Genomic DNA, 68,823 nt, shown 5'->3' on the forward strand with positions numbered 1-68,823 from the left:
CACAGTCAAAGGCTTTGGCATAATCAATAAAGCAGAAATAGATGTTTTTCTAGAACTCTCTTGCTTTTTTGAGGATTCAGCAGATGTTGGCAATTTGATCTCTGGTTCCTCTGCCTTTTCTAAAACCAGCTTAAATATCTGGAAGTTCACGGTTCATGTATTGCTGAAGCCTGGCTTGGAGAATTTTGAGCATTACTTTACTAGCATGTGAGATGAGTGCAACTGTGTGGTAGTTTGAGCATTCTTTGACCTTGGAATCAAAACTGACCTTTTCCAGCCCTGTGGCCACTGCTGAGTTTTCCAAATTTGCTGGAATATCGAGTGCAGCCCTTTCACAGCATCATCTTTCAGGATTTGATAGAGCTCCACTGGAAATCCATCACCTCCACTAGTGTCTTCCTAGCGATGCTAAGGCCCACTTGACTTCACATTCCAGGATGTCTGATAATACGTGAGTGATCACACCATCATGATTATCTGGGTCATGAAGATCTTTCTGGTACAGTTCTTCTGTGAATTCTTGCCACTTCTTAATATCTTCTGCTTCTGTTAGGTCCATATCATTTCTGTCTTAATCGAGCCCATCTTTGCATGAAATGATCCCTTGGTATCTCTAATTTTCTGGACGAGATCTCTAGTCTTTTCCACTCTGTTGTTTTCCTCTATTTCTTTGCATTGTTCTCTCCTGAAGCCTTTCTTATCTCTCCTTGCTATTCTTTGGAACGATGCGTTCAGATACTTATATCTTTCCTTTTCTCCTTTGCTTTTCTCTTCTCTTCTGTTCACAGCTATGTGTAAGGCCTTCTCAGACAATCATTTTGCTTTTTTTGCATTTCTTTTCCATGGGGGTAGTCTTGATCCCTGTTCCTGTACAATGTCATGAACCTCCGTCCATAGTTCATCAGGAAGTCTATCAGGTCTAATCCGTTAAATCTATTTCTCACTTCCACTGTATAATCATCAGGGATTTGATTTAAGTCATATGTAAATTGTCTAGTTGTTTTTCCTACTTTCTTCAAATTAAGTCTAAATTTAGCAATAAGAAGTTCATGATTTGAGCCAGTCAGTTCCCCGTCTTGTTTCTGCACATTGTATGGAGCTTCTCCACCTTTGGCTGCAAAGAATGTATTCAGTCTGATTTCCGTGTTGACCATCTGATGATGTCCATGTGTACAGTCTTCTTTTGTGTTGTGGGAAGTGGGTGTTTGCTATGACCAGTGCGTTCTCTTGGCAAAATGCTATTATTTGTCCTGCTTCATTCCGTACTCCAAGGCCTAGTTTGCCTATTATTTCAGGTGTTTCTTGACTTCCTACGTTTGCATACTAGTCCCCTAGAATGGAAAGGACAACTTTATTGGGTGTTAGTTCTAAAAGGTCTTGAAAAACTTCATAGAACCATTCAATGTCAACTTCTTCAGCATTACTGGTTGGGGCATAGGCTTGGATTACCTGATAAAAATATCAAAATGTACTAAAATGAAAAAGGATAAAAATTGATGAGCCCACAGGATCTGGTGACAGTAAGTAATAATCACCTTTCTGTGGCTGTTGTTATTTAGTCACTATGTTGTATCTGACTCCTTTGCAACCTAGTAACATCGGCATTCTTCAAACAAAGTAATTTAAAACAAAGAGTTATCCAAAAGACAAAATCAAGTCTTTTAGGTTTACTATGCATCATATAAAAATATATACATACAAAGTAGAGGTTAAAGAATTCTTTTAAATGAATTAAGAAACTCGATATTGTCATAAGGTAAACTAAAAAGCAGAATCCATATTTCACAAAGCTAATAAAACTAATTTGAAATCCCTCAGCTATTATAAGATCAACCAACCAAACAAAAAGAGGTTGCATATGACACCAGTCAATATTATAAGGGAATATGAAACCTGCTATACATTCCTGCTATATATTGTTCATGATTCCCAGTCAGAATAATTGATTTTCTACCTAAGTGATGATGTGTTGATCACAAATGAATCCTCTTATTCATTTAATCTTGATATTACCATCCTAGAACAGCACTAAGGGTTTTCTTTTTTTTTAAGGGTTTTCAAAAGAAAAAGAACAACAGTACCTTTTCATCTTATCAACCGCATGTATATTCGCTTCTTTCTTTACTAAAAACTCCACCATTTGCCCTCTCCTTTCACATATCACAAGTGACAGTGGTGTCAGGTCATCCTGTAAAACAAGGAAAACCATTTCTAATGTACACAGTTAACCTATTTCTAAATTGAAATTAAAATCTTGCAATAGATTCTCTGAACTTAAGAATAAAAGTCAGAAAGTAAATGAAAGAGAACCCCCTCCTCACTGCCCTGTTCACCTTCTTTCTCTTTAATATGCTCCTCCTCTGGGCCTTCCCTGGTGGTCCAGTGGCTCAGTGTCAAGTTCCCAATGCAAGGGGTGCGGGTATCATTTAGCTACTGTATCAATTGCATATTTTAGGGACAATGCTGAGGCAGAAATATATAATACTATCTGTAGCATGCATAACCTATCCAAGGATGACCATGAGTAAACTCAAAAGGTTTACAGACATTCCAGTGGGAACATTACTCTCTACATGAACATGCAAAGAGAGAAACTTTTTTTTTTTTCAAAAAATCAACTGTGGGAACCCTGTTTTACTGCTTTCTCAGAAATGTCTCCTGGAATTTAATCTTACTCATTCTCTCTTCCTTGCTTGCTCTTTCCACCGCCCTTCCTTAAGTTAGACGTTCTGGCTGAGAGGTCAGCATTAGCTAGCTGCTAACTGCATGCAGAATGAGTGCCCTCCCCACCTTATCTTCAAAGACCCTTCTTGATGACTCTCATGTGATTACCTCCAGACGACCAGGAGGAAGCTTCCAAAATCCTAGAGTTCTCGTGTTTGTCTTGCTTTACTGCTCTTAGTTAAAGATTGCAGCATAAAATTACCAATAAATACATGCTCAACATTTTCTAGGGGAGTTGCTCTTCCACCAGCTCTCCCTGCGCTGTCTCTTATAATCTTGTGTGTTTGTGAGAGTTATTCAGTGCGAAACTGCCACAACCAACTTAACAATTCTAATTTGAAAAATTCAATCCCATTCTTAAGATTTTTTAAATATGAAATCAATTATAGATTAATTAGACTGTCTTTTAAAACCTTCAAATATTTATCAAAATAAACTATCAATCAAAAATTGGAAACTCATATGCTTATGGATGGAAAGCTGATGACCTGAGTAAGTGAAAAAGCCAGGTGAGACCAGTAACCCCAAAAACACATGTCCCACACAGAAGGGGTAGCCTCTGCACGCAGACCAAACAGTAGGATGGGCTCAAGGGGGTCTAGATTTGGTTCTTGGAGCAGCCTGAACTTCTGCATGGGCCTCCTAAATTTGAAATGTTGACTCAGTGTGTAGAGGCAAACTAAACATATCCAAGGGCCATGTTTGGTCTATGGTCCACTTTTGGTTTTTTGTTTGCTGTTTCCAAACAGGTGGGTATAAAGCAAATATTTGTATGTGAAACCTTTCCTTTCTTTAGTATCATATGTTTCACAAAAAGTGTGGGTCCCAATATGTAATAAATATGGCTATTAAGACTCATAATTCAAGTAAACATAAATTCTTTTAAAAAGACTCATAATTCACAGTCAAGAATATTTCCACTGCCTGTTGAAACTACAGTCTATCTCTAGAATTCTTCTAGATTGTTAATAAAATGGATCATGAGTTACCAAGCCTGCTGAAAATAAATGCTTAAAACAATTCTCCTCTGTGCTGTTACTAACTTCACGGGTTTTAAAGCTCTCATCTGCTTATGCCAGGGATCAGCAATTCTAACAGACACACTGCAAGAGTCTGTCCTGCAGCTGACACCAAAAAAGGCTCATGAGTTACTATTACTGCAGTCAGGAAAACCCTGTTGGTAACAAACATCCGTTGACCTAATGACCTGGACAATAAGTGAAGGTGCAAAATCCTTAAAGGGTCAGACTCTACAGACGAAGTGACTTCGCCATGAGCAAATCGCTAAAGACTCTCGGAGTGTCACTGAATGATGAGTGGTTGGAAGGAAAAGGAGTTATTGTTCAAGCCCATAGATACTGCCAAAGATATTCCTTCTAATGTCTTAAACACAGGGGCAGAGAAAAAGTCAGGCTAATATTGTTGGAAAGGAGGGAGCTGATGGAAGTAGCTAGCATTGATCAAACTCCAACACTTCAGGAGACTACTTTCTTTTGTGAAGTGTGCATTTAGAAATTACATGTATTCACTCCATAGTTATTCATCAAGGATTGGATCAGAATCTCAAGGGAATAGTTCTAAATACACACGCCCAAGCGTTCCTCAATTTACTCAGTCAAAATCTACAGCAAACAGCCTAGGCTAATACATTTTAAAAATAAGTTTTCCCAAATAACTGGTTCACCAGCAGAATATAGCTGAGAATTAGTGCAGCAACCAGTCCAGTCTCATCTCTTACTCACACGGCCAATTCTTTCTCTTATGTGAAGGTTTGAATAAAAAAGAAAAGTGTAAGAGGCAAGAGTCATCAAAACTGCAATTTTTTTAATTTTCCTGGGTAAACAGCGGTAGAACAGGGACTACCAAAAGTAGTTTTGTAAACCCAAAAGGCAACCTCATCTCATTATTTATAAACCCCTTACTTCCTTCCCATCAAGACATTTTAGATGGGAGAGCAGAGTCTAGACTCTTATCTAAGTGGATGGTTCTGCCAGAATACGGTAATATCAGGTAGCTATTTGCTCTTCTCTCTTAATTCCCACTTAATCACCACCTGTTCACTGTCAGTCTGTTTGGATCAGAGTCTTCTTAAAACTGGCACCTAGGCAAGTTTACAATTCACTCACACTCTTTTTCAAAATAACAACTATTATCCCTGAAAACTGAAAAGCATATAAGAAATATATAAACTGAAGGGAATAAAAAGCACAAAACAAAATCTCGGGACTTCCGTGGTGGTCCCGTGGCTGGGTCTCAGTGCTCCCAGGAAAGAGGGCCTGGGTTCCACCCCTGGTCAGGAAACTAGATCCTACATGCTGAAACTAAGCCCAGCTCAGCCAAATAAATAAATATTAAAATAAATAAAGCCTCTTCTTGGCATTTCCCAACTGCCAAAATTCCAGCTTGGCTTGCACTTTTCACATGCTTGCTCCTTTTCTTTTCCTTTTAACCCTCTTAAGACTTGGGCAATAAGAGAGAAACTGTGTTTATATAAACCATTTTTCATAAAATGGGAATTTGTGAATAGCAGCAAGATTTCTAATATGTTGTAAAATGCTTTCATTATGTTTGAATTTCAAGACAAAGTCTACTGAGGCAAATTTTGCTTTACTCTGTTATTTTAGACTGATTACCAAAAAAAGAAAAAGAAAAACTTAAGTGGGGGAAAATATTTGGAAAATGTTTTACCTTTAACAAGTGCAGTGTTATCACGAATACCAGCCATAAACACATAAAGGAATGCTTTACTCTCTAATGCTTGAGAAATATCATGATTTCAAGTGAAATCATAGACAATTTGGTTCTTTCAAAATACTTTGACACGGGGACAGCTGGAGCTTTCAAAGACGAAAAACTGAGCCCACCTGTGAGAGTGGAGGGAGTTCCTGGTGGAGCTGCAGCTGCAGGACATCACGTGTGTCCTGGATAAAGCAAGAGGGACGGCTTCACCACCACCAGCTCCACACGCACAGCTGCAACCCCACCGAGCAGCTCCCCAGGGCTGAGTGCAGGAGACCCCGAGGTGTACATCGTGAACCAAGCGGTCACCAGCACAAGTGAACGCCCTTGCTGGGTGTCAAACATGACCTGACCCTCTTGGCTGGATCTCAGAACCGGGGTCCTGGAGGGCTCAGGGCTCTAGGCCTGCTGCCTCCCAGGCCCATTTGCACTCACCTGGCTCCCCCTCATGGGCACTAGGTCTCCTTCCTCCTCCCGCCCACCTCCAGGGGCACCCATTCCCTGGGCCCCTGGAAGCAGCCACTCCTCACATCACTTCATTTCCCCCAGGCCTTCATCATTTGTGGGCTCTGAGCCAACCACCCACTCTCCGGCACGTTCTGACGGGAAATCTTCCTTCTGGGATAGACGGCTGGCTGGGAGACAGAGCTTTGCCCTCTCTGTGGGCTCCAACATTTTCCCCCACCCCCTGCAGTGGCTTTGGAGTTGTTTCCACGGTAACAGGGCTTGATGGACACTATTCAGTTTACCTATTTACATAGTTAGAAATAAAACACTTCTAGTTTAAAAAAATGCTTTGCGAATATTTTGTAAATAAAGTTAGTTGAGATATACCTTGTTCCTGGCTTCTATATTGGCGTCGCAGGAAAGCAGCTTTGCTGCGAGTGATATATTCTGGCAAAAAACAGCATAGAGGAGAGTGGTGTTCCCACTGATGTCCATGACATTTGGGTCGGCACCATGCTCCAGCAGAAGAGTCGCACACTCCTCTTCTTGGCATTCTAAGGCCTGTCAGTGTTGCACCAAGAAACAGAGTGTAAATTCTAGGAATTCAAAGTAAACAGTCCACAAGCTTCACTGGTTTACTATATCTAAATGAGATGCATTCACTTTAGTTTCAGTAGTTAAATCACATCCACCTCGTGTGGACACGGTTCGCTGCCCCATACCTTCATCAGCACTGTCCTGTTTTCATTGTCACAGAGGTTAAGCAGGCATTTTCTCTCCAGAAGCAGAGTTACCACCACTGAATGGCCATTGGCACAGGCCAAGTGGAGGGCAGTCCTATGAAAGAAAGAGGAGTTTTCAGGAAACTGTAGTGTTACTGTTTCAAAACAAACAATTGTTCTTGTGATTGAAAACATTCAATAGCATGCTATTCTTATCGCTCTAAAACAAATATTTCGTTTCCTTCTGGAGAAAGAACATTATATATTATCATTAGCTCTTCTTAACACAGTAATGAAAGAACAATTTACTTGAATTGAATGACCATGACCTTGAGATTCAGCTCAACTTGGGTTTGAATTTTACTTTCACTCTGTCACTTAGCTGTCGCTCAGCCTCTCTGTGCCTCAATTTCCTCAACAACAAAATGGAGAGAGAGTAGTAGTTCTCTCACAGGACAGCACTGCGATGCTTAAATGAGATCCATGCAATGAGTTTAGAACCATTCCTGGCACAGGTAACAGCTCAGTAACTGTTAGGTAATATAATCATACTTATTATTACTACTACTCTTTTACAAGGACAACATCTCAGTGAAGTCAAAGGATATCATACCTCCTTTGTAGATACATTTTGAGGATTAGAGACAACACTGTACTTCAATGATTCTAATACGTTCATTTTCTGACATTTTAATGTCTCTGACATTGGAACGAAATGTATAATTCACAATGTCTGTACAACTATAATTGGTAGCATTTTTGTTTGCTCATTTCTCATTTTTCCTGTTGATCTAATTACCATAAGGTCTTTTTGTCTAAGGTTTCTTCTTTTTAATTAAAATATAGATGGCGCATATTACATACTATTATATATTACAGGTACACAACATAGTGATTCACAATTTTTATAGGTCATACTCCATTTAAAGTTATTATATGGCATTTGCTATATTCCCCATGTTGTACAATATATCCCAGTAGCTGGCAGGATTTTCGTTCCCCCACCAGGTATCGAACCCTGGGCCCACAGCAGCAGGTCTTAACCACTGGATGACCAAGGAACTCCCTAGATTCCCTTGAGTTCTGAAAAGGCTGAAAGTTGTCAGAAAATATAAATCCTCAAAAAACATTCTTAAAAAAATTTGAAAGTGAGAAATCATTTTTATCTGTGCCACATTCCTATTAGTGCCAAAAAGACAAGCCCTGTCTGCTAATCTGACTTGCCTATAGACAGCTTGATCTACAGAGAGTTTTAAATTGTTTGTGTTGTTAAAATGTTAAATCAACATCCAGATTTCTTTTCTTTTGTTTCTTTGTGTGTGTGTGTGCCAAAATCCAGGAAACTCCAGAATTCTTACTTCTGAAATCATTCTTAGAAAGGTCTTTGGGGTGGGAGGGAGGCTCACAAGGAAGGGATATATGTATACTTACAACTGATTTATGATGTTATGCAGCAGAACACAACACAACATTGTAAAGCAATTATTCTCCAATTTAAAAAAATCAAGGTTAAGAAACAGTAGAAATGGAAAAAACAGAAGGTCTCTGTCAGCAGATAAAAAATGTATAAATAGGAATCTGAGTTTTACTCTGGTACTTTTCTCACTGTGCATATTTGAAATGTTTGATACATACTCTACCTGAAACATTTTGGTGAGATAAAAATTGAGTTACTTTTCTCTTTTACCAGGTTATTTCTTCACCATCTACATACAGTTTATCATTTGCCACAGAAAATGTCATCATTTTCAAGTTCTAAAGTTTTATATACATTTGGGTGTTTGGGCATTCTGTTCCATTCATTTATCTATCTTTTCAATCGTTAGTAAGTGAACACTTTGTGGGCACTTATAACACATTTTGATATCTAAAAGGGCAAATCTTCCTCTACCATACAAAACTTTTAATTTCATCACAACAATTAAAGACAGCATATGTAACCCAAAATCTTTAAAACCATGAAATGTTGATTTGCTTTAAATATAGAAAGACCATACATCCTAAGAAAATGCCTTCCTATGCAAGGACACAGCCAGCTTCCAACTTCAAAGCTGTCTTCTAAGGTCCTTCATCAAAGAACACATATACCTAAGTGTACACTGATATAAAATGGATATTGAATTGTATCTGAAGAATTTTTAATCCAGAAGTTGATTTGGCATGGGAATTATTTTGCTCACTATGCAGTTTTCTGTAATATATAACCTTACGGTATAAAAAATATATACATTAAAAATAAAATATTGGCAACATCAGAAATCTCTCCACTGCCATGATCCACAATAGGCGATCCATGAAGAAGTGCTTTCATAAATCACATGAGAAAAAGTGTGAGAGCCAGAAGTTCAGAAGATTTCTTGAAGGCTATATAACTTGAGAGCTTTTACTCATGAGTACATCATGCTAACCCATGCAAATAAAAGCAGGAGGAAGAAAGGAAAAACAGATGCTATTCATGTTTCATTTCATTTCTGTGATTACCAACATGCAGTTAAATGACTTCAAAACTATCAGGAAAGCTCTATAAGAGGAATTATAAGTGGGTCCAAAACCAGCTAAGGCCTTTTGCTGCCTATAAAGTCTGTGAGATGCTGGATCCCAGGAAGGTATCCAGGAGCCTTGGAGGGGAAACTCACAGGAGGGATCTCTGCCAGGCCCTTCCACCTCGCTTACCTCTTCATCTTGTCCCTGTCGTTCAGGCCATTTTTTCCAAACAGAACATGCTGCACTTTGGCTACGTTGCCCACAACGGCAGCTTTGTGGATCTTTCTGAGGTCTTTGTCTCAGATGTGGTACCTGGGCTGGAAGTTGATTCCATGACCACTGTCTCTCACCAGGTTGATGGAGGAGCCAAAGGGCGACACACCCTTCTTACTCCTGAAGCCAAAAATCTTCTTAATCGCAGAGCCTATGGACTCTAAACACACCTCACCTCTCCCTCAGCTCTTCACAGTCCCCTAAACCCAACACAAGCACTACAGGTAAGCCAGAGCCGTCCCGCCACAACCTCCCAGCTGGGAAGCTCAACGGTTTGGAATCTTTCATCCCAGAATGATCGTTGCTAAGCAACACCTCTAAACACATTGCCTATGTGCACAGAGGCCTGGTGTGCCAGCCCAGTGCTCATATGCAAGAACTGTAAGTTCATTTCCTGAAAGAAACAAACAATATCAATAAACCCTTACCTAAACTAAGAAGGAAAGAGAGGAAACTGAAATACAGAAATGAAAGTGACATTATAACTGTATAACTGTCAAAATAACTATAGTTTCCAAAGCAATCTACAGATTCAGTGCAATTTCTGTCAAATTACCAATGGCATTTTTCACACAACTGGAACAAAAAATTTTACAGTGTGTATGGAAACAAAAGACCCCAAATAGACAAAGCAATCTTGAGAAAGAAAAGCAAGAGCTGAAAGAATCAGGTACCCTGACTGCAGACTACTCTGCAAGCTTCAAAACACAGCACTAGCACAAAAACAGAAATATACTGAATGATCAATGGAACAAGACAGAAAGTCCAGAGAGAAACCTACGTACCTGTGGTCAATTAATCTAGGATAAAGGAGGCAAGACTATATATAAAGGAGAAAAGACAGCCCCTTCAATAAGTGATGCTGAGAAAACTCAACAGCTACATGTATAACATCATACACAAAAATAAACTCAAAATGGACTAAACACCTAAATATAAGACAGGTCCTGTAAAACTCAGAGGAGAATATAGGCAGAACACACTCTGACATAAATTACAGCAGGATCTTTTTTCATCCACCTCTTAGAGTAATGAAAATAAAAACAGAAATAAGCAAATGGTATCTAATTAAATTTAAAAGCTTTTCCACAGTACAGGAAATCATAAACAAGACAGACGACAACCCACAGACTATTTGCAAATGATGCAATTGACAAGGGATTAATCTCCAACATATTCAAATAGCTCAAAGAGCTCAACAGCAAAAAACAAAGAACCTGATCAAAAAATGAGTATAAGATCTAAATACACATTTCTGTAAGGAACACCTACAGACAACCAAAAAGCACACGAGGGATGCTCAGAAAGGAAGCTCCGCATCACTAATTAATATAGAAATGCAGAAATACTATAATAAGGTATCATTTCATACCAATCAGAATAGTCACCATCAAAAAATATACAAACAATAAATGCTGGAGAGAGTGTGGAGAAAAGGGAACCCTTCTACACTGCTTATGGAATGCAACTATGTACACCCACTGTAGAAAACTCTATAAAGGTTGCTTACTGGGTGTATATCTGGAGAAAACCATAATTCAAAAAGGTATATGAACCCCAGTGTTCACTGCAGAACTATTTACAATAGCCAAGACATTGAAGCAACCTAAGTGTCCATCAATAGAAGAATGGATAAAGAAGATGTGGTACACACACACACACACACACACACACACACACAACGAAAATGGAATATTACTCGGCCATACAAATAAATAATAATGCCTTTAGCAGCAACACAGATGGATCTCGAAATTACAATCCTAAAGTGAAGTAACTCAGACAGAGAAAAACAAATATCACATCACTTACATGTGGAATTTAATAAAAATAAGCTTATTTACACAACAGAAACCAACTCACAAGATCTCAAAATCAAATTATGGTTATGAAAGGGGAAATATGAGGGGAAGGACAAATTAGGAGATTGGGATTAACATATATACACTATTTTCTAGTAGTCATGTATGGATATGAGAGTTGTACAATAAAGAAGACTGACTGAAAAAGAATTAATGCTTTTGAACTGTGGTGTTGGGAGTAGACTCTCGAGAGTCCTTGGACTGCAAGGACATTAAACCAGTCAATCCTAAAGGAAATCAATCCTGAATATTCATTGGAAGGACTGAGTTGAGGCTGAAGCTCCAATACTTCAACCACTTGATGTGAAGAGCTGGCTCATCAGAAAAGACCATCATTCTGGGAAAGATGGAAGGCAGGAGGAGAAAGGGGACAACAGAGGACAAGAGGGTTGGATACCATCACCAACTCAATGGACATTAATTTGAGATAACCCCACAAGATAGTGGAGGACAGAGGAGTCTGGCGGGCTGCAGTCTATTGGTCGCAGAGTCGGACACGACTAAGGGACTAATACTTTCACTTTGAATATGGAAAACTTAACAGTGCTGGTTTTTAAATCACTCAAGTTAGCTGCAGAGAAAATACTTAGTATCAAAAGTACTTAGATACTACTGTCTAAAAGTAGTATTAATACTACTTAAAAGTAGTATTTTTTAAATACCATATAAACTTTCATCATACACACAAAAATATTTCCCTTTAATAAAGATTTTCTCATCATGTTTAATGAGAAACAACTAAAATGTCATGAGAACAGTCCAGAAGGGAAATTTTTACTAATTATCTTTCAGATCATTTATTTTTTCTTCAAAATCTGTACATATTCTTGTGATGTTTTCAAAAGCAGGTCCTGAGACAGATTTGACCCATCTGTAGCTCCTAGAGGAGATAATCCATAGGACTCGATTTAAATTCAGCAGCAGCTGGAAAGAAAAGGGATTACATTCTTTCTCTAAAATACTTGAGTTAACTCAGTATTAGTAAAAAAAATTAAAAAAACCTGAGATATTTCTAAGTGATCTGAAAAATGAAACATATCTATAAATGACAGAAAACAAAATACAAGATTACAATTATATAATCAGCCCACGGTCCCACATGTGGCTGAGTATCAGAGCTTCTGGCTTTCTCATTCTTCATTCATTTACTCAATGACTATCTGCTAAGGTGTTGTGACAAACACTGGAATTACAAGATGAAGGTGACCCATTCACCCTGAGAAATGATAATGCCATAAACTGTAAAAATAGATGAACAGACAATTTCCATACGGAGTCATAAATACTAAGACAGGTATACAAGATGGCATGAGGAACACTCAGAAGGGACAGCCGGCTTTGTGTCAATAATGCCAGCTTTTTGGTGGAGGTGCTATGGAAGTAGCCACCTGAAGGACAGGAAAAAGTACAAGAGTCAGAGGGGAGAAGCACATACAAAGACCAGAGGTGAGGAAAGGAATCTGTGGGATCCTACACAGTCTGGCTGTTTAGATGCACAGCTAAGGGGCAGAGTAAGGTGGTAAAGAGATAAGGTCAACTACTTTGGAAGGACCCAAATTGATGCAGGTGTTTGGAGCTTTTCCTGAGGGCAAGAGATAAACTAGTTACAAAGTGAATGACACAGAAATTATAAAGTCACCCACCAAGTGACAGCTATGCAAACATGACTGCTTGAGTCTGGGTGTTCTAGCCTTAACCACTACCAGACACTTGAGACGTTGATGAACTCCATGCTTTCTGAGGATGGTGTCCGGGTGCAGATGGACAGTTCCACAGCGATGGCAGTAGTAGAGAAAGGATACAGCCAGAAATAAATAGAAATACATAGAACTTTTGAGATTTTTTTCTTAATTATGGAACATGATGAATAAATGAGGAAGAAGAATATTTTTCACTATGACTGCTCATGCTTTCACATTTTTCATTAGCTATGTCTAAGAAGAAAACATTTAACATAGCATCTGTTATCCAAACAATGGAAAGAGATGCCATTTATTGTTTATTTCAGAAATCAATATCTAAATTTAATTCATACATTTTGGCAACATACCTTTTCTTAGTTCTCTAGTTATACTCCTGTCCAACTCCTGCTGCATCCGAAATAAGTCAAATATTACTTATCTTTAACTTAAGCAAGAGACATTATCATAGGAATGTTATACAACTTATTAAATGTGACATTTTAATAATACTTTTAGAGACTAGACCTAATTTGAAGATTACTTAAGTAGAAAAATAATCATATAAATAAAAGAAAATGTATTCCTACTTATTCCAATTATAAATAACAAGGAACCTATATATGGAATGTTAATCTGATAAAAAGTACATTAAATATCAGTCTATTGAGTACACATAATTTCAAAGAATTACAGAATGACCCATGATCCTAGGAGTGACCCACAAGATTACTATCTTTTCCCCCTAACAGCTCCTGCTCTAAATACACATTTATTTTGATTTCTAGGTGAGGATCCTGTTCAAATGGAGGCAATAGTTTGAGTTGAATGTTATTAAGGAGAACACATCTGCAGTTTTCTTTAAACTTTTCCATTTAACAAAAACACAGGACCTCTGGCCACTCCTTTGGCTAAAGGCTTTATACTTGTCTCTGTTTTATATAATATGGTTCCACACAAAAGTTTGTTTGTTTGTTTGTTTGTTTTTTAGGAAAGGCTTTTACTTTGGGAAAAAAAAAAACAACTTTTTTTAAGGTATGAGAGTCATGATTTAGGCAAAGTTCATAATTCTACAAAAGAAGTAAGAAAGCCAATGACTTTCTTACTGAGTCCAGAGTCCTGTGCCAGCTACTTCCTCAGATTAAGAAAAAACACATAGATTTTTAACTATAATGCAGAGAAAATGAATATGTAAAACCTTCTTACATAGTTCAATAATGCTTGTGGCATGACATGACATAGTAGCTTTTTAACTAAATCATGTTTTAAAGCAAGAACAAGAATAAATTATTGTCAAACTCCTATATGTAGTAGTCAGTTGATATAGTTAATTTATAAAGCATATTTTTTTAAAAAAACACATGACAGGGAACTTGAAGGAGAAAAGTTTCAAGGTAAGGACTCATACTCCTACCCTCCTTATGAGAGGTGAGGAGATTTACCTAACCAGTGAGTTTGGGAGAAAGAACTTCTCCCAAAGTGCTTGCTTGGTTCCAGATCCCTACTTTGAAAAGATGTATGTGCCCACAGCACTGTGAACTTGGGTGTGGAGTAGGCAGCCTGTGTCTGGGATGGGGGTCAAGCATTTGCTTCCTCCTTTAGGCCTGCATGGAGAAGTGTCTGACTTGGGATGAAGTGTTCGGAGGCCCGCTGTGACCGCACAGCTACAGCACATCCTCCAGTTTCACAGCTCTCAAGTACTAAGACCCAGTGTAGATGCAGTGCTGTGAAAGAAACCTTAATTGCTCTCCTACGATGGCAAGAAGCCAAATGAGAAAACAGGTTGAGACTGAATTTAACAAGGGTTACTTTTCCGTACATCACAAATATCAGGAAAACACCATCAAAACCATAAACCTGTTTGCACTGACTGAAATGGATATTTTAATCAAAATGATTGAACAGTGAAAACTGGTTGCAATTTCAAGACTCCCCATCATTGCCATCTTAGATACCATTCATCCAGGTGATGTCAAGATAGAGATAAAGTGAGCTTCATTTATAATGTTTAAATGTTTGAATTAACTACAAATCTAGAAATATTCTACAAATGCTCAGCAAGATTTTTTTTTAATTTTAAATAAAAATGCTATAGGTAAAATAGCAACTAAAGAAAATGACGAAAATGTCATTTTTGTAAGAAATGACAAAATTTATGTAAGAAAATGACAAAAAAATGTTAAGCTAAAACTAGAAATTAATGTTTTGGTTTAGTATTGTAAGTTTATTTAATTCATAAAAAGGATTTATCTAGGATTCCTTTAAACAAAAAGCATCTATTTATGGTTAGTGTTTAGACACCAGTGATTCACTTATGCTTAGAGGCAGAAAAACTTCGTTGGGTACAGCAGAGCTTGAAAATGATTATGAACCATTGCCAACTGAAATCAATTAGAAAGGAAGTGAAACATCTGAAAGAATACTTTTGGATATTAGGCAATAAGATTTCATTTCTAAAGTAGAATTTAAACGCAGCTTTTCAAGAAATTTAATAATTTAGTAAGTATCTCTTAAAATCAAGAACTCTGAGACAAAAAAATCATAAAATTTATGTCTCCTTTATTAGCACAGCTAATTATGACTTTTACTTAGTTCAGTTCAGTTCAGTTCAGTCACTCAGTCGTGTCTGACTCTTTGCGACCCCATGAATCGCAGCATGCCAGGCCTCCCTGTCCATCACAAACTCCCAGAGTTCACTCAGACTGATAGTTGTAACCTTGTTCTAAAGAAGTACACACGTGTCTAGGACTCTTCAAGTAACAAGTCACAGTTGGGAGAGGAGAGAAAGGGCATCAGAGAGAAAGGGAGGTGGCCTCACAGTGACACCTGCCGCCCTCTGGGACACACCTGCCTCCAGGAAACAGTTCAGGGATGAAGAAACACCCCATCCCACAAAGCCACTTTCAAGCATTTGCTTTCACCACCTTGTATACATGTTTCACTCTTGACCTTGGAGAAATTAAGCTTTTGAAAAAATTTAAAAAAAAAAAAGAAATTAAGCTTTTGGCTCTGAGGAATCATCTAGAGTCACAATCTAGAGGGGAGGACAAGAAAGTCAATAGGTGATTGAAAAGAGCTAAAACAGCACCAGGAACAATTACAAGTATCCCCTGCTTTTCCAAAGTTCACTTTATGTTACTTTACTTCTAGGAAAGGCCTACATCAGCATCTGTTTTTGATAATTAAAAAAAAAAATTTAAGAGACTTTTTGATTTCATATAAAAAGGTTCAGTGTACATTTTACAGTAAAAGGCATCATGCTCCCTAAGCAGGGAGACTGGCCCAACTGGGCTCCTTCCCTGGAAGCCACACCCCACATCTCAGTGTCAAGTCACCACAACCCCAAACCCTATGTGGGAGCACCTGTGCCTCACTTGTGCGTATTCACTTTAGGCTTAAACTAGCAGAACGTGCCCTCGGGTACCTACTTCTTTGCTGTATGCTGTTTTGGCTTATGAAAGGCTTCCTAGGAATGCTCTGCTTTCAGACAGTGGGGAAACCTGGACTAGGCACTGGAGGTGCCTTTCCATCCTCCACACCCCCCCCCCACCCCCAGTCAGGTCACCATACTATTTCTAGCCACTCTGTGAATTGTCCTGTCTTTCACTCCTGTGTTATGTTAATTGCCCCCAATTTCACAAGCATGCCTTTATGCAGTATGCTGCTGCTGCTAAGTCATTTCAGTCGTTTCCAACTCTGTGTGGTAAAACTTAAAAGGACACAGTATTAATTGTTTGTCTTAGGGCGCCCTCTATCAATGACTATCTAGTTAGCCTTCACTTCCTACTAATCTCATGAACTGCACTCTAGAAAAAGTCGGCTTTAGAGACAAATTAATGAACTAAATTTACATTCTGTGATTCTGTGTTTTGGCTTACCTGTCTAGTTTACCTTCCAATGACTTTCTAACTTCTAGTTCTACTAGGTAGAGTTGCTTATATTTTTCCAATTCTGCTTTATGAGGATCTTCTTGCAAAGTTTTCACCTTGGAGAGTTCAGATTCCAAGTCTTTATTTAATTCTGAGTTCCAGCTGACTTCTTATGGAAGCATTATTCTTATCTTGTAACTGCTCTAAGTTCTCCTGAGAGCTGCTTTTATCTAAGGCAAATTTTAAAAGATAACATTTTTTAAATAATCAAAAAATTAAAAAATAAAAATAATCATTAACCTAGAAAATGATATTTGCTCCCTTTAGTTTTGAGCCAGTGATTCAGAAAGCAATTTTAAGGGTTAAAAAAAAAGCAGAAGTTTAAAACAGTTATCATCAATGTGAAGTGAATTACATGAGAATTATAAAATGAAAGTGGAATTATTGTTATAGTGGTGCTTATATAATCTGATAATTCAAAGAACAAGAGGATCAACTTAAAATTTTAAAACCTGAACAAGACAACTTAAAAATAATTCAAGAGGATGGTACCAGTTCTAAACCACAATATTTTCTTTTCCTCCTAGTAGTCTTGCTTTATACCAATTGGTCTTATAAATGAAAGGATTCTCTAGTGAGAATCATTCTGATAGGTCAATTTGGTGATAACTGTGATGGAAACGGAAATATTTAAAGGGAGAAACAAGTGTACCCTTCCTTCCAGAAAACCAGCAAACCAACTGCTCTAAGGGAAGTAGAGGAAACCCATAAGCTGTATAGATCCAAAATGTAATTTACAATGAGGTGAATTCAAGCACATGACAGATGAACAAATTAACCTGCAAAATAGGTTGACTTCCTTTAATTTCTCTACGAGATCCTGTCTCGCCCTTTCTTCAATCTCCCCTTTATACTGCTCTACTTGACTGTGTTCTATCATATTCATTTCTATATGACTTCTGAGGTTCACTACTTCTTGCTCCAACTTCTTTTTATTCTTCTCTAGTTTTTCACATTTCTTTTGCATTCCTTTCATAGATAATAACTCCTCTCGAAGAACTTGATTTTTTGCATCCAGGTGCAGACATTTTGAAGATGCAGTTTCAAGGATTATCAGTCTTCAAGAATAAAATGATACTGTTTGTTAATGAAGAAAGTGGACTGAGCACAGCCTAACTCAAACCCAGGATCAAATAGATACAATGGTATCTGTATTGTAGAATGTAGGACCAGGGATTACTCAGAGAATCAAGAAAGAAGTTCAAACCACCAAGAGGCACAAAATATATTCTTCACTGTCATCATCTTTGTCACAGAACATTTGCACTTGATTTTATACTCTTTTGTATTTTTTCCATAAAATGACTACAAGTCACCTCTTAGTAGAATGTCCCTTACTCCTTTCCACCCATCTTAATGCCCCATGTTTTAAAGAAGTTTGAGGGATACTGTATTGAGTTACCTAGGGCTGAGTTAATAAATACTTCCCAAAAGAAGATTGTGAAAATAAGACTTTCAATAATAAATACTATAAATATGGATACTAATCCCATAAGTCTTTTTCTGAACTATGACTAGTTTTTGCTAATTTGAACTGCATTCCAAAGAAAAATAATTCAAAAGGTTAAAGAAATCCCATCTCCTAATAGCTTAGTGAGATGATCCATAGATTTTCCTGAACAACAACAACAACAAATGCCTCATTTTGGTAACCATTTGTTACTTTTCACAGAACAGAACATACCAAACAAAACAACAAACAAAATTTGCAGGAATTTCAGTGACACCGAGTTGCAAAGAACTTTCCTTTAGACAGAATGATTACTTGGTAAGTCGAGGTGAGTGGAGGTGGTGGTATTGAAACTGTCTACAAATTCTTGGACACTTTTCTCTGAAATTCCCTCCCCTTAAATATGTGCTGGCCTCAGTAACTGATTTCTACTGGACAGAGTCTGGGGAAACTGACGTTTGCTCTGTGGGCAAGCCCACCCTTAGCATCAGTCACTACGCTGCAAAGAAGTCCAGACCACATACTGAGCACCTTGTCAGTGACCCACTGACCGCCCCCCCAACTAATGTCTCATCCAAAAGCCGGCTCCAACTGCCAGACATGTGCATGAACTAATCTTCAGATGACTCTGGTCCCCACCTTCACGACATCCCAGCTGATGCCAACTGGAAAAGAAACATGCTGGCCTCACTCACTGAGCCTTGCCTCAACACAAACTTGTGAACAAAGTAAATGCTGTTTTGAGCCACTAGGCTTTGACGTGGTTTATTATACAATTTGCTGGCAATAAATACCTGGCACAGATACTGATATTAAAAGTACCATTAAAAAAGAACTAAAAGATGTGAGAATGCCTTTCAACCTGGAGGTAGGTGAGATATGAATGGATGCAAAGAAAGAAATGAAAACCCAAAGGGCTTCATGACATGGTAAACTGAATCCTGATGGCCCTTAAAGAGGCTGCTGGTGACAGCTTCTAGGCAAGAGAAGAAAACGACACTGAAACACAGGGGAAAGGAAACTCTTGCTAAGAACCAGCTGAAAGTAACATCAATGAGAGGGATAAGCTATCCAAAAAAAGGGGGAGGATTATTAAATATAAAGGAACAAGGCTCAATTATATTGGGGTTCAATATCTGTTATCTCCTTTACAGCATCTCCACATGTCCAGTGGTCACATGATGCTAAAAGACAGAAACAGCTTCTGGGCTAAGATCAAATCTAGGGTGCTGCCAGGAAAACATGGTCTAAAGGTGAAGCCTGTAGACTGTAAAACCCTTCATTAAGACCCTGAAAAGACTTAAGGTGGTGCCTCAAATTCCTTTAAAGATCTTAAGGGCATAAGAATTTTAAAGGCATTATCCTACAAAGCTTCATAAGAAGCCCAAGGTGCAGAGCTTCTCTCAAAAAAGATTTGTGAGGGTAGCCTCTCCAATGATGTGAATCCCAATCCAATTCACAGGACACTAAAAGCTTTAAATAGAACCTTAACAGCAAAAAACAGTGCTTGGCCTAACAGAGACCACGACATACAAACGAGAATAGGCCTTCGGGATTTTCTTTGAAGTTCAATAAAGAGGAAGCTGGCTTAAGAAACATGACTCAGCTACAGACAGAGGTCATTTCTTATGGAAAGGACAGCACACAGAGCTCAGAGGGTAGAGCAAAGGAGAAGCACTCCTATGGGCAGGACCAAGTCTGCATCAAAGAGCTGGCAGCACCAAACTGGACCTCGAGGTGCCATGGACTACGATGCCTCCCGTTTCCTGTTTCTGGACGGGAGAGTCTAGTCATTCAGCAGAATGGTGGGGGTGTCGGTGGCAGATAACTTGTCCCTTTAGTTCTCAAGTCTTAGTACTGAGAGGGTTGTGCTCACAGGATCACACTCTAGAAATCACACCCAGAAACCTCATCCCCATGTGCCATCTGTACCTGATGAAGATGGTAAGACCTCTACTTGAGCCTGGGCCTCACACTTAACAACTGAGATTTGTGAGGGAATGAGTAGGGAAAAGGGTATTTTTCATTGGAAGGAATATAAAAAATTGTGGCCAGTGAGTTACTGTGCTAGTTTTTAAATGTACCCATTAGTTTTTAAAACTTGATTCTGTAAAAAAGGTAGAATATAGGCCAAGTATAAGTGACTTGCTCCTATTGAACAGAAGATGATGAAAGTGATGCCGTGTGAACTGCAAAGTGAGGTTAGACAAGGCGGCAGAGCTTTTTCCTGGCTCTCAACCTGGGAACCAGGCTCCATGTTGCGAGTAAGCCCAGGCTGCAAAGAGAGCCTAGGTGTTCAGGGTAGGTGTTTCACTTGTCTGCCTTCACCAAAGTCCAGCCAACCACAGATACCAACTATCAGACATGGAAATGAACACACCTTCACCCAATTCCAGTCCCCAGCCCTCGAGCTGCCCCATCTGAAGCCGAGGGGACGAGAAGCCAGCTGTCCTGGCCACCGTTTCCTAAGTGCAGATTTTGAACGAAACCAATGTTGTTTATTGAAGCCACTAAACTTAAAGCTGATTAGGAAAAAACAGAAAAATGGATTTTTGAAAAAGAGAAAATAAAAGCATAACTTAAATGCAGGTAGAAACTGATCTCTTATGAACTGGAATATAATAAAGGGTAAGAGTTTTAATGACAATGTTGAGGAGAAGAAGCATATAACTAGAAGAAAGACTTAAGAACTACTCAGGAAGAAGTTTTTTCAGGGTTCCCTTCAATTACAATTTCTTACAAATAGGCAGGTGTGACTCAGAATTTCTTCTCAAGTTTGAAAACAATGAAGACTAGTAAGCAATGAGACATATGATTTGAACTATAAGAAGTAACTAGAAATAGTTTAATTACCAAAATCAGACTTTTGACCTCATCTCAATTTACTGAAATTCTAAAAGAGGTGGGCAGCTTTGAGTAGTTACTAATCTAGAACTCAATCTTCATTGTCCTCTCCTCAGAGAGAGAAATAAAACACCACGAGATGCCACTTCATACTTGCTAGGATGGCTATACTCACAGAGACAGGTAACGACTAGTGTTGACAGGAATGTATAGAAATGGGAACGTTTTACATACCTTGGAAAAAAATATAAAATGATGCCGCCATGCTGGAAAACAGTATGGCAGGTCCTCAAAAGGTTAAACAGAGTTGCTGTGTAATACAGCAATTCTATTCATAACTGTATTCCCAAAAGAAGTGAAAAAATATGTTCACATCAAAACTTAGACATAAACGTTCACAGCAACATTACTGACATTAGCCAAAAATTAGAAACAACCCCAAAGGTCCATCAGATGATGAATGGATAAATAAAATGTGGAACGTCCATACAAAAGAATATTCAGTTCAGTTCAGTTCAGTTCAGTTCAGTTCAGTCGTGTCCGACTCTTTGCGACCCCATGAATCGCAGCACGCCAAGCCTCCCTGTCCATCACCAACTCCCGTGGTTCACCCAGACTCACGTCCATCGAGTCCGTGATGCCATCCAGCCATCTCATCCTCTGTCGTCCCCTTCTCCTCCTGCCCCCCAGCATCAGAGTCTTTTCCAATGAGTAAACTCTTCGCATGAGGTGGCCAAAGTACTGGAGCTTCAGCTTTAGCATCATTCCTTCCAAAGAAATCCCAGGGTTGATCTCCTTCAGAATGGACTGGTTGAATCTCCTTGCAGTCCAAGGGACTCTCAAGAGTCTTCTCCAACACCACACTTCAAAAGCATCAATTCTTCAGCACTCAGCCTTCTTCACAGTCCAACTCTCACATCTCTATGTGACCACAGGAAAAACCATAGCCTTGACTAGACGGACCTTAGTCGGCAAAGTAATGTCTCTGCTTTTGAATAAGCTATCTAGGTTGGTCATAACTTTTCTTCCAAGGAGTAAGTGTCTTTTAATTTCATGGCTGCAGTCACCATCTGCAGTGATTTTGGAGCCCAAAAAAAATAAAGTCTGACACTGTTTCCACTGTTTCCCCATCTATTTCCCATGAAGTGATGGGACCACATGCCATGATCTTCGTTTTCTGAGTGTTGAGCTTTAAGCCAACTTTTTCACTCTCCTCTTTCACTTTCATCAAGAGGCTTTTTAGGTCCTCTTCACTCTCTGCCATAAGGGTGGTGTCATCTGCATATCTGAGGTTATTGATATTTCTCCTGGCAATCTTGATTCCAGCTTGAGTTTCTTTCAGTCCAGCGTTTCTCATGATGTACTCTGCACAGAAGTTAAATAAGCAGGGTGACAATATACAGCCTTGACGTACTCCTTTTCCTATTTGGAACCAGTCTGTTGTTCCATGTCCAGTTCTAACTGTTGCTTCCTGACCTGCATACAGATTCCTCAAAAGGCAGGTTAGGTGGTCTGGTATTCCCATCTCTTTCAGAATTTTCCACAGTTTATAGTGATCCACACAGTCAAAGGCTTTGGCATAGTCAATAAAGCAGAAATAGATGTTTTTCTGGAACTCTCTTCCTTTTTCATGATCCATCGGATGTTGGCAATTTGATCTCTGGTTCCTCTGCCTTTTCTAAAACCAGCTTGAATGTCAGGGAGTTCACGGTTCACGTATTGCTGAAGTCTGGCTTGGAGAATTTTGAGCATTACTTTACTAGCGTGTGAGATGAGTGCAATTGTGCAGCAGTTTGAGCATTCTTTGGCATTGCCTTTCTTTGGAATTGGAATGAAAACTGACCTTTTCCAGTCCTGTGGCCACTGCTGAGTTTTCCAAATTTGCTGGCATATTGAGTGCAGCACTTTCAGAACATCATCTTTCAGGATTTGAAACAGCTCAACTGGAATTCCATCACCTCCACTAGCTGTGTAGTGATGCTTTCTAAGGCCCACTTGACTTCACATTCCAAGATGTCTGGCTCTAGATGAGTGATCACATCATCATGATTATTTGGGTCATGAAGATCTTTTTTGTATAGTTCTTCTGTGTATTCTTGCCACCTCTTCTTAATATCTTCTGCTTCTGTTAGGTCCAGACCATTTCTGTCCTTTATAGAGCCCATCTTTACATAAAATGTTCCCTTGGTATCTCTAATTTTCTTGAAGAGACCTCTAGTCTTTCCCATTCTGTTTTTTTCCTCTATTTCTTTGCACTGATCTTAGCAACATGGAATTCTCATAGTAAAGCAACTCACCATCCTTGGAAGCTGTTTCAGATGACTGAGTTAAGTCATCAAGGTCATCCACAGAATTAATTTGTTCTTTGACTTACACATAAATAACACTATTTCATAATGTCCTTAAAATATTTATATAACATACTAATTGTACAAAGGTGATAATCATCTCTTCATTAAAGCAAAACCAGACACTTTTTAAAAGGACAGATTTTTTTATCAAAAGGATAATTTTATCAATAGTGTTTCTAAATTAAGTTGGCAAAGTATATGTCTCTACAACAAAGGAAGATTTTATATTTTGCTACTATTCCTTTTACAAAGTATTTTTTACTAGGAAAATATTTTTTATAGATAACTTTTTGACTGTACCTTGTTATTTTCATTAGATGTTTTCTTTGCAGACCTAAAAAAACAAAGGATTCTTTTCAGGTTAATATTAAATACTTAAAAATACAAATACCTAAACTTTGTTTTTTATATAAAATCTTTGCATTTGCATTGGTAAGTAATGTTTTATAAAAGGATAAAACAAGAAAGAAGAGTAACATTAAAGGACAAACAAAATACATTTGTAATACTAATAAGGCATTTAATTTAGATCAAAGAAAAGGAACAACATAACATTACTTGTATTATGTGAAGGGAATATACCAGGATTTTTTGCAGTTGTTATTTTCATCAATAGGAAATATGTTTTGCAGCAATAAAACCTATCTGGGAAGTATTACTTAAGTCCGTATAAGAAAGAAACCCAGTTTTAATAACCATGATATTAGCCTTCCAAGGACGTCCTATGCAACTGCTATGCATTATTATAAGCACTTTGTATGTCTTAACAGCATTTTAATCCTCACAAACGTTCTGGGAGATAGGTAACACATTAGGTCCTCTACATAGGAAGAAACAGAGCACAGAAAGGCTGAGTAAGTTGCCCAAGCCCACACAGCAGGTCACCAACAGACCCAGAGTTCAAACTCAGGAAATCTGGCTTCAACACTGTGGTTCGAAAATATGCTGAGAAAGTAATATTTAAATAAGTATACTAACACATATATATGGAATTTAGAAAGATGGTAATGATAACCCTGTATGTGAGACAGCAAAGAGACACAGATGTATAGAACGGACTTTTGGACTCTGAGGGAGAGGGAGAGGGTGGGATGATTTGGGAGAATGGCACTGAAACATGTATACTATCATGTAAGAAACAAATCGCTAGTCTATGTTCGATGCAGGATACAGGATGCTTGGGGCTGGTGCACGAGGATGCTTCAGAGAGATGATATGGGGTGGGAGGTGGGAGGAGGGTTCAGGATTGGGAACTCATGTACACCCGTGGCAGATTCATGTCAATGTATGGCAAAACCAATACAGTATTGTAAAGTAAAATAAAGTAAAAATTAAAATTAAAAAAATAAATAAATAAAAAGAGTAAAAAAATAAAATAAATAAGTCTTAAGTAATATGATAGCAAATTAATCTTTATTATTATTCCATGTCCAGTTATAACTATAAATAATAATTTCTGAATCTTAACACGTTTCTCAAAAAATAAAAAGACTTTAGAGGTAGGCAATGCTGGAAATCTACTTTCACTAAACACATGCTTTTGTAAAGAAATTTATCAGTAGGCATTCATTCAACCATTCTGCTGTTTATTCATGAATCTGATATACATTTATTGAGCACAAAATACATGTTAATAAAACTCTTACTATGGGAAGCATATTTTTTCTAATTTAGAACTTTATAAACCAAAATTAATAATTTGTGAAAGATTGTTAGAAGTTTTTTTTTCTGTTGAATATAAACAAAAAATTTCCCTTTTCCTTAGAATCTGCAAACAACTATGACATTGATATGATGTAATATTTCAGAGTACCTTACAAAATCATAGTTACTCAGGATGTTGCTATCAACTAGAATCATCAAGGGATGATCAAATCCTATTCAGTATAGCCTAAGTGTTTGTAAGTTCATGATTATATAATTTTTTAAAATCTATGTAGGATAGGATTAGCAGAACTAATCATCCACACGTGCAATTACATAGGAATATTACACTTCAGAACCAACAAACAAGCCCTTACCATAAAACTATATATAACAGAAGTATTATGTACAATTAGTTTGCTGTAATAGTTTAAAGATAATGCCATATGATCAATAAGCTTTCTAATATTGGAAATGCAAACAAGATTAAACCCAATAAACACGTCCTCTGCTGGCTCATTTCTAAGAGCATGCATACTCTAAAATCTCCCATCTTAACATAAAAAAAGAAACTCCTTTGAACTCCACATTCCTCTTCAGTTACCATCCAGTTCTCTATGGCCTGTCCCAGCAAATATTCCCTACAGGGCTGTTTACATGTATTCACTACAGTCCAGCTTTCAAGGAGACTATTTACTGAAACGATTTCTGGCCAAAGGCACTGGTCCTCACTTTAATCTTTCAGCAGTGTTTGTCCACTATAGTTGAGGAATCTCTTGTCTTGGCCTGTATACTGTATTATGCTGCTCTATTTCCAGAAGAAGTATTCAGTGCTTATTTCTTCCTCTAGAAATAAAGAATTTGTAGCTATTACCTGTCATCATCCTGATCCACTTCACTTAAAATGCTGTCATCATTAACATGCAGCAGACCACCAGTCAGTGAATCGGTCTTTTCAAATATTGGTGCAATCACACATTCTTCTGGTGTCCATTTGCTAGTGTCCTTTTTCTTTACTTCCATCCTATGCATGCCAGGATCGCTACTTAAAAAAAAAAAAATCCACAAAAAAGCCAATGTTTTCTAATTCAACTGATAAAGAATAAGAAAGCAATTCTTGTAAAATTCCTACTGTTACCCATCTTAAATCATTGATTAATTCACAAAGTAGTTATTAAGTACCAACCATATGCAAGAAAACACAAATTTTCTTGCCTCAAAGACAGATATACAATTATGATTTGATGTGATATGTAAGAGTTGATACATGAAAGTGATCAGTGAAATAAGGAAGGCTCTACAGAAGTGAAGAGAGAAGGTTACAAAGAAGAAAAAAGGGAGAAAAACATTCTACTTGGAGACTAGAGTACGGAGCACAAAGATCAGGCACGTGGCATCCAGGCTGTTTCCTAGGAATCTGGAAGGAAAAGTATGAAACGCATGAAAGAAAGCAGGGAGGTGCGTCTTTGGAAAGACATTGGGAAGAACCTCAAGGGCTACACTGGAAACCTAGAGTTCACTGCCTAACACAATGACTCTTACCCATGGGAGTCATAATTAGATTTACACTTTATTTTCTGTTTTGCTTTTAAATACAATAATGCTTAATTTAGGGATTTCCCTGATGGTCCAGTACTTAGGAGTCCGCCTGCCAATGAGGGGGCACTGGTTTGATCCCTGGTCCAGGAAGATCCCACATGCCATGGGGCAACTAAACCCGTGCTGCACAGCTACTGAAGCCAGCACCCTAGAGCCCATGCTCAGCATCAAGAGAAGCCACCACAATGAGAAGCCCAAGCACTGCCGCTGCAAAGAACCAGCGCAGCCAAAAAGAAAAAAAAAAAAACTCAAAAAAAAGTAATGCTTAATTTGGGTGACTTTTTAAATGACATGAGGCACATATAACATGAAAGAAAAAATCAAGGAAATATTTGGGGTTGGTGGGGGGCGGGCAGCAAGGCAGTTTACTTTTAAACCACCCACATGATGGGGTGATTTCAGCATTATGGCTGAAAGACCAGTACCTCATCAGCTCCCCCGCCACCAACAACAATTTGGCTTCCATCCATGAACATACTCAAAGTGCTATGAGAAAAAAAAAAAAACCTGCCCACCAAGAATACTCTATCCAGAAAAATTATGTTTCAGAAATGAAGGAAAAATAAAAACTTTCCCAGAAAAGACAGAGCTGAGGGAGTTCCTCACCACTAGACCTGTTCCATAAGAAATGCTGAAAGAAGTCCTCACACTGAAATGAAAAGATGCCAAGTAGTGACATAAAATATATTTAAATATACCACACACTGGTAAAGGCAAGTAGGCAGTCAAATTCAGAATACTCTAATACTGTAATATGGTGGTATGTTAAGAAATTAACTTTAGTATTATGTCTAAAGGACAAAAAAATAAAAACAACTATATCTCTAGCAAAATGTAAATTGTGATCATCACAACCATTAGCTCAGTTCAGTTCAGTTCAGTTTAGTCACTCAGTCATATCTGACTCTTTGTGACCCTATGGACTGCAGCACGCCAGACCTCCCTGTCCATCACCAACTCCTGGAGTTTACCCAAACTCATGTCCATTGAGTCAGTGATGCCATCCAACCATTTCCTCCTCTGTCATCCCCTTCTCCTCCTGCCTTCAACCTTTCCAGCATCAGGGTCTTTTCCAATGACGCAGCTCTTTGCATCAGGTGGCCAAAGTATTGGAGTTTCAGCTTCAACATCAGTCCGTCCAATGAACACCCAGGACTGATCTCCTTTAGGATGGACTTGTTGGATCTCCTTGCAGTCCAAGGGACTCTCAAGAATCTTCTCCAAGATCACAGTTCAAAAGCATCAATTCTTCCGTGCTTAGCTTTCTTTATAGCCCAACTCTCACATCCAAACTTATTTAACAGAAAAATAACAAATGACCTGCTGCTAAATAGGCTTACCTATCAGAACCTTCATTCTCCATAGCAGCAAACTCCTGCTTGTTCTTTCCCTGCTGAATCAATCCACTCTCATCAGCAGTATCACATACATTGTCTGATACTTCCACTTCACTACTTTTGTGCTTCTTCTTTTCTTCTTCAAACTTTGATGAAAGTTTGACAGTAAGAAATTCTGTTACTTAATTATAAACATCTTTTTTTGTTGTTGTCATTAATTTTATTATTTGACTCAGGGTTTGGCCTGATTTTAAGTGATAAAAAAATCTTTTTGTGCTTACTTGAATTTTATCATTAACAAGTCACTAAAATATTTGTAAATCTTACTTCTCCTTTTTTGATGAAAAGGAACAAAATTCCCAAAATTTCAAAAAAGGCTTCCTTAAGATGATGCCAGTCTTCCCCATCTAACTGGCAGAGATAGAGAAATAAAAAGACAAAACACAAAATCTGTCCTCTTCAGTCTTTACCACCTGGATTTTCCATTAAACAGACAGATTTAGAGGATGTGACACCTTAGTGCCTCAAAAACACTAAAGCTATTCTTTCCCCACTGCCTTTTACATTTCTTTGTTCATTTGGATCCAGGATATAACAAAAAAGTGACGGTGTTCACTAAAATATATGAACCAAAGTTTACCGAAACACAAGGAGCAGAGTGAAACTGATGAGTTGTTAGTGTGGAATTCTGGAATATAAATAATGCTTCCTAATTCCACATTCAATAACCAACAAACTTTATAGCTAGAGGGTATAGAAATAATTGTCTATTGTAGCCCCATTATTTACCAGAAATAGGAGCAAAACCAAGAAAGGTTAAATGTTTTGTCCTTTTCTTTTTTTCAAATTATTTTTTAATTGAACGAAATTGCTTTACAGAATTTTGTTGTTTTCTGTCAAACCTCAACATAAATCAGCCAAAGTTATACATATATCCCCTGCCTTTTGAACCTGCCTCCCATTTCCCCGCCCCCATCCCACCCCTCTAGGTAGATACAGAGCTCCTGTTTAAGTTTTCTGAGCCATACAGCAAATTCCCATTGTCTATCTTTTTACGTATGGTAATGTAAGTTTCCATGTTACTCTTTCCATGCATCTCAACCTCTCTTCCCCTTGCTCCAAGTCCATAAGTCTATTCTCTATGTCTGATTCTCCACTGCCACCCTGTAAATAAATTCTTCAGTACCATTTTCCTAGATTCCATACATATGTGTTAGAATGCGATATTTATCTTTTTCTTTTGACTTACTTCACTCTGTATAATAGGCTCTAGGTTCATTCACCTCATTAGAACTGACTCAAGTACACACCTTTTCATGGCTGAGTAATATTCCATTGTGTGATGAACCACAACTTCTTTATCCATTCATCTATCAATGGACATCTAGGTTGCTTCCATGTTCTAGCTATAGCAACAGTGCTGCAATGAATGATGGAATACATGTGTCTTTTTCAATTTTGGTTTCCTCAGGGTATATGCCTAGGAGTGAGATTGCTCCTGGGTCATATGGTAGTTTTATTCCTAGTTTTTTAAGGAATCTCCATACAGCCTTCCATAGTGACTGAATCAACTTACATTCCCACCAACAGTGCAAGAGCGTTCCCTTTCCTCCACACCCTCTCCAGCATTTATTGCTTGTAGACTTTTTGATGATGGCCATTCTGACTGGTGTGAGGTTATATCTCATGGTAGTTTTGATTTGTATTTCTCTAATAATGAGCGATGTTGAGCACCTTTTCATGTGTTTGTTAGCCACCTGTATGTTGTCTTTGGAGAAATGTCTATTTAGGTCTTTTTCCCACTTTTTGATTGGATTGTCTTTCTGGTATTGAGTTGTATGAGCTGCTTGTATATTTTGGAAATTAATCCTTTGTCAGTTGTTTCATTTGCTATTATTTTCTCCCATTCTTAGGGTTGTCTTTTCACCTTGCTTATAGTTTCCTTTGCTGTGCAAAAGCTTTTAAGTTTAATCAGGTCCCACTTGTTTACTTTTGTTTTTATTTCCATTACTCTAGGAGGTGGGTCACAGATGATCTTGCTTTGATTTATGTCATCGAGTGTTCTGCCTATGTTTTCCTCTAAGAGTTTTATAGTTTCTAGTCTTGCATTTAGGTTTTTAATCCATTTTAGTCCAATCGAGCTGGAGAAATCAACCTTCTTGACTTCAGATTATATTACAAAGCTACAGTCATAAAGACAGTATGGTACTGGCACAAAAACAGAAATATAGACCCATGGAACAAGTCTGAAAGCCTAGAAATAAACCCATGCACCTATGGGTACCTTAGTTTTGACAAAGGAGGCAAGAATATACAATGGGGCAAAGACAGCCTCTTCAATAAATGGTGCTGGGAAAACTGGACAGCTACATGTAAAGGAATGGAATTAGAACCCTTCTTAACATCATACACAAAGATAAACTAAATGATTTCTTCAAAGCCCCTAAAGTGGCATTCCCTAGCATTTTATGGCACCAAAAGAGATGATAAAATTCTGTAACCTTGAATCTGATAAATTACCAAATGAATTCATCAAATGAATCAGATAAGTTTGCATGACTTTGCCCAAGTAATTTAATGCCTTAACTGGGGATAGGGCTGATCTCCTTTTTCTTTTAAAGGAGAATACCTACAGATTTTTGTCTGTTGTTAAAACTCAAGTCAAGGCACCTCTTACACAAAAGAGCAAACAAGCAAAGAAATTTAAAAATCTATTACTGGAAGGAAGAAAAATCACACAGCATCTCAAAACTCAGTTTTCTCCTTTGGAGATAATTTTTGGGGGTGGGAGTTTATACTACCTATGTGACAAAATCACATGTGTCAGAACTTACTACATTTTAATAAACAACATAACAGAAAAGTCTATCTCAAAAGAAACATCTACAAGTGATGATTAAAGAATATGTGGGAGTACATGTGAAAGTTAAAGTGAAAGCCACTCCGTTGTGTCCGACTGTTTGCAACCCTATGGACTATACGGACCATGGAGTTTCCCAGGCCAGAATACTGGAGTGGATAGTCTCTTCTTTCTCTAGGGGATCTTCCCAACCCAGGAATCAAGCCCAGGTCTCCTGCACTGCAGGAAAATTCTTTTCCAACTGAGCCACAAGGGAAGCCTTATACATGTATTGGGAAGGGAGTACATGTATTTATTAAATTTTTTATTTTTTTAATTTGTTTTATACTGTTTGTTTTATTTTTAATTTTATTTTTATTATTAAATTTTTTATTTTTTAATTTGTTTTATACTGTTTGTTCTATTTTTAATTTTATTTTATTGTTATTAAATTTGTTATTAAATACATAAAGGGAAGGAAGCACATGTATTTGTCACTAAAAATATCCTGAAGTGTCCATGTTGGAAATCTAAAGTTTATTAAAATCTAACTCTTAAACTTCTTAATCTATGCTTGCTGCTGCAGCTGCTCCTAAGTCGCTTCAGTTGTGTCTGACTCTGTGTGACGCCATAGATGGCAGTCCACTAGGGTGCCCACCAGGCTCCCCCGTCCCTGGGATTCTCCTGGCAAGAATACTGGAGTAGGTTGCCAGATCCTCCTCCAGGGGATCTTCCCAACCCAGGGATTAAACCTAGGTCTCACACATTACAGGTGGATTCTTTATCATCTGAGCCACCAGGGTAGCCCAAGAATACTGGAGTGGGTAGCCAAACCCTTCTCCAGGGGAATTTCCTGACCCAGAAAGTGAACTGGGGTCTCCTGCATTGCAGGTGGATTCTTTACCAGCTGAGCTACCAAGGAAGCCCCTACATTCAGTTATATTATATTCTAATATCTACCAATGAAAGTGGATAAAGCATTTTTAATAATATTTACTGATTTCTCACCCCAAAATGAGATAAACTAGAAAGTTATTATTTGTGCCCTAACAACAAAGGTCCAATCTGGAAGCTTTGATTCTCTTAATAGGTAACTGGGTTGATTCTATGACCCCACTCTCTCTCTGAATGTACATCCCTAATCAATTACACCAAGATCACAGACAGAATGACTCTTTCATCTTGGCATCACTGGCTGGCAATTTCAATGGAAAACCCTGAACCACTGGGAATGATTTCTCTCTACATGTATCTAGGTCCAGGATCATCATTGTCATATTGTTTATAATTTCAACTGTTTACTCTTACAATTCAGTATTTGATATCACCTTCATAATCATATAATGAAGTTATAAAAATGGAAGAAATCAGAAATAGTCAGGAAATTTTTTTCCCTCAATTCCAAAACCAAACTATAAATATAATAGATTCTAACAATATGTGAAGTTTAATAATTAAGGTTCCATAAAAACTATTAAATTATTATCTATTGATTCTAAAAGGCTAATTTTGAAAGGTAATTTTATTTGTCATGACCTTTGTTACACACTGTATCATGCTGTTGAAGCACAGGAAACAGTATTAAGCGAGAAATTTAAATTTGCATTTTTACATACCTGGGAATGGTTATTTTCATCTCCAACAGGTTTTTCTTCTTCTTCCTCTGATGTCATTTCTAAATCTAGTTCTGCCGACAAATCTGTACGTTTAATTAAAGTTACTTAGAATATTTAGATACAAGACATAATCTTTATTTAAAACATAGATTTAAAACACAGTATCAAATGACATCTTAAATCAATCTTAATCTTCAGCTGAATATTTACTTCTTTAAGACATACTTCCAACAATCTAAAATTTCAACAAACAATTTGGAAAATACCAGATGTCACCAGGATATGAGCACACAAACAGCTCAAAGATTCATTCACAATATCATCCAAACATCAATGAACAAAACAATCAGAAACAAAACAAAATTTCAAAATACAAGTCAGACATATAAAGTCCCAATACAGTCTCTTCTCTACTTCATAACAGTACATTTTTAACAACATGCCAAGCTTCAGCTGCAACATTATTCATGGTTTACAAAATTCTTCTTACTTTTTATGCTTTTATCAATTCCTTAATCTGTAATGCTACCCTGTACTCTTCCTGACAAATTACTTTTCATCTTTTAAGACTCAACCTGCTTTGTGAAGTTGTCCTTGATTACAGCTATCTTTCCTCAGATAAACAGGTATCCCTTTCCTTGTAGCGACCTTAGTACTTTATAGATTTTTCTAGTGTATCGTCATCACCTGAATTGTAAATTATTTTTTCACATGTCTATCTTCTTGGCTCCTAAACTGCACAGGACAAGCTCTTAAAAATCACTTTTTAATCCTTATTTATTTTAGTTAATAATTATTTATCAGCTTTCTGCTCTGTACTAGACTCTGGAGTTTAAAGAAAAATGTAGATGAAACATGTCAGGGAATGCTTTTCTAGAGATAACGCCTAAGAGGAGACTTACACAGTCCAAGGGAAAGAGAGGGAAGGCATGCAAGGCTGTAACAAGATGGGGAGAGAAGCACACACACAACAGGGTAAATATCTGAGAAAGTACAGAGACTGGTCAGGAGGGCAACACCAGCAATTCAGAATCCCATAGCAAATGACAGAAAGGCCAAGAGATGAAGAGTCAGACAGAAGTCAGATTATGAAAGCCTCACGTGTCACTTTATGATGTTTGGACATTAATGTGATTTGAAGAATGGCGCACAGCCACACTTGCTTTTGAGAGAGGTGACCCTAAATGCTACAAGAGGAATGAATTTGAAGGGCATACAAACAAATGGAGGGAGATGAATCTGAAGGCATTATTAATGGAAAAAAAACAAAGGTGGTGCAGGCCTGAACTGGGGGAGTGTTCCCAGAAATATTTAGGATATAAAATTTTCTGAGTCCAGTAAAGAATAAATCTTTATGAAATTAATAAATGTACAAATCAGGGACCCTGAAGGAGTAGACTCCGCTGGTTACTTTATAAAAGGTATCGACTGAGATGAGAAATGATCTACATGAACAGTCTAAAGTGACTTCCATTTATTTTTTACTTTTCCTATTTCACATCTTCCTCTGTTGAAGGGACTGGATAGGGTTTATCTGAATTTGCATTTCGTGGACATACCAAGCTAATGCACAAACAAAGGCAAACAAGTCACTTCTATAGATTAAAAAAAAAAAAAAAAAACACTTTGAGTTTATAGCTTGTAGTCACTATTCTAGGAAATAACTGAGAATCTTTGGTAAATGCAAAGTTAACCCTATAGGTGAGGGTAGAAAAGAAAAAACTAGGTATGAAAGAAAGAAACAGTATATGATTTCTTACTATAGCTCTGACCATATGACTGATTAAAGGTACCAAATTAATTGGTATTTATGGACAACACATATTAGATGTGGCTACTCAATAGATTGGGCATCCTAGCAGAATCAGAATTGACTTTCTATATACCACTTTTAAACGATACAGCACTCCTTCAATATTGCTATGAGGTTACATTTTGAGAAGGCAATCTCTAGATGTCTACCTAGGTCTCCCAACTAGTCCCAGAGTTCTAAATATAATCCTGCTACCCACTCTCAGCTGTATGCTAAATACTAGGCTAGACACTTCTCCTAACTCTCTCTGTATTTCTTGTATCACTATGGTCAGAGGGAGAATGCAAACACCTTGCTAAGACGTATTGCTTGGCTGTAGGTTGCATAAAAGGAGTCAGCACAAGGTAGGTTTTGCCACAGAATCTAATTTGGAACCATCAGAATAATGGTTAGGCCATGCCCAGGTGGCCCACAGCTGAGTGCCCTGGGCTTCTGCATTACCTTGTTTGCTTTTTCTGTTTTCTGGCAGCTGAAACTGGCACAGGTCATGGAGCATGTAATTCCCCAGAAACACCACTCCAACAGTCATCTTTTATCTATTACAGTCATCTGTCCAAATTCTGTGGATGCTGACAGATTTTTGCTCATTGATTGTGGCACCGGTGGACAATTATCAACTCTTAAATGCCCCGCTCCTTGATAAGTCTCATTATTGAGGCTCAAACTAGAATCGGAATCTGAAAACTCTGAAAACAGTTTCCATTTATTAGAATGTCAGTAAGAATACTACTCTGACTAACTTGTACAGTCTTTCTTCAGAGAATCAGTTCCATGTCCTCCTCTCCCCTCAAACTCATTAGTCCTTCAGAGCTTATTATATCTTACACTTCACTGCCATTCACGAAGAGACATTAACTAGTGTCTCATTTTTTCTACTTGCTAATTTTCTAGTATTACTTACTCTGATTCACTCAATCTCTATTACATATTCTGTATCCCATAAGAACTTTATTAATAATTATTTTCCTCAACATACAAATATTTTATTAACAAAATTTATGGCATTTATTTTATATTGAATTATGCATGACAATATTGTGTGTTCTAGAGACAATGATTTTAAAAACACTTTTATTGAATGGTACTACCTTAATTAATGGTACAAACCAAGACAATGTATTAAAATGCAAAGACATCACTTTGCCAACAAAGGTCTGTACAGTCAAAGCTACGGATTTTGCAGTAGTCACAGAGGGATGTGAGAGTTGGACCGTAATGAAGGCTGAGTGCCAAAGAACTGATGCTAGAGAAGACTCTTGAGAGTCCCTGGAGAGCAAAGAGATCAAACCAGTCAATTCTAAGGGAAATGAACCCCAAATACACACTGGAAGGACTGATGCTGAAACTGAAGCTCCAATACTTTGGACACCTGATGTGAAGAGCCAACTCACAGGAAAAGACCCTGATGCTGGGAAAGATTGAGGGGAGGAGAGGGGGACAGCAGAGGGTGAGATGGTTGAGCCTCACCGATTCAGTGAACATGACTAGGCGAACTCGGGGAGACGGTGAGGGACAGGGCGGCCTGGCGTGTTACAGTCCATAGGGTCACAAAGAATTGGACACGATTTAGCAACTGAACAGCACCAACAACAACTTTAATTACAATAAAACAGCCTTTTCTCAATGTATCAATATCTTCAGAACCCATTTTTTAAGCCTTGGATAAACATCACAAACATATAAGAAATGATAGGCTTGTGTGTGACTAATTGTTTCTACGTGAAACTAGGATAAGTCGAGGACCACACTGGATCCAAAGAGCTCAGAGCACCATGAGACAAGAATGAATACAACACAAAAATGTTTGCTTCAAAAAAAAAAAACTGTCAGGTCTAAATTTCTTAAGAGAAGTCAAAGAAACAAGCAAGAAATGTAAAAGTGAAACTTTAAACCCCGTTTCAGCTCAAGGCCCCATTTATCATTTCACATCTAACCACTTCAACAGTTTAAAACTGTGGTTCTCAAGTGTGCCCTGAGACTCCCTGAAGTCCAGAGACCATCAGGTCAGGGGGTCCAAGAGGTCAGAACTATTCTCACAACAACACTAAATGTTACTTCTATTCTCATTCTCTTCTGAGTGCACAGTGGAGTTCTTCAGAGACACGATATGTGATATTATAACTCTAATGACAAACGGAATTAGCCATTATGGTTCTGTGTTCTTGCATTTTAAGTTTTTCAGCTTTGTTTTCCAATACAGTGAACATCAATAAATACAACCAACTTAAACAAAAGTTCCATGGCATTCTAATAATTTTTAGAAGTACAAAAGGATCCTAAAGCCAAAACTTTCAGAATCACTGTTTTAAAAGATTATGTCTACCAAAAAGTCATTAAAGTATGAGTACTTCCTCTACTTCTAATAATCAAAGATACCGCCAACACAACAGACACACAAAGTCTGCATAACAAAACATCTGGTTGGCCTACATTCATCTGTGTAACAACACTAAAATGAAATAATTATAAGCTGAAATATAACTGATATATTAGCAAGAGAAGCTTTACTCTAGGTAAACGTCAGAGTTCAGATAAGCATTTTTGGACACTGGAAAAATCTTAGGATCTAATAATTTCTGAGAATCCCTAAGTATACACATTGCAAACTGAGAACTTCAGGGTATTGAAACATACAGAAACATATTGAGTTCAAGTTTACATTTTAAACATTTCTTGTTCTTATGCTTGTACTTATCTTTTTTTCAAAACATGGATACCAATAATAACATTTGCCTTATGTATGTCAAATGCTTCAATTAAATTTGCAAAAAAAAAAGTTAGCAGTATGAAGACTGAGCATTTCAAATACTTCAGTGTCCCTCTTTTCAGAGTTACGTGTGTATTGCAAAATTTACCTGAAGTAAATGTTTGTAGATCCTTCACTCCGACTGTTTTATTAGGAATGGACTCTCTCACTAAGACTGCAGGCTGAATGGGTTTGGAAACAAGTTGGTTAATAAATAATGTACCTTTGATACAATCCACAGTTCATAATTCAAGATAAAAACATAAATGATTTTACTTTCACGTTAGGATATTTCTCAGGAGAATCTAAAAGGGAAAGGGAACACAGAGTTAATTACATGTAAACATGAAAGCCAGCTCTACATTCATGCAGAGTTAGTACTGAGCAGAAATCCCTGTGCTCGGCCTTGGCAGCGAATACATTCGGTTTCAGTGTCTTGTTTTCAGGGGGATGTTAGGACACCAGCAAGACAGACTATGAACCCACTATAGATAGTGAAGAAAAAATGGAAATAAAGGTTTAACAAAACATGCAGTTAAGACTTCAAAAGTAACATTACGTTTTCAATGACTTTATAAAATATTAAAGTGCACACAGACCAATGTGAACATGCCGACTGATGAGGAGAAAAGTGATCTTAATCAGAGGAACAAATCATGACCCCAAGAAGATAAATGTGAAAGTAGATGGTAAAATGCAACAGCATTATCTTGAATGCAATACAGCAGTTATCATTTACACCATTATACTACAAGTATTTATCATGTTCTTCAATCTGTCCAATCATTTAAGAAGTGCACAGCTGGGATGATAGTTCAACTGAATGCATAATTCGTTTATCATCAGAGAAAGAGTAATGAACTGATTAGCTGGGATACACACTTGTAGAATAATGGTTCATAAAAATATTCACTTTTTCTCATACCCATGTGGGCTACTTGTATGCCTACATGTCTTGGCTCCTCTAGTTTACCCATCTTAAAATTTCTTGATCCAATCACGCAAGAAGGTATATAAGACACATCTAGAAAATAATGTATAATAAGTTCTCAATATTGAAATACAATTATCAAAAAGGAAATAATAAATTTAACTGTCACACAATTATTAGATATTAAAAATCTTCCATGTTTCAAAATCAATGTGAAAGTGAAAGTGAAGTCGCTCAGTCATGTCCGACTCTTTGTGACCTGTGGGCTGTAGCCCACCAAGCTCCTCCATCCATGGGATTCTCCAGGCAAGAATACTGGAGTGGGTTGCCATTTCCTTCTCCAGAGGATCTTCCCGACCCAGGGATTGAACCCAGGTCTCCCACATTGCAGGCAGACGCTTTACACAGAACTTCAGATCCAAGCACTAACATCAAAGATTTCAAGGGAGGAAAGGAAGCCAGGTTGAAAGAAGGGGGAGGAGGCGGGAGAGGGGGGCAAAAGGGGTGGCCTTACAGACATCTCCTGCCACTTACAGATACCCAGGCATTATGGGACTTTTCCTTGGGCTCCAGAGAAGGGAGGACTGGAACTCAGCCCTACCAGAAATCAGACCAGAACCAGAATTCGAGTTCTCTGCCAAGAGGAGGTAATCAGTCTCCAATCCTCAGCTCAGGCTGAGGGCCCTTTGACCAGATTCCTGCGTCCAGGACTGGGGGACTAGAAAAACAGGGAAAGATAGGAAGGGTTAAGGAGAGGAAAGAGAGAGGGAAGGGGAGAGAGGTCAATAAAGTCTCTTGTTCCTTACCGGTCGGGGCACTCTGGCCAGTTGTCCACGTCAGGAGGAGACCAGGGAAAAAAGGGTCCCACTTGCAGCCACTGGGTCTGGTCCATTGGCAGGCAAGCTGGCCCCTGAGTACCCCGAGTGGTCAGGATGTCAGTCTCAGCGAAGAGGAGTCCCACCAGAGTCGCCATTTGTTGCAGGAAGGCGGACCCCTTCCAGGGCCCAAAACTGGGCTCTTGCTTAACACTCGGAAATGAATTGTCCAAGGAGACACATGTGCTGACAAAGCAAGAGATTTCAATGGGAAAGGGCACCCGGGTGGAGGGCAGTAGGGTAAGGAAACCCAGGAGAACTGTACTTATCAAAAATAACAATTCTAGCATTTAGGGAATGAACCCTATTAATCGGTTTTGTTTCAAGACTTAGTTTGGTTTGGTATACCATGTTACTGCTTCAAAGGATTTCTGTGAAACAACTGTTAAAAAAAGTCAATGCCCCTATATTTGCATTAATCTAATTTGAATAACAAATACTGATACAACATATATCTTTGATGTCTGATAGGTATTTGGAGAGGCTGGAGTTTCCCCCACTTCTAGCACCCCCTCCCACCTCCAGTATTCTCTGGAGCAACAATGATCTTATCTCTTCTCATTGCAAATACACTGAAGCCATCTAGAAGGAGTTCCTTCAAGTTTCCTCAACTCCAAACTCACCTCCCTAAGGCCTTACTTTCCTCCCTTTGTGCTTTCACTAGAGCTTTCCTCTATAAAGGGTAATCTCTGGATCTGTGGTCTTAATTCTTCCCCCTTTACATTCTTTCTATGAATCATCCCCACCGCTTCTTTTTCCCTCTTTGCTTAGCAATGGTATCTTACCCCTGTAATTGCTACTTCAACTCTTTGCTTCCCTCTGGCTACAGACACGTTTAGAAAGAAAAACAAAATAATGCTTTTCCTTGATCCTGTTATGTTCTGAACTCTCCAAAGCTCTACTTCCAGATTTCTCTAAATGTAAGGCTACACCCTTGCTACTCGGAGACCTTGTTAGAAACACAGATTCTCAGACTTCCTGCTCAGTATGTGCACTTCACACAAGGTCCCCAGGCTACTAGTTAAAATCTGAGAAACTCTGGTCTATACTGAGTCTGCTTCTACATTACTTCAACTTAATTTATTCTCCTGAAATCTTAGCCTCAACTTCCTCACTCTAACACTTCCCCGTAAAGTGAAACTGCATTACAAGTTGGAAACTTTCCAGTGGACTCTCTATCAGGCTGTAGGTTCCTTGATCTCCCTATCACGCCCCCTGCTCACTCCTTCTTTCTAGTTCTCTTTTGTTGGCCTATGTGACACCATCCTATAAAGCAGCAACATTTCATATGACACCAATTTGCACACATTACAGCTGAGCACCTATGCCCACACTCCCCCACAGAGGATGACACACCACTCTGCATGCCCAGGGACCGCAATCCTAAATGCCTTCCTAACAATGAGGAAGACAGGAAGAGGGGAAAGCTTTGCTGTTCTTCTCTGACACGTTTTGGTGCTGGAAGCTCACTTCAAATGCATCATCCATATCAAATACTCTCCCTTTTTCTAAAGCACTATCTTACTTATTGCCCCCTTCCCCCACAGACCTGTGCCTCTTTTCCTTCATTTCCTCCCTATACGCTTTGCCTCTCTAATCCCTCATTCCCTCATTCCTCTTGTTTCTTAACCTTCCTTAGGTCATAGAGTATCTTGAAACAGAATTAATTTTTTTATTTTTTTGGCCCATGTGTCAAATGTAATCTTAGTTCCCTGAATAGGGATCAAACCAGCACCCCCTGCATTGGAGACTCTTAACAACACAGAGTCCTAACCCCTGGACTGCCAAGGAAGTCCAGGAGCTAAATAACTTAGCTCTTTAAACTGGATTCTCAATTTAATCTGTGGCTGACACATGATAAGATACACTATTTCCCTCCTTTTCTCATCTGTACCTCACTACACATCTGACAGGTGATTTTCTTTGCCTATTAGAATATATCAGCATTTCCATTTTATTTTTTTTAATTTTTATTTTTACTTTATTTTACTTTACAATACTGTATTGGTTTTGCCATACATTGACATGAATCTGCCATGGGTGTACATGAGTTCCCAAACATGAAACCCCCTCCCACCTCCCACCCCATATCATCTCTCTGATTTCCATTTTAAATCAACATTCTGTGGGAATGCAAACTAGTACAGCCACTATGGAGAACAGTGTGGAGATTCCTTAAAAAACTGGAAATAGAACTGCCTTATGACCCAGCAATCCCACTGCTGGGCATACACACCAAGGAAACCAGAATTGAAAGAGACACGTGTACCCCAATGTTCATCGCAGCACTGTTTATAATAGCCAGGACATGGAAGCTACCCAGACGTCCATCAGCAGATGAATGGATAAGAAAGCTGTGGTACATATACACAATGGAGTATTACTCAGCCTTTAAAAAGAATACATTTGAATCAGTTCTAATGAGGTGGATGAAACTGGAGCCTATTATGCAGAGTGAAGTAAGCCACAAAGAAAAACAGCAATGTAGTTTACTAATGCATATATATGGAATTTAGAAAGATGGTAACAATAACCTTGTATACGAGACAGCAAAAGAGACACAGATGTATATAACAGTCTTTTGGACTCTGTGGGAGGGGAAAAGGGTGGGATGATTTGGGAGAATGGCATTGAAACATGTATAATATCATATATGAAACAAATCGCCAGTCCAGGTTCAATGCAGGATACAGGATGCTTGGGGTTGGTGCACTGGGATGACCCAGAGGGATGGTATGGAGAAGGAGGAGGGAGGGGGTTCAGGATGAGGAACACATGTACACCCGTGGCAGATTCATGTTGATGTATGGCAAAACCAATACAATATTTTAAAGTAAAAAATAAATAAATAAATAAAAAGAAAAAAAATAAATCAACATTCTGTCAAATGACTTTTCTATAAAATATAGTTCTTACCTTCTACCTGTCCATTTAACGTAATTTTTCCTCTTTGACCAGCAGCTCCAGATAAAAGATCCACATACTTCCGTGGAAGGCTCTCAGAGATATTCTGTTAAAATTAATACTGAGTTGCATGAAGATTTCCTAATTCCTTTTGAAGAAAATATCCTACTTTTAAAAACTGCCTACATTTAACCCAGTTAAGACAGGTTTGCCAAGATCCACAGCTGCTAAGTGACAGATTCAGGACACTGACTTCAAACACGGTGCTGTATCACCAGGCAGTGGCTACCTGCACCTAAGGGATCAGACCCTTCTCATCTCCTTCCATAGCTGCCGCCTTCAAACAGAGCACTGCTACTTCATGATACTTCAAGGACGGCTGCCATAAAGGTTCTCTGCGCGTGCTGGTTAAACTATCCAAAATGGTTTGTACTTACTAAAACATCACAAAGCAAAGCTAACTGCCGTTATTATGTCACATGTTTCTTACTATTCACTATGCTTTTGCTTCTCTTGAAATGTTCCTTGCAGATTAACTTGACAATCCAAATGTAATAATACCTTCAAGTTTCAAGCACTGTCTTTTCAATGTCGATGTGGTAAAAACCACAGTTCAACCCGTTTCTCTCTGGCCCTCTCCAGCAGTTTTACACATGCACATGTGCCAAAGAAATATACATTTGCTAGGGAGATTGGGGATGACACAAACACACTACACACTACAGTGTATACAACAGATGACTAGTAAGGACCTCCTGTGTAGCACAGGGAACTCCACTCAATATTCTGTACTGGCCCATGCAGGAAAAGAATCCAAAACAGAGGTGATATACACATAGAGAGATATAACTGATTCACTTTGCTGCACACCTGAACCTAACAGTATTGTAAATCAACTGTACTCCAGTAAAAAATAAAGGAAGAAAGGAAGCGAGGAAGAAAGAAAGAAAGGAACATTTGATCATAGACTCACCTGGAACAATGCTTCAGTTTTTAGATAAATGTTATTTCAGAACACAAACAGATTCCTTATGACTTCTAAGCCTTGATTTCCGTATTACACTGAGTTCATTAGGTAAACCTTGACAATTAGCTAAAGTGTACTATGTGGTAGTATTTAGCACAGAATTATCTTCTTGATCAAAAATCAATAACTAAAAATAAAAATTAAAATCAGATTAAAAATAAAAAAATTTTGACGGGCAAATGCAAAGGTGAGAAAGTCACAGGATCTTCTGCTTTTATGTTTTTACATCACTCAGTTGTTTACATTTCAAAACAATAATAGAAGACGGCACCTCAGAATCCCAAGGTGATTCTATATCTTCCTCTATTCCCAATCCTAAGGCTGACATCATATCTGTAAAATGGAGTCACAGATACATTAATGAGAACATTTACTACTATGAATTTTAACACATATATGTCTATCTCTATCCACAAATAGTTCAATAAAATGAACTAGTGGAAAAGAATTTCAGAGGGTTGAAGCATTTTCAGGAAGTAAAAGTTGGTAGTACTTGGGACACTTCTGAAGAAAGAGAGCAAAAGAAACACACTTAAAAAGAAATGGATGCCATATTTGCATCTATGCACTTTAAAGGTTTTTATTTGCACTTTTAAGCATAGAAAAAAATCCACAGACATTCACGAACTTACCACTTCTATTATTTTTGTGCGTTCCATCAACAGAACTCAAATGGTCATGATTTATTTGCTCTTGGGGAGCCCTTTCAGTAATATCCGTATCACTTTCTTTGTCTACAATCTCTGGCTTTGTGGCTCCTTCCTATAAAAACAAGACAAAATAAAACAAAAACCCAACTTCAGAAAACATATTCATTCATTTGGTCTTTCAGTCAATCAGTAAGATGATATTCACTGTTGTCTAAGAAATTATAGACACTGTCCTTGGAGAAGTTAGAAATGTAAAGAAAAGAGCGATTCTGTTCTGTGTTCTAGGCAAGGCAGAGACACGTGAAAACAAACAAGAGGGCAGAAAAGTGTCCTTCAACAGCTCTGCAACTGAAGTGGACCAAGCACAGGAAAGGCACAAAGGAGAGAGGAGGCAGGTGAGCCCATGAAGCTCAAGGAATGCTGTGACAAAGGGCTGTGTCTCAGAAGACAGAGTACAGAGCCGGGGTGTGAGGGGGATTCTGGGAAGAGCAGCCCAAGGAAAGGATGAGGTGTGAAACAGTGTGAATAAGTCATGTGGAAAACTAGAGCACAGTTACTGGGAACCCTACAGAGAGACGAAACGGAAGGACCGGGTCAAATGGCAAAAAGCAAGTGTCATCTTTTTTCTGCACACGACAGGAATCTACTACAGAAATAAAGGGTTACATCATCACAAATATATTTTATTTTATTTGGTGCCATGCTTTTTTTCAAATGAAAGGGGAAAGACTACACTATACCAGGGAGTAGCAAATATGACAATATTTTACAGGACAGCATTGTAAAAAAAAAAAAAAAAGACACTACAAGTGATGCTCCAGAGTAGACAGGAAGCAAACTAAACACTGCCCGTCACCCAGAGTTTCCATGAAACTGTAATTAAAAAGTTGAATTTGGCTTTAAAAACAGCCAAATAAAAACAGTAAAAATCATTCTAAAACAAACTGCAAAGCCAAGAGGAATGAAAAGATTGACAAACATGTTTTAGGAAGATTACTCTGGCAGCAACATAAAGATAAACATCAGGGAAGCAAAACTTGAAAAGAATATTTCAAGATTATAGGTGAGAAAGTGGATTATGATAATAAGACATGAAAAATGATAAGCAGGTAGAAAATACTGAACTTGCTGAGTGACTGGATGCAATAATTTCAAGGAAGTTTGGAGTCCGGGATCTTTCCTGCTGCGGCATTTCAGTGATGCTGTCTACTAGGATAGGGAAAACAGAAGACAGTGTAGCTTACAAAGAGTCAGGGACGAGGGAAGCGTCAGGAACAAGGCCTTCAGTTTGGGGAGTAATGAATTAATTACTCATGCAAGGGACTCAGAAGAAAGGATTTGGATAAATACCTTTGGATTAGAAATAGATAGCCTTATTCAGGAAAAGCATAGCTGTTAACATAACTATTTGTAAAATATGCTAACCTGGTATAATTAATGCAAACCTATGCAGAATTCTGAACTTTTGAAAATAAAACAATACCAGGGGAAGAAAACTATGACATTAAAATTTTCAGTTATATATTTTAACACCTGTTTCAAGGACATAAAAATATACTTTTATAAATATGTGCAAATATTCATGTCTTGGATATTACAATAATAAGCATTTTTGAGTGTAATGAAAAGGTTTAATAGTAAAACACCAATTCAAGATGCTACAAAAAGATTCCTTTTTAAAATTTATCTTAAAAGACAACTTTTAAATTGTAGATTAGAAATGCTTATGTGAGTATGGAATTATGAGTCATTTTAATGTACTACTATGAGCTAAGAAAGAAATATAAAACCCTATTTGAAAATTCACACGATTTTCTTCTTATTTCCCTGTAAACAGCACACTAACAACTCTAATTTCCTATCTGTGCCTTCTGGAATAGTAGGTAAAGATTGAAGGAATGATCTTGATATTAAAAATAGTAGTAAAATTATGATTATCCTAGCTGGAGATAGAAAGGTTTTCAAACACATCTATGATTATCAAGCAGGGCTCAAACTTCGTATCAGGAAAGAACAAACAAACTGAAAAAAATCAAGTAACCACAATTTCTGAGTTTTGGATACAAAAGAATTAATATGTTAGTTTCATATGTATAACAAAGAATTGACAGGCTAGTTTAACACCTATAAATACTGAAGTTAATATAAAGTTTCTTAAGAATAACATGGAGTATACATATGGCTAGAGATATTTTAAAAAGTAAAAAATTATCTTCCAGAGATAATTTTTAAACCCTGTTAGTAATTTTCTTTCCTTATGATTTTGTAATAACAAGTAGTCTGCATAGGAAAAAAAATCATAAATTGTGATTTTATTCATTTACTGTAAGTGCCATTACATGTAGATATTAGGAAAAGACAAATCAGAATCTCTTCAGCAAAAAAAAAGTTCTACATTTTTTCTTTAAGACTATCGCAGCTGAAAATTTTCTCATTGAATGAAGAGAGTAAGAATCTCATTTATATAATTATAGCTTTTGTAAAAAGACTAGATAAAATGCTTATTTATTTCCTCTTTATTTTCTAAAAGATCTAAAACACCCACCAAGATTCTACCATACAGTAAGATAAATTAGTTAAGTACATTAAGTATTTATGAAATAGTAAGTTAGAAACCACAAGAAACAGAAAGGCCAAAAGTTCTTAAATCATAATGAATCTTCTAAGGCCTAAAACAGAAGTCACCTTGAATTGTCTATGAACTAAAGTTTTGCTATATTAAATAGAAGACATTGCTTCATTACTTTCAAAGTGAGAATTTGTTTAAAAAGACAAATCACTTCATTTCAAATCATTTCAAACTGAAATGAACTTCCGGAGGGAACTATATTCAATACAGATATATACATACGTGTGTGTGTGTCAGTCCCTCAGTTGTGTCCGACTCTTTGTGACCCCATGGACTGTAATCCACCAGGCTCCTCTGTCCATGGAATTCTGCAGGCAAGAATACTGGAGTGAGTTGCCATTTCCTTCTCCAGGGGATCTTCCCGACCCAGGGATTGAACCCAGGTCTCCCGCATTGCAGGCAGACTCTTTACCAACTGAGCCACCAGGGAAGCCATGTGTACATGTATAAGTATAACCAAGTCACTTTGCTGTACACCTGAAGCTAACACAATATTGTAAATTGACTATACTGCAATTAAAAAAAAAAAAAAAAAGAACCACCACCAACCTCAAAAACAACCACCAAAAAGGTAAGGAACAAATTTTCTTTCAGTTCTTCATAAAAATCAGCTGTATGTCATTCAACAGCATATGAGCACTGCTTTTTCATGACCTCACTGTCTCCTCTTAAGTTGAATTTGAAATAATTCTTCTCATATTTATAATATAGAGTTCCTCGTCTGACATACCCCCACTATTTCTGTTGTGTTTGTGTAATAATCTGTCTCGTCCTCACCTTCATTCCATTTCATATTCATCTTGTCCTTCTTAAATGAATTCTTCCCTTTCATCCCCCTCCCCATGTTCATATTCATCTAGCTGTTCTTCCTAATTGCTTTGTAATGTTTTTCTTTCATAAAGGCCTACTTAGTATGCCAAAGTTTATAAATCTGAATCATGCACATATATTGCTCCTATTATCACACCATTTTGTATCGTGACTTTGAAGGCTTCCATCCTACTGTATGACACGTAGGATCCCTTGTGTCATATAAGGGGACATGACATGTGAATGGCATGTGAAAAAGTACAGGGAAAAAAGAGTTACAAACAAAACAACTTGCCTTTGTGAGACCAAGGCCCGCGAGAGACGAGAGGTTGTGGAAGAGGCTCAGGCGATGGGGAGGCAGGATGAGAGAAACCCCGGGCTCCAGGTGATGGTTCAGGAATGGTTTCAACCACATCTTCAATTTCACCATCAGAATTATTGTCCTCAGAGAAGGTTGTACTCTCTGGTCTCACAATGCCACATTTTGCTTCTACTACAGTGAAAACAAGGGGGAGAACATGAGAACATCTGTCATTTCAAATCAGTGAATAAAACCAGGAGGACAGTCTTAGATAACTTACTGTCTCTTGGATTGCTGAGAAGCATTCATTAGCTTCGTTAAGTTTGGTTTCAGGACATTCTGGAGAAGAAAATAAGAACTTTAAGAATGATAAGAGTCAAATTTAATAAAATAATTATGACATCCCCTATTCCTCTATGCTCTAACACAAAGAGTACAGGCTCTGGAGTCATTCAGATGTGGATTCAAATCCCAGTTCTGCCACTGACTAACCTTCTCATGGGGTAAGGATTATGACAGATGACATAGGAAGCCCCGGATGTTCCTCTCCTTAGCCCTAATATACTGCTATACAAATACTATGACACCCACTAGATTACTTTCTCTACCAAAATGTTCTAGAATAAAAATTCATCCCCAATACTTTAGAGTACTATGTCTGAAAAACTAAGCTATTTAAATTAGTTGCTATGTTTTGAAATTTGTTTGCATGATTTCTATATGCATGAATTATTGCTTGGGAAGGGAAATATGAAAGTTTAGTTTTTAGCAGAACCTTATTTAGATGGGTTAGAACTGCAAATAGGAAAAGTTATTTCTATTCTGTTTGTCAAAGAGCTAAAGACAAATGATTTTTAAAATTCAGCTCATTCTAAGAAAGAGGGGAAAAAATAAGAGTAAACCGGTAGGGCAACGATCATGAGTGAAAGCCACAAACACTCTAAACAGAAAGCCATAGGCAAACATGTTAACAATAGAGGCAGAGAGAGATGCACTCAAAGAACAGACACTGAAGAAATGTATTCTGCAAGGAAAAATTAGGTTAACAGGAAATATTAAAAATGACAAAAGGTAGGGGAAGAAAAAGAAAGGAAAAAGTGAGATATGCCTAGTGAAGTACAAACTTCAGGGGAAAAAAAAAGAAAAGCATAAGTATAATGAGGTATGTGGAAAAACATATTTATTTAGAACTTATATACAATAAATCAGTAATATATCAGTATTGCTAAGGATACACTATGAACAAAGCCTGTGCTTTATATGTTTTTATTAATATATAAATTATATATCTACACTGCTCAAGTTTTATGAAAATATAAACATAATTATATATAAAACATATATTTAAAACAGGCTTTTGTTCATTGTATATCCCTAATAATAGTGATTTATATTATTTTAAAACTGTTTATAAATAATACTGTAATAAAGAGCTTATTTTTGCCGCTATAAAAAAAGCCATTCAATTAGCCACACATGGGCATCTCTCACTACCTGAATGCTGTCAAGTATTACTAGAGAGAGAGGAACTGATAAAGAAATATTCTTAACATTTCACTGGGAACAAGGACTGGTAGTCAGAATTCTAAGGAAACGATGCTGTTTGAAAAAAAAAAATTAATGGAATACAAGATGGAGCTAGAAAGCTATTGGGTGGGAGAAGTTTGGGGTTGGCTGAAAAGTTTGTTTGGGTTTTTCCATAAGATGTTACAGAAAAACATGAACGAACTTGTTGGCTAATCAGATATATGGGAGCTCTCTGCACTGTCTATTCAATTTTGTTGCAAACCTAAAAGTGCTCTAAAAAATAAAGTCTATTATTTCTTTTTAAAGAAAACAGAAACAATGGTTGGATAAAATACTGAAACATGCTATAACACTTAGGACCCTTGAGAACATTATACCAAGTGAGAGAAGCCAGTCATAAAAACCACATATAGCATGATTTCATGTATATGAAATGTCTAGACGAGGCAAATCTATAGAGACAGAAAATAAATTAGTGGTTGGGCTGGGCTCATGGGGGTGGGGTGTCTGAATGAAATGGGGAATGATTGCTAACGTCGGATTCTTCTGAGATGAGGAAAATGTTCTGACAGTTGTTGCGGCCGTGGTCGCACAACCCTGTGAATATACTAAACACCACTGAACTATACATATTAAATGGGTGAATTGATGCTGTGTGAATTGTATCTCAATAAAACTGTCATTTTCTTAAGTAAAGCTGCAATTTTTAAAAAATAACTGGTTAGAACCCATAGCATGCATACTTTAAACATTAGAATGCTGAAGAATACTAGAGAAGTCTCTAGACTTCTTGAGATAGAAGACAGACTTCTCATAGTGATAATTCAGCAGAAAGGCATGTCATAAATATCCACATGTCTAAAAACAGAGCCTCAAAATAAACAAAGCAAGAACTGAAGGAACCAAAGCTAGAAACAGATGGAAATTTTAAACACCAGTTTCTTAACAGGTAATAGAAGTAGATCCCAAGTAGGGGAGGGGGTGGGGATATAAGTAATGTACACAATAGCATCAACCACCTTGTCTAAAATAAATATGTTGAGGATTGACACATGTACACGGCGGATGTATAAAAGAGATAACTAATGAGAACGTATTGTATAGCTCAGGGAACTCTACCCAATGCTCTGTGGTGACTTAACAGGAAAAGAAATCTAAAAATGAGGGGATATATGTATACATATAACTGATCCACTTTGCTGTACAGCAGAAACTAAAGTAAGATTGCAAAGCAACTCTACTCCAATAAAAATTAATTTTAAAATACAAGGAGTATAACAAGCAGTGGTTAAGCATTCACTTCATAATAATTTTTTGTCTCCTTGGAACCTCTAAGGATCTTTCAGTGGTCTGAAACCTTTCTTTAAGATTTCCTATTATCTTCTTTCCTCCTATTATTTATGTATTTACTCTGGGCTGTGCCAGGTCTCCCCAGCCGCACATGAGCCTTCTCTGGCAGCGGCAAGGGGGCGCCGCTCTCTGGTTGCGGTGTGCGGGCTTCTGGCTGCGGGGGCCTCTCTGGCTGCGCAGCACTGGCTCTAGGCTGCGGGGGCTTCAGACAATGTGGCCTGCAGGCTCTGGAGCACAGGCTCAGAGGTTGTGGTACACGGGCTTCGTTGCCCTGCAGCATATGGAATATTCCTGGACCAGGGATGGAACCTGTGTCAGAGGCAGATTCTTAACCACTAGATGAACCATCAAGGCAGTCTTCTTAAAGGAGGTGACCAAAGTAATTTGCACAGATGCCTTTTTCCTTCTTAACACCCTTTCCAAACACGAAGACTTATTCAAAACCATCCCATTTTCCCCAAGACACAATCCCTGTATTCTTCCCTCTTAGATGTTTTAATTCTCTACTCCCTGGAACCCAGGTGGTTTTGACAAGAAGCCCTGCTCCCCTGCAGAAGTGCGCTGGGGGCCAATCACAAGCCATCAGCCAGAGACAGACAGCAGCCAGGCGGGTGGGTCTGGAATGCTGCAAACAGCACAGCAGAGGAAATGGGCCTGGTCTGCACCCCTCTTTCATCACACAGCAGTGGCATGTGGCAGGCACGTGTTCATTTCCTATCAGCAAGCAGCAAGGGCGAGGCACAAGCTGGAGCCTCCTGCTTTTCCCAGGAGGTGGTTTCACTGCCAGCGCCTTGCGATGCTCTCCAGGGTCTTGGGTTCCATAGCACGGTTGCTTTTCAGCACTTACCTGCCAGCTTCTGACTCATGAGACCTGTACAACCTCCTTCAACAGATTGTGCTTAGTCACTCAGTTGTGTCCAACTCTTTGTGACCCCCGTGGACTGTAGCCCACCAGGCTCCTCTGTCCATGGGGATTCTCCAGGCAAGAATACTGGAGTGGGTGGCCATACCTTCCTCCAGCGGATTTTCTCAACCCAAGGATCAAACCCAGGTCTCCTGCACTGAAGGCAGATTCTTTACTGTTTGAGGCACCAGGGACTATCATACAATGACCCGCATAAGACCTGAAAGGACAGGCCTGTGTCGGGGCGTCAGCACATCAGACGGCCTTCCTTCACACAGAAGAGACCACGTCAGGGGCCCGTGCTTCTCCATCCTAGAGCCCAAGGGTCCAGAGCGTGTCATTTCCCTCCAATCACTTGCAGGTAGTAACAGCACACTCTGTAGCTTTAGGACCAAGCTAGGATGGCAGAGCGCATGTGTGCTAAGTCACTTCAGTTATGTCCAACTCTTTGTGACCCCAGGGACTGTAGCCTGCCAGGCGCTTCTGTCCATGGGATTCTCCAGACAAGAATACTGGAGTAGGTTGCTATTCCCTCCTCCAGGGCATCTTCCTGACCCAGGGATTAAAACTGGGTCTCTTACATTTCCTGCCTTGGCAAGCAGGTTCTTTACCACCAGCGCCACATGGGAAGCCCAAGGATTGCAGGGGGAACGTGAAAAGAGAGGAGGTGCCCGGTGTTGTTATGCACACCATGGGAGGATGTCAGGGTCAACTTCTTTTTAAAAAGGAAGAAAAGCAAGTTGCAAAACTGTGTTCTTTCATCCAAGAAATATTTACTGAGGGACTTCCCTGGCAGTCCAGTGGTTAGGACTCCATGCTTTCACTGCTGAGGGCCTGGGTTCAATCTCTGGTCAGGGAACTAAGATCCCACAAGCCATGCAGCAAGGTAAAAAAATAAATAAATATATACATATATATATATATTTATATTTACTGAGCATGCACCATTCTAGGCACTTAGGACACTGCAACTAACAAAATATACAAACCTGGCAAACAAGCAACCCTATCTTAAACGGTGATAAGTAACATGAGAGAAACAGAGCAGGAGGAGGCGGGGTATCATCGACTCACAGCCTTAAATGGGGCAGATGGGGAAGGCCTTCCTGAGAAGGGGACCTTTCTGCGTGTCCAAAGGTCGTGTATCTTGGTCTGCATACATATGCCTGGTGCTTCCCTGGTGGTTCAGTGGTTAAGATCTGCCTTGCAATGCAGAGAACAAAAGTTCAATTCCTGTTTGGGGAACTAAGATCCCACATGCCATGGAGCAACTAAGCCAACAAGCTGCAACTAGAGAGTCCACAACGAAGGTCCCACGTGTGGAAACTAGGACCCGACATAACCAAATAGATAAATACATATTAAATACTTTTGAAAAGCCAGCCTGGCCTCAAATGATTTCAAGAGGTCCCTAAACCCCCGAGTATTCCCCTGCCTTCTTCTAAAGCCTGAAATTTCTTTCATGAGGGGGAAAGAAACCTATTTAATTCCATTTAATTATATTAAATTCCTATTTAATCCTGTACTATCAAAGAGAAATATCTGATGGTTTTGGAAAAGCTGGCACACAGCGCTCCCATGTTACCAGGTGACCGTGGAAGCATATGACTTTGCTCCATCACAAGGGAAGGGGAGCACAAATTTCAAGAAGACAGGTGGGTCACTGAGTCAGAAGGAGCAAAGGCAGCTATCAGACGGCACTCATCCTGGCTCAGCTGCCTCTGCCTGTTTGGCACAGGACAGGGCATCTGTCTGCCATGTGGTGTGCATGTCGTGTGACTGAAACCAGGCAATTCCAGTACACTAACCATGACGTTCACACAAGGCAATTTACCAGTGTCCAGGCACCCTGGACACACACTGATCAGCAGCACTACGCTGGATCCTCACCTCCTGTACCATCTGCACTAAAGTGAGAAGGGAGCTCTCTAGCAGACCCACTTTGAAAGAGAGGCTAAAGGAAATTCTTCAGATTCAAAGAGAATAATACCAGAGGGAAACAAATTTCAAGAAGAAAGGAAGAGCACTAGAAATGGCAAATAACTATAAATATGAGTCTTATGGTTTTTTTGGTCTGTGCCATCCAATGTGTGGAATCTTAGTTCCCCGACCAGGGGTGGAACCCGTTGCCCACTGCAGTGGGAGCTCCTAGTCTTAGTCACTGGACTGCCAGGGAGTCTCTAATTTTAAAGAAGTGGCCAAAGCAGTCAGCTTTTTACACTTCTTATTTAAGAAACATTTATTTTTATGTATTTAGGTAGCTGTGCCAGGTCTTAGTTGTGGCACTTGGGACCTTCCATCTTCATTGCAGCAGGTGGGATCTAGCTCCCTGACCAGGGATCAAACCCAGGCCCCGTGCACTGGGAGCACAGAGTCCTAGCCACTGGACCACCAGGGAAGTCCCGAGACTATTCGTATGTATATATGATGTATATGTAGCACTAAGTGGTGGTGTGGCTTCTATATTCCCCTTGATGTGGCACAATCTTATTTCCAAGCAGACAGAAAAAAGCTAAATATGAATACTATAATCTCCAGAGCAACCATTAAAATACAGAGATACATGGGGAAAAACAGCAATATGGAACACTAAGAATATAATCAACAATACAGTCGATAATAATGTAGGGGAATATAGTCAGTAATAAAGTAATACCTTTCATGGTGACAGATGGTAACTAGATTTACAGCCATCATTTTGAAATGTATAGAAATGTCCAATCACTATGCTCTGCACCGGGGAACTAAGAGTGCTGTAGTCAATTATACTTCAAAACTAAACAAGTTCATAGAAAACGAGATCGGATTTGTCTTTACTGGAAGTACGCAGAGGGGTGTTGGGAATTGGAAGAATCTGGTCAAAGGGTACAAACTTCCAGAGCACCACCCAGCCGGGTCAGGAGGCCGGCCGGGGAGACCCCGCCCTCCGGGCCTCTGCCCCTGCACTGAGATCTAGTAGGAGCCCCGGGGCCGAAACACCCTCTGCGCGCCCACCACCAGCCCACCGCAGCCGCGAGCCCGAAACACTGAGGGGCGCCTGGCGAGCCCAGCTCCCGCCACCGGCCCGCCGGCCCGTGTCCAGGAGCGTCCTCCCATCCACGGGCTCGCCGGAGACATGCGCTCCTGCAGGCGATCCAAGGGCACGGGCCTACTGCTAAGAAAGACCCCCTTCTGCCACCTGCAACTCTCTCATCCAACCAGCCTCCCGTCCCTTAGCCTGTCTCCTCCTCTCCCACCGCCGAGACCAGGAGAGCCGTGCCCGCCGTCTCTAAACTCCCTGGAGCTGACATCAGCCACCAGGTAGGTCCCAAGAGTAAGCACCAGGAAAGAAGAACAGAGGTGAAGATTCACGGAGACTTGCGGAGAGAGTCTACCTTCTCTTGAGTCTCCTTTTCCTCTCCACTCCTCCCCCCATCCCCGCTCCTTCACCAGCAAGAGAAATACCTGTTAAATTCACTCATGGTGTGGACTTCAGTTGGCAAACCCAGGCCCTGCTGGCCCTGCAAGAGGTGGCAGAAGCGTTTCTAGTTCGTCTATTCGAGGATGCCTATCTCCCCTCCTTACACGCCAGCCACGTCATGCTCTCCTCAAAGGATGCTCAGCTGGCCTGGGGACCAGGGCTATTCAAGGACACAGCTGGGCTCCGGGCACCCTCCCGTGTCTCTGGTGGATACCAGAGCCCCTGCCCACGGCTAGAACCAGATCCATGGGGTACAAGGTGTTGCCTGCACTTGCTGTCTCTGAGCAGAGTGTGTGAGTTGGTTTCCTAGTTAGTTTTTTTGAGAAGGAGAAGACTGCATGGCTTTCCTCTGTAACAGAGGTAAAATATGAGAGAATCAAGGTATTCCAGAAATCCTGAGAATAATTTTCAGATGAAGATACTCTAAGGTCGACTTCGCTTTGCAAATTATTCATATGACTGTTTGATGATTTGGAAAACATCAGATTTTCTAGGTTATAGGAGAAAAGTATATTTACTGATTATTTTAAATCCTCTTGTACTATTTAAATGGTTTACCATATGTATATTTACTTTTATTTAAAACATGATGGAACAAATAAGGGAAGACCACTCCAGTCAGTTGCATGGAAGAGCCTGGTGCATCCAAGATACAAATATCTGTCCCTCTGATTGACTTCATCGTTAGTGGCAGAAGCAAGTTCCTGTGTGCACTGTGCCTGTCAACAGATCAAAAATTCAACTGATTTGAAAACAGAAAATTGTTAAGGTCTGATGTTTTACCTCCTCTGGTAAACTCCTACTAAAGTCATCCAGAAATTCCAACTTGCAAAATTGATTTGATTCTTTTATTTGCAAATCATAGATGTATCATAATTCATACTTCAGAATTCTTCATGCCAGGACTTTAAAGAGCCTTTTCAATGTTTTTACAGGTATTTTTATAACTTCCTTGTGGAGAGATAACAAAAATACTTCTTAATGAAAAAACATTGAAGCAAAGTTACTGTTATACAGAGATTATACTGTGTTCTTTGTGTGTTAGTGCTAATTTCTTCATTTGGACGCTGTTTTCCAGGAGCCACAATTTAAAGAAGATAATTGAGGGCTGTATTTTTGTCTCCAGTGGAGTAGAGTGTGAGCTGATAAAATCCTTGCCTTTCTTTTGTAACTGAAAGCAGTTTAAGAGACTTCCAGGGAAATAGAAAGTGCCACCAGAAGACCTTTGATATTGTGTGTGATGAAAATGATTGGTGAGGGTGGATATTAATAATGATGCAGTCAGCCAACTGAATTCAGACTAAATGGAAGGACCAAGTTCTGTTGTTCAATACCTTTTAACCCTTTGGAAAAACCTTTTCCTCTTCTACATCATCTCATTTTTATGTAAACACTGGAATAAACCTTATTTACAAATACATTTTTTTAAAGGTACAAACTTCCAGTTGTAAGATAAATAAGTACTAGGGATATAATCTACAACACAATAAATAAAATTAATAAACACTGTTCTATGTTATATATGAAAATTGTTAAAGAGGAGAGTGAAACGGTTGGCTTAAAGCTCAACATTCAGAAAACGAAGATCATGGTATCTGGTCACATCACTTCATGAGAAATAGATGGGGAAACAGTGGAAACAGTGTCAGACTTTTATTTTGGGGGCTCCAAAATCACTACAAATGGTGATTGCAGCCATGAAATTAAAAGACGCTTACTCCTTGGAAGGAAAGTTATGACGAACCTAGATAGCATACTGAAAAGCAGAGACATTACTTTGCCAACAAAGGTGAGTCTATTCAAGGCTATAGTTTTTCCAGTGGTCATGTATGGATGTGAGAGTTGGACTGTGAAGAAAGCTGAGCGCTGAAGAATTGCTGCTTTTGGACTGTGGTATTAGAGAAGACTCTAGAGAGTCCCTCGGACTGCAAGGAGATCCAACCAGTCCATTCTAAAGGAAATCAGCCCTGGGATTTCTTTGGAAGGAATGATGGTGAAGCTGAAACTTCAGTACTTTGGCCACCTCATGCAAAGAGCTGACTCATTGGAAAAGACTCTGATGCTCGGAGAGATTGAGGGCAGGAGGAGAAGGGGACGACGGAGGAAGAGATGGCTGGATGGCATCACCGACTGGATGAACGTGAGTTTGGGTGAACTCCAGGAGTTGGTGATGGACAGGGAGGCCTGGCGTGCTGCGATTCATGGGGTCACAAAGAGTCGGACACGACTGAGCGACTGAACTGAACTGAATATTGAACAGGACCTTAAACAGCCAAAAAGACTCTGAGGAAGACGAACACAGCTGGAGGCATCTTCCCCTCCGACTTCAAACTGTATCACGGAGCTGTAGTAACCAGCACAGTGAGGAACTGGCAGGAACACAGACGTATGGACTCCAGGAAAGAACAGAGAGCCCAGGAACGAACCCACATGTACGCGGTCAGTTCATGAGCGAGTGAAGAGGAAAGGGCTTTCTTCTCAAGAAACAGTGACCGGAAAACTGGCCATCTACACTGAAGAACATCAGGGAAGGTCATCCTCTAGATCATCTAACAGAAATCGAACTGGAAACCCACCATTTTGCACATGGAGCTCTTCCCCCCAGAACCCCACCCCCACCCTGCTGAGTCCTCTGAGATGGACCTCTGGTCAGCGCTCAGCTGGACACAGGAAACGTCTACTTCGTCCTCATTTTTCCCTCTTGCAGCGCCTTCCTGCTCGTGGGCACTGAGGCAACCCCACTCCTCTCAGCCTGGACCCAGCCCCGTTATCCAGGAGCCCGAGCCCTGACGGCCCTGGGGAGCCAAACTCCCGCCAGCTGGTCACCGAGCCCAGTCTGAAGGCAAAGCGTCCTGCGCCCGCGGGTCAGAGGGGGTTTGGCGCCCCCTGCGGGCCGCCAGAGAAGAGCAGGCAGCCCCGCGCTCACAGACCTCAGAGGGCTCACCCAGAAGCAGCTCTGCTGTGAGCAGTCAGACTGGAGGCCCAAAATGAAATGGAGCAGAATAGCTCCATGACCCTCCTCAGAACATGGCTAAGGAACAATCAGAGCCTGTATGGAATGCAGCCATAAAAAGGAACACATTTGCGTCCGTTCTAATGAAGGGGATGAACCTAGAGCGTATTAAACAGGGAAGTCAGTCCGAAAGAGAAAAACACGGAATCTAGAAGGATGGCTCTGACGAATCTGATCACATAGCAGCAACAGAGATGCAGACACAGAGAACAGACTTACGGACAAGGGTGGGGAACAAGAGGGAGAGGGTGAGATGAATGGACAGAGCAGCATGGCTGCATGTACACCAACATTCGTAAACAGACAACCAGTGAGAATTTGCTGTATGACTCGGGGAACTCAAACTATGGAGAACAGTGTGGAGATTCCTTACAAAACTGGAAATAGAACTGCCTTATCACCCAGCAATCCCACTGCTGGGCATACACACCGAGGAAACCAGAATTGAGACACGTGTACCCCAATGTTCATCACAGCACTGTTTATAATAGCCAGGACCTGGAAGCAACCTAGATGTCCATCAGCAGATGAATGGATAAGAAAGCTGTGGTACACACACACAATGGAGTATTACTGAGCCTTTAAAAAGAATACATTTGAATCAATTCTAATGAGGTGGATGAAACTGGAGCCTATTATACAGAGTGAAGTAAGCCAGAAAGAAAAACACCAATACAGTAAACTAACGCATATATACGGAATTTAGAATGATGGTAATGATAACCTAGTAAGCAAGATAGCAAAAGAGACACAGATATATAGAACAGTCTACTGGACTCTGTGGGAGAGGGAGAGAGTGGGATGATTTGGGAGAATGGCATTGAAACATGTATAATATCATATATGAAACGAATCGCCAGTCCAGGTTCGATGCAGGATACAGGATGCTTGGGGCTGGTGCACTGGGATGACCCAGAGGGATGCTACAGGGAAGGAGGTGGGAGGAGGGTATATCCGTGGCGGATTCATGTTAATGTATGGCAAAACCAATACAATATTGTAACGTAATTAGCCTCCAATTAAAACAAATAAATTTATAATAAAAAGAAATAAATAAAAAGAAAAAAAAGAGTGAGGGGACACATGTACACCTATGGTTAATTCATGTGGGTGTATGACAAAACAAACCAATATTGTAAAGCAATGATCAATCAACTAAAAATAAATAACTGTTTTAAAAAAAAGACTAAATGAACAGAAACACAAACTTTGTGACTAACACCATAATTCAATTTTAAAAACTATAAAACTTTAGAAAACAACGAAAGATCTACATGACCTTTGGTCTGGTGACGAGTTCTAACACACAACAAAAAAGCCAACTTACCAAATTATGAATATAAATTGTTTAAAACATTGACTTTTACAATTTTATACATTTACTCTGTGAAGAACCTTATTCGAGAGAAACAAAAGACACAGTGTGAAATGAACCACTGACCACCCACCCTGGCCAGGCAACAGAGAAGAGAAAGCACTTGCAGGAGTCATCTTACAACAGGAGGTCCTGGGAAGGAGCAAGGAACTAACAAGCTACCGCCAACCAGGATTCTGGAGACGTCAAAAAGATGGGAGACTGCAGTGCAGAGGTCCTACCAACTTCCCAGGATCCTCCTCGCTGGAATCCATCTCTGCTGAGTGATGCGTCTGCCCCCAGGAAGGATCCAATTCAGAATGACTGGCAAGAGACAAACCAGAAACTAACCCAATGACCAGAAAACCTGAGACTGTAAGGCACATGGCAGAGCAGTTCTCTCCGTTTCCCTCACCCTCCCGCCCTCCACCCCGGCAGCCCTTCCCAATAAAGTCTCTGGCTTGGACGGCACTCCTCTCCTCGGACAATTCATTTCCAAGTGTCAGACAAGAAGCCACTCTCAAGCCCTGCAAGGGATCCCCCTTCCTTCATCAAAACCACGATCCAGGAGAAAACGTCTTCCAAATGCTACCTTGTAGAGAAGGAAATGGCACCCCCTCCAGTATTCTGGCTTCAGAAATCCCAGGGACAGAGGAGCTTGGTGGGCTACAGTCCATCAGCAGGGCATTTCTGAGGAAATGCCCCAGGGAGGAAACAGTCCCAGGGAGGCTGAGGTGCTCGCCAAAGGCCCCAGAGCTTTGGACGGCACAGCCAGGACTGTGGCTGAGGACTCCAGTGCCAGGCCTCTTGATCCTGGCCTCTCTCACCAGGAACATGTGTGGAAAACTAGAATCAAAAATATTCCTGAGGGCGTCCCTGGTGGCTCCGTGGTAAAGAATCCGCCTGCCAGTGGGGGACACGCAGGTGTGATCCCTGCTATGGTTAGATCCCACATGCTATGGAACCCGTGAGCCGCAGCTGCCGAGCCTGTGCTCTAGATCCTGGAAGCCACAGTGCCGAGCTCACATACTGCAACCACTGAAGCCCGTGAGCCTGTGCCCCGCAACAAGAGGAGCCGCTGCAGTGAGAAGCCCGCACACCGCTAGTTATGGCCCACGCTCGCCCGAACTAGGGAAAAGCCCACACCTGAAGACCCAGCACAGCCCAAAATACAAACAATTGTTTTCCTAAAAAATGCGTATCTGACAAAAATCTCTACTCAAATTGTCCAAGAACACTAGAGCAAACAAGCCCATTCATAATTGGTAAAGATTGAAACAGACACCTGGCCACTGAGGGTATACTGATAGCAAACTATTATACAGAAACATACTCAAGATACTGGTGGGATGCATGCACAGCCCCCTTTGGAAGACAGTCTGACAGTTTTTTCAGTAACCACATGGGACAAGCACTGAATTCTATACAGGACAAGTGGTGGAAGCCAGGTGTCTTACCATTGGAATGGGAAGTTACAGAGAAACAAATGGAAAGGTTACAAGATCCATGGAGACATCATCACAAATTACCTTTAACTGAAAATGTTCAAAGGTAAGCTCGAATACATGTATGTATTTCCAAGTATTGTCAGCTGAGCATCTTTAGCGCCTACATGTATGTTTCACATATCATTCTGTAATGAAAGGGAACAGGAAATGTCCCTGGTGGTCCGGTGGTAAAGGATCTGCCTACCAATGCACGGAACACGGGTTCCCTCCCTGGGGCTAGAAGATTCCACATGCCCAGAGGCAACTAAGCCCCCGTACAACTATTGAAGTACTTGCATGCTCCAGAGCCCAGGTTGTGCAACCAGAGGAAGCACTGCAATGAGAAGCCATGGCACGGCCACTAGAGGGCAGCCTCTGCTCAGTACAACTAGACAGCTAGCAACAAAGACCCCGTAGTCAAAAACAATTCAATGTTACAAAAAGAAAGCAAGGACAGAAGTTCTTTGAATAAATGACTGAGATTAGGGGTGAGGCAGTAACTATATGAGCTGGATTTTCACAAACAAGAACATCCATGCAAAGAACAAGCCTGCAGAGCTCTGTGCCCATCAGCCACAGGAAGAGACTGCCTCCTGACAGCCTTTGCCAAACTAGAGGGGCACCTTTGGGTTTTCTGTTTCCCTCACTTTTCTGACTCTTTTCGTAAAAATACACACATTTATTCATAGAATGCCACAGTGGAAGGAAAACAGGCTTACAATTTTTAGACCTGACTTTGCGAAAAAACTTGGAGCTTGTTTTTTTGTTTTTTGTTTTAATTAAAGCACCACATAATTTAAAATTTTTACACATTCTAATTATTCAGTTCCAAAACACCAATCTGACTGCGCAGGGTCTCCTTGGAAAGGCCCTCCTCTCAGCAGGACAGCCACAGATTCCACCATGAAAGGGCAGCAAGGTGCCCTCCACCCTTCTTTTATGCCTGGGTGGCCACCAGGTGTTTAAATCCATGCACCCTACTAAGTTTTTAGGGTGCAACTCGTGGACCCTTCCTTTTCCCATCCCAGCAGGTGGTCAAGGGCCCGCCGGGCTGCAAAGTGCCAGAAGCAGGCTGGGCCAGCTGGCCAGGGTAAGGTTATGAAGTCCCTGCAGGTGAAATCACCAGGCAGGATAAATCCCTTGGACTTCCAACAGGCACTAGGCTGCTTGGGAAAACCGCGTGGGTCTGAGCTTTATGCGAAGGGGTAAAGCGGTAAAAGGCTTGACCCCAAAGGCGAGGCCTTTCTGCGACCGCCAGGTTAGGGGGCTCCGAGACTGTGCCAACAGAGAGGGCGGAAAACGTGGTTCCCTGCTCCACCGAGTCCCAGTTCCCTTACTTGTGGTCCACACCCGTCCACTCCACTCACTGGATGCCCATCGATGGGGACCAGGAGCGCATGAAATGGGTGTTTCCAGCCGCAATGGTGACCCCTGAGAGCACAACTGGGATGCCCCGCCCCCACGCGCGCTTCCAGAAGAAGCAGGTGGGCCTCGCTACTGCCACCAGGTGAAGCACAAGGACAAGCAAATCCACCCCACAGAGACAATCCAAGCTTTTTATCAGCTCAGCTGTCTATGATTCAGGGATAAAGCTATGACTACAGAAAGCAAAGATGACCTGACCTAGGACTGCCATGATATTCTATAGAACCAGACAAAATTGGTTACAAGGAAGCATCTTTTTTCCTTGGAAACTGTAAAGCTGGTTCTTTTGCTTATGCAATTAAAAACAATTAGCTTGTTACAAAGGCCTGCCTAGGGCAACGCTTGAAGTTAACCCTCGCCACAGAATTCAACAACTTCCCTGGTGGCTCAGACGTCTGGTAAAGTGTCTGCCTACAATTCGGGAGACTTGGGTCCAATCCCTGGGTTGGGAAGATCTCCTGGAGAAGGGACTGGCAACCCACTCCAGTATTCTTGCCTCCAACCCGCCTCCCCGCCACCCGCCCCCCCACCCCCCCCCCCGCAAAAAAAGAAAAAGGCAGCTCAAAGAAATATTTTAAATCTCAGGCGGAAAACTATTAGATCTCTTGTCTGTGTGTCTGGATTTATGTATGTCTCAGTGTGAGTCTTCTGTTTTTTGATAATATTGCTCAAGTGCTGAGTTCTTATTTAAATGGTCTCAAGAAAAGGAAGCCCTTACAAATCAAACAGTTGGAAATACAATAAAACATTGACCTAAATGAATTTCAGATTCACGGGAACTGGGAAATAGTCAATATTAAATATCTAGTATTTTTTTTCCCTACTCTACTATAGACATATTTAAGAGTCATGAACATTAAGCACAACATTCTCACAGTGCCTAGGTTTATTATAAGTTAAAAGTTGCTATATTTTTATATCTGTCACAAGCTTGTCAACAAAGAAAGTACCGCTAAAAACAACAAACTCCTAAAAAATGTAAATGTGATACGAGCTTTTAGATAAACTATTAACAATAATTATACTCTAAAATATCTGTCTATAATAGTCTCAATTGAAGGCAGAGGAGAAGGGGACGACAGAGGATAAGATGGTTGGATGGCATCACTGACTCAATGGACATGAGTTTGAGCAAGCCCCTGGAGTTGGTGATGGACAGGGAAGCCTGGCGTCCTGCAGTCCCCGGGGTCACAAAGAGTCAGACACGACTGAGCAACTGAACAGAACTGAACTTACAACAGTGTCTCCAGATTTTGGTTTCTATCGTTGTGCTAAACTAAGTGACGACAGTGTATTTATTGAATAGCTAGGTCATTTCCAAATAAATTAAGGTTGTGAAACATTCAGTACTTGAAAGGACCTCCCTCTTACACAGAAACAAAACAGATTTTTGACTATCCATGAATAGTGTCTGGTGCCATCCTGACATGTTCAGTGTAAGAAAGCAATTTTACTTTTTCTGCTATTATCACTGATACATACGTTCACCAGTCTATACAATGCCAATATAAAAGTCAGTTCTTAGTTGCTTAAGGGAAATGTATGACTTGTTATTAAAGAAGGTATGAAAAATGAAATTGCATTTTATAAAAGAAAACGAAGTAGTTCTGTCTTACAGGTGGCAGTTTCAGGACGGGAGAAGCAAAGGAATGGATACAGAATGGGATAAGGAGGTTTTATGGAAAGTGGACCCCCAGAATAGAGTTTTGTGCCAAGTACACATTTTCTTGAGATGTTGAACTGCCTTTGCTAATAGATTTTAAGTTTCTTTGCCTCCTAAGTGATCTGTTCTATGTTTACCTTTGAAATCTTTTGTTAACTTTTGCTAAGTGGAGAAGTATTGTTTCACGGTGACTTATGGGATCCTCAGTTCAGTTCAGTCGCTCAGTCATGTCCAACTCTTTGCGACCCCATGAATCGCAGCACGCCAGGCCTCCCTATCCATCACCAACCCCCAGAGTTCACTCAGACTCACGTCCATCTAGTCGGTGATGCCATCCAGCCATCTCTTCTTCTGTCGTCCCCTTCTCCTCCTGCCCCCAATCCCTCTCAGCATCAGAGTCTTCTCCAATGAGTCAACTCTTCGCATGAGGTGGCCAAAGTACTGGAGCTTCAGCTTTAGCATCATTCCTTCCAAAGAACACCCAGGGCTGATCTCCTTTAGAATGGACTGGTTGGATCTCCTTGCAGTCCAAGGGACTCTCAAGAGCCTTCTCCAACACCACAGTTCAAAAGCATCAATTCTTCGGCGCTCAGATTTCTTCGCAGTCCAGCTCGCACATCCATACCTGACCACTGGAATAACCATAGCCTTGACTAGATGGTCTTTGGTTGGCAAAGTAATGTCTCTGCTTTTGAATATGCTATCTAGGTTGGTCATAACTTTTCTTCCAAGGAGTAAGCGTCTTTTAATTTCATGGCTGCAGTCACCATCTGCAGTGATTTTGGAGCCCAAAAAAATAAAGTCTGACACTGTTTATCCTGTTTCGCGATCTATTTCCCACGAACTGATGGGACCAGATGCCATGACCTTCATTTTCTGAATGTTGAGCTTTAAGCCAACTTTTTCACTCTCCACTTTCACTTTCAGCAAGAGGCTTTTGAGTTCCTCTTCACTTTCTGCCATAAGGTTGGTGTCATCTGCACATCTGAGGTTATTGATATTTCTCCCGGCAATCTTGATTCCAGCTTGTGCTTCTTCCAGCCCAGCGTTCCTCATGATGTACTCTGCATAGAAGTTAAATAAGCAGGATGACAATATGCAGCCTTGATGTACTCCTTTTCCTATTTGGAACCAGTCTGTTGATTCATGTCCAGTTCTAACTGTTGCTTCCTGACCTGCATATAGGTTTCTCAAGAGGCAGGTCAGGTGATCTGTATTCCCATCTCTTTCAGAATTTTCCAGTTTATTGTGATCCACACAGTCAAAGGCTTTGGCATAGTCAATAAAGCAGAAATAGATGTTTTTCTGGAACTCTCTTGCTTTTTCGATAATCCAGCAGATGTTGGCAATTTGATCTCTGGTTCCTCTGCCTGTTCTTAAACCAGCTTGAACATCTGGAACTTCACAGTTCATGTACTGCTGAAACCTGGCTTGGAGAATTTTGAGCATTACTTTACTAGAGTGTGAGATAAGTGCAATTGTGTGGTAGTTTGAGCATTCTTTGGCATTGCCCTTCTTTGGAATTGGAATGAAAACTGACCTTTTCCAGTCCTATGGCCACTGCTGAGTTTTCCAAATTTGCTGGCATATTGAGTGCAGCACTTTCACAGCATCATCTTTCAGGATTTGAAATAGCTCAACTGGAATTCCATAGCCTCCACTAGCTTTGTTCATAGTGATGCTTTCTAAGGCCCACTTGACTTCACATTCCAGGATGTCTGGCTCTAGATGAGTGGTCATACCAACGTGATTATCTTGGTCATGAAGATCTCTTTTGTACAGTTCTTCTGTGTATTCTTACCACCTCTTCTTAATATCGTCTGCTTCTGTTAGGTCCATACCATTTCTGTCCTTTATCGAGCCCATCTTTGCATGAAATATTCCCTTGGTATCTCTAATTTTCTGGAGAGATCTCTAGTCTTTCCCATTCTGTTGTTTTCCTCTGTTTCTTTGCATTGGTTGCTGAGGGAGGCTTTCTTATCTATTCTTGCTAGTCTTTGGAACTCTGCATCCAGATGCTTATATCTTTCCTTTTCTCCTTTGCTTTTCGCTTCTCTTCTTTTCACAGCTATTTGTAAGGCCTCCCCAGACAGCCATTTTGCTTCTTTGCATTTCTTTTCCATGGGGATGGTCTTGATCCCTGTCTTCTGTACAATGTCATGAACCTCATTCCATAGTTCATCAGGCACTCTATCTATCAGATCTAAGCCCTTAAATCTATTCCTCACTTCCACTGTATAATCATAAGGGATTTGATTTAGGTCATACCTGAATGGTCGAGTGGTTTTCCCTACTTTCTTCAATTTAAGTCTGAATTTGGCAATAAGAAGTTCATGATCTGAGCCACAGTCAGCTCCCAGTCTTGTTTTTGCTGACTGTATAGAGCTTCTCCATCTTTGGCTGTGAAGAATATAATCAGTCTGATTTCAGTATTGACCATCTGGTGATGTCCATGTGTAGAGTCTTCTCTTGTGTTGTTGGAAGAGGGTGTTTTCTATGACCGGTGTGTTTTCTTGGCAAAACTCTATTAGTCTTTGCCCTGCTTCATTCCGCATTCCAAGGCCAAATTTGCCTGTTAGTCCAGGTGTTTCTTGACTTCCTCCTTTTGCATTCCAGTCTCCTATAATGAAAAGGACATAGTTTTGGGGTGATAGTTCTAAAAGGTCTTGTAGGTCTTCATAGAACCGTTCAACTTCAGCTTCTTCAGCATTACTGGTTGGGGCATAGACTTGGATTACTGTGATATTGAATTGTTTGCCTTGGAAATGAACAGAGATCATTCTGTTGTTTTTGAGATTGCATCCAAGTACTGCATTTCAGACTCTTTTGTTGACCATGATGGTTACTCCATTTCTTCTAAGGGATCCCTGCCCGCAGTAGTAGATATAATGGTCATCTGAGTTAAATTTATCCATTCCAGTCCATTTTAGTTTGCTGATTCCTAGAATGTCGACGTTCACTCTTGCCATCTCTTGTTTGATCACTTCCAATTTGCCTTGATTCATGGACCTAACATTCCAGGTTCCTATGCAATATTGCTCTTTACAGCATTGGACCTTGCTTCTATCACCAGTCACAGCCACAGCTGGATATTGTTTTGCTTTGGCTCCATCCCTTCATTCTTTCTGGAGTTATTTCTCCACTGATCTCCAGTAGCATATTGGGCACCTACTGACCTGGGGAGTTCCTCTTTCGGTATCCTATCATTTTGCCTTTTCATACTGTTCATGGGGTTCTCAAGGCAAGAATACTGAAGTAGTTTGCCATTCCCTTCTCCAGTGGACCACTTTCTGTCAGACCTCTCCACCATGACCCACCAGTCTTGGGTGGCCTCACAGGGCATGGCTTATTTTCTTTGAGTTACACAAGGCTGTGGTCCTAGTGTGATTAAGTTGACTAGTTTTCTGTGAGTATGGTTTCAGCGTGTCTGCCCTCTGATGCCCTCCTGACTGTTATAAACCCTTTTGATATCTATGAACAAGCCTGCCTAAATAATTGACTTCTAGCTAACTTTGGGATGCTTCAGAGGGCCCCTGAGACCTCCCCAAGAGAGAGATTAAACAACCTGAGTTCATTTGACATGTTAAACTACATGGGAAGTGCTGTCAGGAAGAGTGATGAATCTTCCCAAGTTATATTATATGGTGGAATTTACTGTAAGGTTAAGTTTGGGCTGAGGCAGAAAAGGAGAGAGAGATGGCATTTATATTTGGGCAGGGGCTGATAAGTCCCAGATAGATACAACTGGCCTGGAGCCTCAGGGCGGGACCTAAAGTTCGGTTTTGTTTTCTCCGAAGTTAGATGATTCAGCAAGGGCCTTTGAGACTGTTGTTTTCTTTTCTAGGCCCAAAGACACCTTCAGTTACTCATGTAGGTATCCTAGGAATTATGTGACATCCATGAAAATCTGATACGTCCTGGTAAAATGCTGTCAGTTATAATTCCAGTTATCATATTCATGTGTTTCAAGTCACAGCGGTGACCAGACTACTTTGTCAATTTCGATAGAATCAGGTTTGAAACATCCCATCTATGGTTTCACACTGATGCCTTTGCCAAAATACTGCTACTTCAAATTATCTGTGGAAAAGACTTTTCTAAGCTTACCTGTAAACAATTTTGTTTTTTGTTACCTAGTAAGCTGGTACCAGACTGGAATTTAGTCTCCTCTCTAGGTTAAGAGAACAAAGTTTCCTTAGAATGCAGCTTTCAATCACAGATGATGAGTTTCTTTACCTTTCAGTGATTTATATTTGTTTTTATCATCTGTTTTTTACTTCGGTAAAGAAAATAAGCATTGTTTAAGATTATGGTACCTGTAGGATGGACCAAGCTTTCCCCACTCCCGCAAATTCCCTTAAGCCCTCAGATTCTTCTCATGGGACCAAGGTCTCACTTCCCTCCAGAAGTACAATCTTAGCTTTTGATCAGCTGATCTGCCCCTGATATCAGAGTCAATTTCAGCATGGGTTGGTCTATAGTTTAGGCATGAAACTATGACTACATCAAGGAAAGATGACTTTCTGATGCAGGATGGCCATGATATTCCTTGGACTTTAGAGAAAATTGGTAAAAATGAAACTATTTTTCCTTGGAAACTACAAAGCCAGTTCTTTTAGCATATGCAATTGAAAACATCTAGGTTGTTACGTCAGTTTTCATTCTAGTCCCAAAGAAAGGCAATGACAAAACATGTTCAAACTGCCACACAATTGGACTCATCTCACATGCTAGTAAAGTAATGATCAAAATTCTCCAAGCTAGGCTTCAGCAATACGTCAATCATGAACTTTCAAATGTTCAAGATGGATTTAGAAAAGGCAGAGGAACCAGAGATCAAATTGCCAACATCCACTGGATCATCAAAAAAGCAAGAGAGTTACATAAAAACATTTATTTCTGCTTTATTGACTATGCCAAAGCCTTTGACTGCGTGTATCCCAATAAACTGGTGAAAATTCTGAAAGATGGGAATACCAAGCTACCTGACCTGCCTCTTGAGAAATATGTGTGCAAGTCAGCAAGAAACAGCTAGAACTGGACATGGGAACAACAGACTGCTTCCAAATAGGAAAGGAATATGTCAAGGCTGTATATTGTCACCCTGCTTATTTAACTTACTTGCAGAGTACATCATGAGAAACGCAGGGCTGGATGAAGCACAAGCTGGAATCAAGATTGCCAGGAGAAATCTCAATAACCTCAGATATGCAGATGACACCAGAAAGTGAAGAGGAACTAAATAGCCTCTTGATAAAAGTGAAAGAGGAGAGTGAAAAAGTTGGCTTAAAGCTCAACATTCAGAAAACAAAGATCATGGCATCTGGTCCCATCACTTCATGGGAAATAGATGGGGAAACAGTGGAAACAGTGTCAGACTTTATTTTTTGGGGCCTCCAAAATCACTGCAGGTGG

At 39.7% G+C, this 68,823-nt stretch overlaps 1 pseudogene; it reads right to left on the reverse strand.

Moving 5' to 3' along the window:
- Positions 1 to 6,282: 6,282 nt before the first annotated feature.
- Positions 6,283 to 59,108, reverse strand: LOC114118677 (ankyrin repeat domain-containing protein 26-like; annotated as a pseudogene).
- Between the last annotated feature and the right edge of the window lie 9,715 nt (positions 59,109 to 68,823).

The sequence above is a fragment of the Ovis aries genome, chromosome 16, assembly GCF_016772045.2.
Source record: "Ovis aries strain OAR_USU_Benz2616 breed Rambouillet chromosome 16, ARS-UI_Ramb_v3.0, whole genome shotgun sequence".
NCBI classification, from domain to species: domain Eukaryota; kingdom Metazoa; phylum Chordata; class Mammalia; order Artiodactyla; family Bovidae; genus Ovis; species Ovis aries.